General features: G+C 40.5%; 1 protein-coding gene across 1 annotated transcript; it reads left to right on the top strand.

The window, feature by feature from the left end:
* Positions 1-22,032: 22,032 nt before the first annotated feature.
* TMEM144 (transmembrane protein 144) lies at positions 22,033-63,849 on the top strand (the record flags this gene model as incomplete). The annotated part of the gene is made up of 12 exons (XM_082837897.1): positions 22,033-22,077; positions 29,722-29,893; positions 31,980-32,102; positions 35,397-35,496; positions 37,109-37,189; positions 43,988-44,069; positions 45,931-46,007; positions 48,230-48,348; positions 51,324-51,443; positions 53,626-53,723; positions 58,240-58,293; positions 63,766-63,849. Exons 2-12 carry the CDS (start codon positions 29,785-29,787, stop codon positions 63,847-63,849), a joined length of 1,047 nt encoding a protein of 348 aa, XP_082694023.1. The 5' UTR covers positions 22,033-22,077; positions 29,722-29,784.
* Between the last annotated feature and the right edge of the window lie 8,240 nt (positions 63,850-72,089).

The raw sequence follows: 72,089 nt of genomic DNA, 5'->3' as shown, positions 1-72,089 counted from the left end.
AAAGCTTATTTTCACTTATTGGACCTTGGAAAAAAAGACATTGTCCTTTTCTTTAAGAAAAAGAAAATCCTTTAAAATTAGTCGAATTTTAGCTAACAGGTGAATAACTTTCCCTCTAAAATATATTAATTTTTAAATAAATTTTAAAACATTTAAAAGATGAGTATGGAACTTCAACAGCTGGAGCTTTTAACTGTCTGAGAAGCTTAGTGAATCTAAGTTCATCACTAAACATTTTATCACTTTTCTAAGTTTTCCACAGAGAACACAACTCAAGAATAAAATGTGTAACTTCTGCTTCAGCATTGTGTCAGAGGCCATTACTCTCAAAGACCTTCGTACTTTAAACCTAGGCTCAGGACAAATAAGGAAAAACATATAACCACTGTTTGCAAGTTCTCTAAAAGAAACAATTCTCAAATTTAAATTTTCCACAAAAGAATATCAGTTTATATGAGATGACTATCAGAAATCACCAATATTCAAAAAAAGAGAGAAATTTTAGAATTAGAAACCAAAGATAAATTTAGTATATACTATATAAATAATGTTTAAGGGACAACAAAGTGAGCATGCAATAAGAGGGGATTAAAAATGATTGAGCACATATTTAAAAGAAATTTTAAAGTAACATTTAGAAATGATAATAGAAATTAAAACTCAATGGGTACAATTTTGAGCCCTGGGCCCAACAGTGTAGCTTATACTGAATGAAATCTTCTACCAAAAATAACTTTAAAAGTTGTAAACACATATAAGCAATCCTTTGAAGGCCTTGGAGAGCCAGCACAAATGGTTTGCAGCAGCTGGAATCCCTAGAAAGGGATACACACAGGGGACTCGAGTCACCTCAGAAGTCTCCCGTGGGCATCTTCCAACTTGTGGCCAGGGCAACAAGGGCCTGAGAAGAAGGCAGGGGTCTCACGGGCCGAGACACATGTGGGGTCCGCGAAGCCAGAGGCGCTGGGTTTGAGGAGAGGGGATCGTCACAGACGGTGACCCCAAGTCTGCCTTCGCCTTTCCCTCACACGGCTGGGCACGTGGCTGGGCAACCTTGGGCCGTGAGTGTGCAGAGCAGGCCTGAAGGAGGGCAGGAAACAGCATCCATCGTTGGGGTCAAAGGTAAGGGCCAGGTGCTCCATGGGGTCCACCAGGGGCTGCGCACCGGAGGTCAGGAAAAGTAGAAGCAGTGCTGTTGGCACCCCTCCCCTGCCCACGGCCCAGAAACACCACCAGGCTTTGGAGGGTGACCTCTATCCAGGGGGCAAGGTGCTGATGTGCAGCTGGGGCTAGCACATCCACCCGGCCCCCGCAAAGGGCAGTGTAAGTGAAGGGCACCTGGGCTCAAGCCCCTCTGGGTCCATGGCGCATCCCCCCAGGCATAGAGCCTGGGTTAGGAGAGGCCCGTTTCTCCAGCAACAGTCGGGAGCTACGCTGACAGAAGCGCTGAATTCTCTCCCTCACAAGAGAGGACCTTTTTGATCTTTCCTGCACTCCTTTCTGCCAGATGAGCCAGTTGTCCCCTCCTCTCTCTCCCTGATTTATTCTTCCTCTGTACGTCAACCCCTCTGCTTATTTCCAGTACTCTACTTATTCCGTGGTATTGTCATTTGTCATTGGTGTCATGCTTTTCTTTTGTTTCCAGGCAGCAGGAAACCTAAAAACCCAATTCAAGCATCCACAAAAAAAAGTGGTCTTGGCTGGTGTCACTGGAACAGGCAGGGATAGAACTGGCCTCAGTGTCGCTGGGTCACGTCTGGCTATGATTCTCTGTCACTCTCTTGGCTGTGCCCTTGTCAACGGCAGACTTCCTCGGGCTGATCCCCAGGTGGGTGGCTTCCTGAAGCAACAGACTCTACGTGACCCCTCTTTCACCTCTAGGAGAAAAAAAAATTAGAAGCATCTCACAGCCACCAAACAAGATTTCTGAGCTTCGTGCAGAAGCCAACCCCTATAGATGAAAGAATGTCATATAGGTTTACACCTTGGTTACCCGTTCACTGCTGAACCAATAACTATAGTAAATGACTTTGACTTATCCCTGGAGCTGCGTGTGATATTAATCCCATACAAATCCCTAACCTCCTGACTGCTACACGGTGGGAAACACTTAGAATGGTGTTGGGTAGACGAATAAAGCATCGTTATAATCACAGTAGGTTTTTTTCTATTGTCCGCCTAAAACCATGAGAGCCTGTAAGAAAGAGAGAGTCCTGACATACCTCTGTGCCTTCAGATCCTACTCGTGGCTGACATACGATCAGGATTCTACAGATTCAGATTCATCCACCTGAATGAATGGGCAAATAAAATAATAGTTGATTCTCCTCAAAACTATATTTGTCACCAACCATTCCTGTAATTCTCTTTTTTTTTTTAAGTCTAGTCTTTTGAATTTATTTTATTTTTGGCTGCATTGGGTCTTCGTTGCTGCGTGCGTGCTTTCTCCAGTTGCAGCGAGTGGGGGCTACTCTTCCTTGCCGTACGCGGGCTTCTCATTGCAGTGGCTTCTCTTGTTGTGGAGCACAGGCTCTAGGCATGTGGGCTTCAGTAGTTGTGGCACAGGTTCAGTAGTTGTGGCACGTGGGCTCAGTAGTTGTGGCTCGCGGGCTCTAGAGCACAGGCTCCATAGTTGTGGTGCACAGGCTTAGTTGCTCCACGGCATGTGGGATCTTCCCGGACCAGGGTTCAAAACCGTGTCTCCTGCATCAGCAGGTGGATTCTTAACCACTGTGCCACCAGGGAAGCCCCCATTCCTGTAATTCTTAAAGCGTATTGTAGTTGCAATAATATTTGTACAACACCTCATTTTTCAACCCCACCCTGCATGGTTGTAAGTTTTACCTATTGCTTTTTTGTGGTCCTTTCACTTGATTTCAACACATTACTGATTATATTTAGAGCTGCTATTAATACAGACTTCAATTGCTGTCCTGTTTTTCCCCTTGAGCAGTGAAGCAGTTGCCATGGAAACAGAATCCAATACCTCTCTCTAGAGCGTCACATCAATGCAGTTTGATGAGAGGAACTCACACACCACCTCCTACCTCTCTTTTATAAGTCTAAAGATCTATTACCTCCAAAAGATGCAAGTCATCACAGGGGTGAGGCACCTTTGATGAAGTGTGGGTTTGACAGCTTGTCCAAGAAGATGTATCAGAGCTCTCATCTGGAAATAATTCCCTAATCAGAGTTAGAGAAAGTTACTAATGCTTGAATTGACAAAAAAAATCTCCAAGTCACAAGGTAGATTTTATTTATAGGTCGGAAGAAGGATCATTTTAATTGACAGCACGCAATCAGCACAAAGTCACAGACTCATAACCACATTACCTGGTGATTATGTGGTGGAAGCATCATTCCCCCCAATTCCACCTACACAAAAAGTGAGATTTGAAATCTAATCTAGGTGGGCTGATGGGGGAGGGGAGAGTAAGGCCCCAAGCCTCTCTGGGAGGGGCAGCTCCTCTCAGCCAAAGGCGAGGGCAGTTCTCTGGAGGAAGCTGTAGTAGTTCGAAGCTTGAGCTCCTCTACTCTGAGTGGCTGGGGGAGGGCACACTGGCTACGGAAACTCTGTGGGGAACCAGCAGCCTCTGCTGCTGAGTAGAAATGATCGATCACCAAGTCCTAAACCCTCAGTTGGAACAAATTTTCCAAGACCAAGCTTTGACCTTGTCAGCACTCCAGAATCTTTTATCTGGTACCTGGATGTGCTATGATGGAATTTTCTATCCTGTCCTGAGGTGTTTGCACAGAGTCTACCTCTGTGGGTGTATCTCGGAGGGTAACCTGGGTTAACCCAAGGATGTGGTCTGGAGAAAACCAGGATGGGTTGGATGCAGGGGACAAAGAGGCAGCAGCGGAAAGATTACAACACTAGAGCCTACTGTACCATCAGGGACCTAAAGCATAGGGATCTAAGCAAAGCAAGTAGCCAGTGGACAAGTCACAGCCAAGTCATCATAGGGGTATTGACTCTTAGATACTGGCAGCTAACAGCAAGCTCCTGGATGAGACACAAAGCCTAAAATGTACATGTACAGACCAGAACAGGATCAATAGACAGAGATCGGTACCAGAAGAGGAGAAAAGGCAGAAGATGAGGCTGGTCTGTAAGAAAACAGACAGGATCCCATCCTGATTCTGTGCTGAAATCCCAGTAGACTTTGTTGCGGGATCTTTTCCTTAGTGCAATGTTTTTATATTTGTTTTCTTTTTGATTATCTGCTTGTTTGGTTTATAATCCCGACCTTATCGAGATGAGACCTTAAAGATGACACAGCATATTTGTTCTTGGTCTATGTTCTCTCTGTCTCAAGGAAAAGGAAGATTATCCATGAGCTGGATCAAGGTTGATTCTCCCAAGTGCCTTGGTTGCCACGGTTTTGTTCTTTGCTGTGTTAACCTTTGCCCTCATCCTAAACCCATCCCAGTGTTCCCAAGGAACATTCAACTCCCATCACTTTTCTAGGAGAGGAGGAGGTCAATATTCTTAGTGGAGTGTATTCTACATACCACCAGATTTGGAAATATTTTTTTGTCCAGATTTGCACAGGGTCCCCAGCTCTGATACTGCACAACAAAGCCAGACCACACTTGACCCATGTCTACCCAGGACTCAGGGGCATTCAGGGTTGCCAGGTTCTCTGCAGGTACTAGTTGTGGCTGCTATCTTGCTTTCTTCATACTAAGCCTATTTCCAAGGGACTGGGTACAGATCAAGCTCTTAGTTGATCTGCTTTGGACAAAATTCCTGACCTGCTCCTACTCTACCTCTTACTTGTTTTCTCTGTACAACTTAAACCCCGCCCTTCATGCCTGCCCTCACTGCTTCACTGTGTCCATCTTCCTTCTCCCCTGTTCTTGTTTTAACAATCCTACTGTACTCCCTACTGCCCCTCCATTCTAGGATGGCTAGGACGGCCAGACTGGATAGACTGAGAGGGTATCATGTCCCGGGAGAGCTCAGAGCAAAGCCAAGGCCATTGTAAAGACACTGGCTTTTACCCTAGGGAATTAGAGAGCCCTGGAGGGTTTTCAGTTGAGAAGTGGATGCGGTCTAAAAATGACTGAAAATCAACACTCTGATTGTTGTTTCAGGAACAGATTGTGGTGGGGGGTGGATCTGCAGACAATCAAAATAGCTCTGATTGGGACGATGGAGCCCTGATACGTGGTAGTCACAGGAGAGGTGGCAAGATGAGGTCAGATCCAGATGTATATTTTAAAAGGCAAAGTAAAAGGATTTCCTGGGGTTTCGAATCTAGGATATGAGAGAATGAACGGAGCAAGGCTGACTCCACAGGTTTTACTCTGAGCAATTATTTAAACACTCACATACTATTTCAGGGAATCACAACTATTCCAGACATTATTCTAAGCCCTTTGCCAATCACAGCTCATGTAATCCTCAGAACAACCCTGTGATATAAATGTTATTAGCATCCCCATTTTATGGACGAGGAACTTGATGTACAGATTGCTTAAATGACATGTGAATGTAATTGCCATTAGCTGAGAGGGATCGTCTAGGAGGTGAACAGATTGGAGCAATATAAGGAGTTCGCTTTGCTACTTTTCAAGATCTAGAGAACACTAACCACCCACCTGTCCAGGCTCAGTCCGCCTGTGCTTTCATGGTACACATGTCTTACCTGCAAGTGTTGTATTAGGTACTGCAGGTTGGCACCAGGGCTCCCACAGCTTGGTCTAACTCTGGAAATAGTGGTATGATGGGAAATGTTTCCCAGTCCCTTGGAGGGGGGAGTAGGATTTTCTGAGTATTTGCTGATTTCTGTGTAAATATTCAAATTCAATTTCAAACAATGTAATTTTATTGAATATGGAGTTTGAGAGATGTATACAGTTTCCCATCAGCTGCACCTTACCACTAACTGGAACCTTTAGGATAATTTTAAAGGGTTAGTGACTATCTGTCTACCTATCTATCTGTCTATCTGTCTACCTGTCTACCTAGTATTTGGGGCCCCTAAATGAGGAGGAGAATTTATGGTTGGAGACATGGCCAAAGCAGATGGGAAAAGTAGTTTAGACTTGAACTAGAGGTTGAAGTATGGATGATAAAGCAAGACTAGACAGAATAAATCCAAGGGTGTGGAATTATGAAGGGACTACATAACTATAGGAGAGCTCAGAGGTTGAAATAACTGATTCTTGGCTGATGGCATGAGGGTCCAGAGCAGAGATGACCAGGATGTAAACTGAGGGGACTCCAAGGCAGGTCGGCCAATCAGGAGTCTCTGAAGTAGGTAAAGGAAGAAACTCAGTCAGTGTAGAGAAGAGGCATCAGAGGACCCCGAGAGCAGGCAACAGCAAACACACTCAAGCTTGGTGTCTGCCAAATGACCACTTCTACAAACTGTCTGCCTCTGTGTCTCCAGGAGTTCATTTCAAAAACTATTTTTGATGCAGTGTATCTGGGTTGAGTCAAGGAACTATGTGCTTCTTAAAAGCTTCCTAAGTCATTTATAGATAATATCAGGTTTGGAAACGTGTTAAGTACCAAAGACAGAAGGAGTCAGGATATCAAGGAATCCCAAGAGACAATAAAAGTCACCTAATTACGAGATTAGAGTTTAGGGCCAGGACAGCAATGCCTGAAAGGAATAGGACCCAGATAACAAGATAACACAGTAGCCAAGTAGCAGGATACATAGGTAGGAGCTGATGCTGAGACCTGGGCACGAGGACCATGTGAGGCATCCTCAGCAAGGGTTCACAAGGGTCCCAAACGTGTCACCAGGAAGTTCTTAACTTCTTGGGAATGGGTCCAAGAGAAAAATGTATTCAGGGAAGTGACATGATCATTTCACTTTCACAGAAGGATGGTGGGCAGAGTGCAAAGAAACAAGACTAGAAGTAAGAAAACTAACCAAGGGGGAAATCAAACAAAAGATGATGAAGGCGTGAACAATGGCTGTGACCATAGGAGTGGAAGAGTGAAGTTGGTTTTAGAGACATTTCAGAGTTAGAACTGCCATAGGATATCTGATTGGATATGGAGAGGGAGGGATAGGGAGAAATGGAGGATAATTCTCACACTCCTGGGTAAAGGGAGAGGAGGAATAGGGAGAAATGGAAGAGGATCCCCACACCTCCAACTAGGGCGATCTGGTAAACAGCATGCTGCAGGGAGATAAGCACCTAAGAAGAAAAACAGAGATGAGATCAGGACTCTTGGTGGCAAATAAGAGGAAATAACTCAACTGGCTCAGACAAAAAATGGCTTTTCTTGTTGCTTGGAATCAAAGAAAGGCTTGAACCAGCAACGATGTCGTGAACTGTGGTAGCTACTATGCTGTCTTCTCAGAATGTATTTTCATATCCCTTCTAATCACAGTCTCCAGGTTTCGAGTACAGCTACGTCTGACATACTCACAGACACAGGAGAAGTGGATGAGCAAGGACTGGCCGGCCAGAGTGCCCCACACTTTTGGCCAGAGTGACCAACTCAGAGGTGGTCGTAAGACGTGAGCTTTTGAACATACATGTCAAGGTGTATAGATACATTATAGTTTTTTACCTGTTTCAGATACTTGAATGCACATTTCAGGTATCTTCACAGCGGTCAGAATGAGGCATGGATCTCATAATACTTTAGAAAGTATACTAAAAATGAATAACCAAATCACTGAAATCAGAGACATTTTGACTTGAGAACTAACACTACCACTGATGCGCCGTGTGGATCTGAGCAAATCACCCTTCAAACCTTGCTCAGTCTCGTCACCCATCAGATGGAGGTAATAATAGCGTGTAACGCACCCAGTTGGTCTAAGAACTGAACAAAATAATGCAGAGAAGGGTCTTCATGCAGTCCCTGCCTATGGTAAACACTCCATAATTATTATTTATCATTAGTATCATCATCCTCCATCCAGAAGTCTTCATTTTAGGGCCCTACTAGTGACCTTCTCTCCTGACTTGTTTCTACCCGCCCCCCCCCAAGCGCCTGCCAGCTCTTGTCAGAGTACCCATCAGCACACCCCTGACCTTGCCCCACTGTCCTCCCACCACAGGTGTCGTGTTGCCTCCCTCTTACCCTGTGAATCCATCAACTGGAAACGCTGTTGAAGAAAAACCACACGTTCACACCAAGAAGCAAGTGGAGAGGCCATGTACGTTCACAGGCAGGCATGGTAAAGATTATGTACACGACAGGTATCATGGCTAAGCCCTGGGCTCAAGAGATTTTATATTTTTGATGAGTAAAATCAAGCAAAACTTTTAATTAAATGTGATACTAGGAGAAGTTTTTGGTCTCCAAAGATGGAGAGTTTAAATTACCTCCTTTTTAGACAATCAACAAATGAGCCCTTTGACCACACACACTTAAGACAAGTCCTTTGTCTGTGACAAAGTTGCAGTGACCTGTAGGCTGAAGTCAGGTGTTGTGGTTTGATCAGTCACCATGTAAGGTAGGATGAACTCCATCTCCGAGAATATTGACATCCTTTGTTTATTGTTATTATTGGTTGATTTGTTTATTTGATTCTGTTTTGTTTGCTTGCTTGTTTGAAGCATTGAGAATCACGTGCAGGTGATGAAGCCCAGAAGGCAGAAGCTGCTCTGCTGAGAGACCCAGCAGGAGCAGAACCACTTCAAGGCCCAGAGGACATCATGGTGAGGAGAGACTTCCTCCGAGCTTCTTCTAGAACTAACGGTGCCCAGCGCCTCAGGAGCTGCAGCATCATGAGCACAGCGGCGGTGCCACATCCATCAGTCACGGCAGCAAGAGGTCTTCTTCTGACGACTGTGATGCTGGTAGCTGGTAACCTAGGGAAACTAGAACAGGAAAAGAAGAAGATGAAAATGTCACACGGGCCCCATGATCACCTGGGAGGCTTCCCCTTTGGGGACTGGCAGACGTAATTGTGGGAACTTGGATGCTGAGGTCTTGTAAACATACTGCAGGAGGCATTGTAATTTCAGCTTTAAAAATAAAAGAGGTCAAATTTTATATAAACCAACTGGTGAGGACTTCTTTCAACCTCCTTATATTATGAATTTAAAACATGAGGTACAAACTCCTTAAGTGTCTTGACCAAGATAACCCAGGAAGGGAGAATGACGTATGCATCAAGATTTTGAGCTGTAGTATGTTATAATAATATAGAGTAAAAACCTAAAGGTTGGTTTGAATGTAGAGAGTAAATATCTTCCTTACCATTCGTCAATCCAGAATCAGAACTGTAAGTAAAGCCAGGTGAGAATTTATCAGAAAACAGTAATTCTCCCAAATACAAGCTGCAGCCATAAAAGGCAGTAACAGCCCAATTCTTGGGGTGACCATGGATTTCATACTGAGAATTCTTATTCTCTGAAATCACGAACTATCAGAAACATTTCTGTTTGACATTATTTCAGTAAAGATAAAACACCAGAGTCTGGTCTGGAGGAGTTTAATCATTGTGATACTCTGAAGCAGCCTTGATTGGCAGTCCATGTGCAGAGTTTCAGCAAGCAGGTCTTGGACACAGCATTTGACATCTATGTTAACTTTGTTTCCAAGGAAAACATAACTGTGGGTTTACTTCACAGGCCAGAATTGATGGTGGCCCCTTTACACACAGCCTGACTTTTCTTGGAGCCCATCAAAACACCACTTCATTTACATTGCACCTAAAGGCCACTCTTGCAAAATCCCATAGTAACTCTTTTTTTTTCCTTTCTTTGGTGAAACTCCCCATGGTTCCTTGGATGTGCAGTCTCCCACATGGCAATGAGTCAGTAAAGCTGACTTAGTTGGGACACAGGTTTGTCTCTGGTGGTCTTAGGCTGATTGAGCTAAGAAAAGACAATTTCTTATATTTTATTTTATTTATTTTTCAAATTTCTTATATTTTAAATGTCTACTCTTAATTATCTGTATTATATCCTCTTCCATATGCAGAAGTAACGAAATAATCCAATTGCAAAACAGAAAAACGTTGATAGCTTAAACGTTTCCATGCTATAAACATAGAACGTTCTTGAGATCAAAGAGGAAGAAAATCAGTCTTTTAAAAATGAAATACACACATATTTGGTTTTCTTTTGCTTTCCCAAAACCCAGCCTGTGCCTCTTATAATACAACAGTGATCAATAAAGTGTTTTTTCTCCTTAGTTGTATGACTGAGCAACGCTTAGTGACAACAACCAGCATCACTTGAAAGATACTGAAAAACTTAGAATACTGAAGAATTTCCACAACCTCCTTCCCAGTCCTCATTCTTAACATATGACCTTATTTTCTACTTCACAGAGAATTAGGAAAAAATCAGAAGGGAATGTACACAAGCCTCCAGCACATCTTTGCAACCTCCTGAAGCTGCACATGTATACTTGTTCCTGTGTGTGACCTTCCTGTGCATCCAACAAGGAGGCCTCCCTCTGCTCTGCACTAGGATCCCATCTGCTTGCACCCACACAAGGACATTGTTCCAGGAATTCTCTCCTTTCTTTTCCCTGGTGGTCCACCCTCAAGACAGCCCTGGATGATCCTCAGTGCTTGGTACCTGCACCGCGATGCAGTCCCCTCTCACACTGAGTCAGGGATGGACTGTATAACCAGCAGAATTCTGCAGAAGCCCCAGTGTGTGACTTCAGGTGCCAGGTCATAAAAGACAACGGCACCTCTGCCTTCTTGGAGTTCTCACTGTGGGGAAGCCACACCATGACATGGGGATACTCATGCAGTCCTCTGATGAGGCCCGTGAAGGGAAACTGAGGTCTCCCCCCAAGCAGTGAGGGCCAACGTGCCTGGGCCATAAGCAAACCTCCTCAGAGGTGGCACCTCCAGCCCATCCACATCTTCAGATACCTGGAACCATGGCCAGCATCTCCACGCAGTTTTGGGGGAGACTCTGAGTGAGAACCCCACCCAAGATGCTCCCAAATTCCTGACCCACAGAAACTGTGAGAGAGGACAGATGTCCAGTGTCCCCCAAGGCATTGCATTTGGGATAATTTGTTACGTAGCAATAGATAACTAATACATCTCCTGTGATCACAGGACTTGAGCTGCTCCCCATCTTTCCCAGAGGAAAATCCAGAGTCCCCTGTAGGCCTTACGAGGCCCCTCCCATCCTGTTCACCCCATTCTCACCACCCCAGGTCCACCCACGGTGACCTCCTTCTCTTCCTCAGAGCCCTGAGATGGGCCTCAGGGCTTCTGTCCTCACTGTTCCCTCTCCCCTCCCCCACCCCAGCCATCCCTCAATGTCTCCCTCTCTGGGAGGCCTTCCCTGATGACCCTTCCAGAAACACAGCTCCCCACATAAAACCACACCCACATCCACACACATTTGTCTTTCTCCCTCCTTTATTTTTTCCTTAATACATCTTACTATTTAATAGACCACATGTACTGCTTATGATCTGGCTGCCCTCATAGCTGAGAGCTGAGCTGGGATAGGGATTGTTGTCTGTCCCCAGTGTCTATAACACTGCCCAGTTTACTGTACATCCGCCATAAAGATGTCTTGGATGAATGCATGAATGTTAAGGATGTAAGGATGCAAAATTAATAGTACCTTAAAAATGCCTGACATAGGCCTTTGTGATCTGACTGCACTTTATAAACCTGCCTCTAAAGTTTGCCACTAGTTTATATAGCAAATATACAGGTCCTTAGAATCTGCACCTTTTGTTTCATCTTGATTTTCTTCTAAGTTCTCTGTTTTTTAACTTTTATTCCTATTATTATGTCCTCATTCTACACTGCTTCAAAGACTTCATGAAATTAATATAAACAAACGAAAGTAAGTAAATAATGTTAGTGTTCTCCTAAACTCAGAGTAGGTGATTAAAACTACCCCTGGTTCAGTACATTAGAGAACTGTAAACTTTTTAAGGAATAAAGATCTAATTTTTTGTGAACCCTATTTTTAAAAGTCAGCAAAAGGTAATAGTTTTATTTTCCATTGAGGTAAACTTTATTGTGAAATAGGTTACATGAAAACTAAACTTTGGGCCAGGACAGGAGCATTTACTTTTAACATTTTGCCTCATCAATTCTCAATATCACAGTGTATTTTTCTCTAATGTCAGGTTATTCTTGGAAAATTTCGTTTGCTTTCTGGATATAATAAAACTCTTCTTGAAAATTATTTGTGATAAACTGATTCCTTCTTTTCCAAAGAACCCAGGGAGAGTTGTTTTAAAGACTACAGTGGATGATTACACTGTCTAGTGAATAAACAGGTTTTTTCTGCCTTCACACAATTCATAATTTCTCATTATGTATAGAATCCTCAAATTTGGGAGCAGGAGAGCACACCCAGTAGGATCCTATACGATCATTTAGCAACTACTGGAGGGAGGGAGAGTAGCCTAGATTTTGGAAAGCCCTTACAGCCATACTTACCCCCAAAGAGTCATAAAATGATAAACATCTGTTCAATGATCAAAATGGGAAATAATTGGTTTTGATTCTAAAGGAAAGAATAAAATAGTACTTCTCAGGATATGTTTCACTTTATAAGTACTTCTCTTATTTAGTGAATGGTTGAAAAATACAATCAAATGAAAAATATATATATAGGTATATACCTTATCATGTTTATGTGATTGATATATTTACCTGGCTGAGGAAATAGTGTAATTGCCATAAAATAATCACAAACTTAATACTTTTGTAGATTTTTTTAAAATTTACTTATGTATTGAAGTATAGTTGATTTACAATGCTTCAGGTATACAGAACAGTGATTCAGTTTTTTATATATATATATATATATATATATATATATATATATATATACACACACGTATCTGTATATATTCTTTTTCAGATTCTTTTCCATTATAGGGTATTCCAAGATACTTAATATATTTCCCTGTGTTATACAGAAGGTCCTTGTCATTTATCTATTTTATATATAGTAGTGTGTATCTGTTAATCCCAAACTCCTAATTTATCCCTCCCCCCTCCAACTTTATTTTTTAGAACATCTCTAGATTTACATAAAAATTAAGCAGACAGGACAGAGTTCCCATATACCCTGTCTCTCCTCTCTCACAGTTCCCCTGTTAATAATATCTTGCATTAGTGTGGTACCTTTGATACAATGGATAAACCAATACTGAAACATTTTTATGAGCTAAAGTCTGTAGTTTAGAGTTCACTCTTTAGGCTAGTTCTATGGGTTCTGACAAATGTATAATGTCAAGTACCCACCATTACATTATCATACAGATAGTTTCACTGCCCTTAATCCCCTGTGCTTCACACCTTCATTCCTCCCCTGCCCCACTTGAACTTCTCACAACTACCGATCTTTTTACTGTCTTCATAGTTTTGTTTTGTCCAGGATGTCATGTAGCTGTAATCATACCGTATGGAGCCTTTTCAGACTGGCTTCTTTGACTTAGAAAGATGCATTTAAAGCTCCTTCACGTCTTTTTGTGGTTTGAGTCTTTCCTTTATTGGTAAATAATATCCCACTGTATGGATGTACCGCCGTTTGTTTAGCCACTCACCTATCGAGGGGCGTCTTAGTTGCTCACAGTTTGTAGCAATTATGAATAAAGCTGCTAGAAACATTTGTATAGACATAAGTTTCCCTTCATTTTTTGTAAATACCTGGAAGGATGATTGCTGGATTATATGGTAAGACTGTGTTTATCTTTGTAAGAAACCACCTAACTGTCTTCCAAAGTAACCACACAATTTTGCAATCCCACCTGCAATGAAAGAGAGTTCCTATTGTTCCAAGGTGTTTCCATAATTTGGAATTGTCAGATTTTTGAACTGGAGCCATTCTAGTAGGTTTTGAAGTGTGATTTAATTTGCAAATGTTTTAACTTGTAATTGCCTAGTGACGTGATGTTGAGACTCCTTTCATATGATTATTTGCCACTTTTAAAACTTTTATGAGCTACCTGTTCAGATCTTGAGTCCACTTTTTAAGCTGTGTAGTTGGTTTTCTTACTGTTGAATTTTAAGGGTCCTTTGTATGTTTTTGGATACGAGTCCTTTATCTGATATGTATTTTACAAATGTTTTCTCCCGTATCAGGGTTGTCTTTTCATTCTCTTAATGTCTTTCTCAGAGAAGTTTTTAATTTTAGTAAGTTCAATTAATCAATTGTTTCTTTCATTCATTGTGCTTTTAGTGTTGTATATTAAAGCTCATCACCAGATCCAAAGTCATTCAGATGTTCTCCTATCCTATCTTTTACAAGTTTTAAAGTTTCGTATTTTACATTTAAGTGTATGATATGTGTTAAAATGTTGTGAAAAGTGTAAGGTCTGCATCTAGCTTAGTTTGTTTTGCACATGGATGTCTAGTTATTCCAGCACTATTTGTTAAAATACTGTCCTTTCTCCATTAAATTGCCTTCGTTTCTTTATCAGAAAGCAGTTGACTCTATACATGTGGGTCTATTTGGGGCTCTCCATTCTGTTCCATGGATACATGTGTGTATTCTTTCACCAATACCACATTGTCTTGATTATTGTACTTTCCAGTAAGCCTTCAAGTTGGGTAGTGCTTCTCTTTATTGTTCTTCAACATTGTGTTGGTAATTCTGGGTCTTTTCCCTTTTTGTATAAACTTTAGAATCAGTTCATCAATATTCACAAAGCAAGTTTCTAGGATTTTGATTGGGATCGCATTCAATCTACAGATCAAGTTGAGGAGAAGTGACATCTTAACCATACTTTCTTCTATCCATGAACTTGGAATGTTTCTCCATTTATTTAGTTCTCTGATTTTGCTCAAAATAATTTTGTAGTTTTCCTCACATGGATCTTATACAAATTTCGTTAGATTTATACTAAATAGTTTACTTTTAGTGCTAATGTAAACAGTATTTTACTTTTAACTTCAAGTTTTACTGTCCTTTGCTGGTATATAGAAAACAATTGACTTATATCTATTAACCTTGTACCTTGCAACCTTGCTATAATTGCTTACTAGTTCCAGGACTCATATCTATTAACCTTGTATCTTGCAACCTTGCTATAATTGCTTACTAGTTCCAGGAGTTCTTTCTGGCAATTCTTTGGGATTTTCTATATATACAGTCAAATCATTTGTGAACAAAAACAGTTTTATTTTTTCCTTCCCAATCTCTGTAACTTTTACTTCTTTTCCTTGTCTAATTGTTTTAGCTAGGACTTCTAGTAGAGTATTGAAAAGCAGCTGTGAGAGGGGCTATCTCTACCTTATTCCTGATCTCAGTGGGAAAGCTTTTAGTCTCTCACCATTAAGTACGATGTTTACTGTGGGTTTTTAATAGATGTTCTTTATCAAACTGAGGAAGTTCCCCTTCCTCAATTTCTAGTTTACTGAGCATTTTTATTCTAAGTGGGTATTGGGTTTTGTCAAATGTGTTTTCTACATCTATTGATATGATCGTGTGATTTTTCTTTTTTATCTTGTTGATATGATGGGTTATATTAATTGACTTTTGAATGTTGAACGAGGCTTGCATACCTGGGATAAATCTCAGTTGGTCATTGGGTGTAATTCTTTTTATATACTGTTGGCCTCTATTTGCTAATGTCTTGTTGTGGATTTTGCATGTATATTTGTGAGAGATATTGGTCTGTAGTTTTCTTGTAATGTCTTTATCTGGTTTTATTATTAGGATAGTGCTGGCCTCATAGAATGAGTTAAGAAGTGGTTTTTTTGTTTCTTTTTTCTGCAAGAGTGTAGATAATTGGTATACATTTCTTTCCTAAATGTCGGTAGAATTCACCTGTGAAATTATTCTGGGCCTGTTGCTTTCTGTTTTGAAAGCTTATTAATTATTGATTCAATTTATTTAATATAAGCCTATGCAGACCGTGTGCTCCTCTCTAGATGAGTTTTGTCACATTGTGTCCTTTTAGGGATTGGTCCAGTTCATCTAGTTTATCAAGTGTGTGAGCATAGCGCTGTTCACAATATTCCTTTATTACCCTTTCAACATCCGTGGGATAAGTAGTGATGGCCTCCCTTTCACGTCTAATAATAGTAATTTGTATCTTTTTTTCTTCAGTTAGCCTAGCTAGAGATTTAGACATTTTATTGCTCTTTTCAAATAAACAGATGTTTCCTTTATTTTCTCTATTGTTCTGCTGTTTTGAATTTCATCGATTTCTACTCTTTTTCTTTCTTCTGCTTACTTTGCGTCTAATTTGCTCTTCTGTTTCTAGTCTCCTATTATGGGAAAAGAGATTACTGGTCTTAGGTCTTTCTTTTCTAATATGTGTATTAAATACTATAAATTTCCTTCTGCGCACTGCTTTCACTGCATCCCATAAGCTTGATAAGCAGTATTTTCATTTTCATTTTAGCTCAATATAAATTTTATTTCAAAAACTCTTCTCTGATGCCTTAGTTATTTAGAGGCGTGTTGTGTAATTTCCAATATTTGGGGATTTTCCAGCTATCTTTCTGTTATTTATTTCTAGTTTAATTTCACTGTGGTCTGAGAGCATACTTTGTGTGACACATATTCTTTTAAATGTGTTAAGATGTGTTGTACAGCCTAGAATGTAGCCTATTCTGGTTAACATTTTGTTTCAGCTTCCTGAGCTTCTATGCGAGGTTAGTGTTTCATGTGTTGTCCCTTGTGATTGGATGAAATACACAACTGTCTTTCAGATCCAGATGATAATGGCGCTATTCGATTCAGCTGTATCCTCACTGATTTCATGCCTGCTGGATCTGCCCATTACCAATAGAGGGGTGCTGAAACTGCAAGTGTAAGAGTGCATTTATGTCTCTTTCTCCCTGCAGTTTTACCTGGTTTTGCCTCATGTACTTTGGTGCTCGTTTGTGAGGTTCAGACACAGGACTGTCGTGTCTTCTTGGTGAGTTGACCCTTTATCATTATGTATCCCTGAAAATTTCCTTGTTCTGAAGTCTGCTTTGTCTGAAATTAAAATGGCCATTCCAACTTTCTTCTAATTAGTGTTAGCACTGTGTATCTTTCTCCGTTTTTAATCTGTGTCTTTATAATTAAAGTGGGTTTCTTGTAAACAACATGTAATTGGGTCCTATATTTTACTCACTCTGTCAGTCTTTATCTTTTAATGGTGTATTTAGACAATTCACATTTAAAGTGATTATTGATAGTGGTGGATTAATATGTACCATATACTTTTTTCTATTTGTTGCCCTTCTGCTTTGTTTTCTTTTTTTGTCTTCCCTCCTTTTTTCTGGTTTTAATCAGGGATTTATATGATTCTATTTTCTCTCCTCTCTCAGCATATTAATTATACTTTTTAAAAGATTTTAAGGGTTGCCCTAGAATATGCAGTAAACATTTATAACTATTCTAAATCCGCTTTCATATAACACTATACCTCTTCACAGGTAGTGCAGGTTCTTTATAATAAACTATTCCCAGTTCCTCCCTCCTGTCCCTTATAGCATTGCTGTCATTCATTTCACTTACCCATAAGCTATAATCACCCAACTTATTGTTGCTATTATTATTTTGAAGTGACCTATTAGATGAATTAAGAATAAAAAATAAGGTCTTAATTTTACTTTCATTTATTCCTTTTCTCACGTTCTTCCTTTCTTCATGTAGATCCAAGTTTCTAACTATATCATTTTTCTTCTCTATGAAGAACTTCTTTTAACATTTCTTCCAAGGCAGGTCTACTCATGAAAAATTTCCTGTTTTTGTTGTCTGAGAAAGTCTATTTCCTCTCCACTTTCAAAGGATAATTACACTGGATACAGAATTCCACATTGGTGGATTTTTCTTTCAGCACTATAAATACTTCATTCCACTCTTCTTGTTTGCATGGTTTCTGAAGAGAGAAGTCTGATGTAATTCTATTCTTGCCTTGCCATAGGTAAGGTATATTTTTTCTTCCAGCTTCTTTCAATATTTTTTTTTGTCTGATATTCTACAACTTGAATATGATACACCTACATGTAGATATTTTTGTATTTATCCTGTTTGGTGTTTTCTGAGCTTCTTAAGTCTCTGGTTTGGTATCTGCCATCAATTCTGGAAAATTCTCAGCCACTATTACTTCAAATAATTCTTCTCCCTCCTCTCTTTACTGTCTGGTATTCCCATTACTTATATTTTACACTTTTTTGTAATTTTTTCATAGCTCTCGAATATTGTTCCTTTTTCAAAAAAAATCTTTTTTCTCTTTACACTTAAATTTGAGATGTTTCTATTGACATATCTTCAAGCTCATAGGTTATTTCTCAGCTGTGAAAAGCATTCTTCATTTTGTATTGTTTTTGTTTTCCAGCAGCTTCTTCGGATTCTTAGAGTTTTCATCTCTCTGCTTATATTACACATCTGTTCTTGCAAGTTGTAAACTTTCTCGAGTAGCGATCTTATCATGTTAATTATTTTAAGTACTTTAAATTCCCAGTCTGATCATTCCGAAACCTCTACCATATCAGAGTCTGGTTCTGATGCTTGTTTTATCTCTTCAGACTGTGTTTTTTTCTTGCCTTTTAGCAAGCATTCTAATTATTTACCAGCCACACATGATGTATCAGATAATAGGAACTGAGGTAAGCAGGTCTTTAGTGTGAGGTTTTATGTAAACATGGCCAAGAGTCGGGCTGTGTTTACTGTTTGCTGCGTCAGAGGTTCCACTTTCCTTTAACATCCTTTGTTCTGTCTGCTGTCTGTCCTTGTGTTTACTTAGAAACTCCTTTCTGAATGGTGTCTGTGTCCTGAAGCTCTCTCAGTTGTAATCCACTGTTATTGTACTGGCGAACTTTTAATAGATCGTAAGGTATTGGGAAGGAGAGGCATTCTATAATCTTATAATTGAATCTCCCTTTTTATCCGGCAGGAATCCCCAGGCTATGACCTTCAGAATAGTTGTTCAGCTTTTTCCTTGTTGTGATGACAGGCTTGACAAACTTCCAGCACCTTCAAATGTCCAAGTGGGAAGCAGCAGTTCTTTTTTTCCCCTCATGTGAGACAGGGTAGAAGAGGCACAAGTTATCTAATTGTTCTCCCTGGAGGTCAGATGGAGCTCTGATATTGAAGTTTCCCTTGAGGGCTAGCCTTTGTTTCAGGAAAAGGAAGCCTTGGGTAGACTTCAAAATGATAGCTTTCTCCCTCCCCTTGCCAGAGGCAAGAGAGAATTTTTCTCTGATCTTCACGGGACAGCCTTGTGGGGCTCCTGAAGGTAAAACTCTGGGAATTGTGGGTGCTCCCCTAAGACTGAGTCCTTGCTCCCCCAGAGTTTTCCATTCTCAATCAAGTCCACACTCAGTCTCCAGCTATTCACAGATCACAGATTAAGTGTCTCCACCCATTACTGGCTCTTGTTCCTAGTCAGCTGGGATTGTCTTGAATTCATTCACCTATTTCTTCAGTTTTCAGGGAGGTGATTTGTCCTGAATTCTCTGGTAGATGTAAGGAGAATTGTTGATTTTCAGTTGGTTCAGCTTTTCTCTTGTTGTGATGGCAGCAGTGACAGTTTCCAAGATCTTCATGCGTCAGAGTGGAAACCTGAAGTCCTAATAAATTTTATATCCATTATATCTTTTGATGACATGAAAGGGTGCCAATGAAAGATTAGTCGATCTAAGAAAGAAATGGAAAATTTTATTCAAGCCAGTCTTGAGGATTATAATTCAGGAAGAGCATCTCAGAAAGCTCTAAGAACTACTGTGCCCATTAGAAGTCAAGGCACAGTTCTCTAAGTGTTTTCAGACAGAGGGCTGTACATCAAGTGACATATTACTGGCAGTTCAGATGATCCAGATCTAATCGGCATCGTGGTGGGACATGTGATCCCCTACAAGGTCAGGAAGGAATGTTGTCTTTTAAGGAGCTGTCTTGTTAATGCTGGGAGAATGTTGCTCGTTGTGGTTGAGCAGGTATTCCCACAAACGGGGGAGGTCTGGCCGGTGCATACTGCGGATACGCAATGCATAGTGCCGGGAGAGAGGGGGCCGAAGGTCAGAGAAGGCTTTTTTATGTTTAAATTTTTCTTGTCTTGCCATTAAATACAAATTTTTATTTCACAAGGTTGCGGAGCACAGGCTCCGGACGCGCAGGCTCGGCGGCCATGGCTCACGAGCCCAACCGCTCCGCGGCATGCGGGACCTTTCCGGACCGGGGCACGAACCCGTGTCCCCTGCATCGGCAGGCGGACTCTCAACCACTGCGCCACCAGGGAAGCCCCACAGATCTTATTACTGGCATTTAACCTACAAGAAAACTGAGGCTGAAGGAGATTAAATAACTTTCCCAAAGACAAAGGGCCAGTAGGTGAAGCTAACCCACATCTTCTAGACCCTGCCAACACAGACATGTATGTTCAATCATCCATGCACCTGAAACAGTGTGAAAGGAAAACTTCCATGTAAGAGAGGATCGTCCACATTTCAGCTGGCTCTGTGGCCTGAGATAAAAAGCCTGCCCTGGGATATTCCATAATAAATGTCCTCGAGCCTGACTCAGACCCCAGCTCCCATTTAGACTTTAGGGAATTCACAACAGTGGGAGTCTCGGGTTCTCAGTATGAATCTGGAGCAAGAACTAACCACACGACCGTTCACCGAGGTCTCTTGCAATCACAAAATGAAGCAGTGCTAGGCTGCATTTAGGCTCCATATTTTTGGAAGAGAGAGTTTGTCTATGTGTGTGTCTGTGGGTCTGTGGGTCTGGATATGTGAAAGAGGAAGTTATTTCTTTACAATTTTTCTGAACTGCTAAATTAAGCCTCTCCCTGAAGTGAAAAGCCTTAGCTTCTTTGATTCTTTAAATGACATGACACTTTACCTTCCCACCTGCTTAAATACACTATAGCTTATGCATGTGAATAATATTTAAAGCAGGACTTCCTTCCGGGATTTCCTCCGCCTTCGGATTTTCCTTCTGTTTTCTCGTGGTAACTCCACAACCATTACCAACCACTGCAATGTCTCCGTGTGCAATGTCACTTCCTCAGAGAGGCCTTCCTTGACCTCTTAGACGGGACAGAACCCAGCACTTCCTCTTTCTGAACCTACATGTTCATATCTGTGTCCCTCGCTATTCTGGAATCTTCATGAGGGCGGACTCTGCATACGTCACAGCTGCACCCCCAGGGCTGACAGTCTGGGATGGACCTTTCTGCAGGATAGAGATGGTCTATCATCTGCAAGTGACTGCTGAGCACTTGAAAAGTACAAGTGAACTACCGAATTTTTAATCCCAACTTAAATTTAAATAGCTATAAGCTGCTAGTGGCCACATATCAGACGGTGGAGGACTAGAGCAGTGTTTCTTAAAATCTAAATCGAGCTGTCAGGAATCTGCTTCTTGATCCACGCTCCAGGTAATTCTTACCAGCAGTAAAATGTCACAACTGCTGGTCTAGAAGGGGCTTCTCAATCCTGGCTTCACATTAGACCCACCTGGAGGAGGTTTTAAAAGAGAACAGTGTCCCAGCCACACCCCTAGAGATTCCATTTCAATTGGTCTGGTGTGGGGTTCAGGTATTAGTATTTAAAAAACGAAACAAGACAGAAACTCTCCCCTGGAGGCTGTTACAGGCAGTCAGCCTTGAGCATCTAGAAGATCTGTTCTCACTTGACCCTCAGAATAGACCAAATAAATATACAGATAAACGGTCTGGGGGCGTTTATAAAGGATTAGTGATTACAAGTGAAATCTTGTGATGTCCGAAGAGATAATTAGTGACATTAGTGGTTCAGATGAATTTCTTGACGTTCCATGAAAAAAAAAATTCAGCTTTAGATAATCTCTAACGACTGTGTGAAATTCCTTGTCCTTTTATCCATAAACGGTACAAATCATGCCAAGCTCTGGGACATCTGGAGAGGGTGGCACGCTCAGAGTTCCCTAAGCAATCATCTCCTAAAATACACAAAAGCCTCTCTAGTTTGCTGGTTGATTGACAGAGGGCCTGGTGACTTCACATGGAGTCACATGACCGTGCCCTGCCCAGCAGCTGGAAGAAGGTGTTTTCCAACCTGCCGCTCCGGGCAGGTCCCGGGTCTCCTTTGCTAAGTCCTCCCCGTTCCTCCCCCCTCCAGGTGCGTCGGTCACCGTCTCGGCGGTAAGGAACGGCGCCCGGACTAGCGCGGGAACGTGGGTGCCGGAGTCCCGCCCTCCCCTCCTGCAGGTGCACAGGTAAGGGTCCCGCAGTAAGTCCAGACTGGCCGGGTGCCGGGCGCAGAGGGAATCAGGCGGGTGCAGGCTGGGCACCGGCGCGGGAGGCGGCCGCGCGGGTGCAGAGCCCAGGGAATTTCAGCCCCGGCCCTGGGCGCTGCGGGGACCGCAACTCAAGGAAACCCGAGCAGGGGGTGTGTCTGATGATTTTTCAAAACATGCTCCTGATTGATAAAAAAATCAAGGCTCAGAATAAGTAGATTCAAGCACTGCTAATTTTAGCCAAGACACCGGAGGAGCTTGCCAGGAGATTTGAGGAAATTAACATGAAACTAAAACCGAATCTTAGGTGAAGAGGAGCAAGCAATATTGATCAGCACGTACTAAACGCTAACAAAAAGGTCTCCGTAGAGAGAGGTTTACAAGAAAAAGTTTAAATTACTACGAGAGATTTAAGGGAGAAGTACTATTCAATGAAACAAAAGTACTAGAACAAAAATAAATGAATATAGTTTAACAATATATCAGCATATACTTACACATGTGAAAACTACTTTAGTCTAAAGTATATTAAGTTAATTTAAATTTTATTCAAAAGTAATTTGAGCCTTGTTAACTCAACGGGTTTGCATTTTAAAAAACTGGGTCTAGTGTGTGCTAGAGTGATATTTTTTTCCTTTCCACAGAACTTCATTGATTTAGAATGAGGTAGATTCTTCCTTAAAGATGGTAAACATTGCCAACCCACAATGAAATTAGATCACATACTTTCTGAAATGTACCAGAGGGGCATGCAATAAACTTCATTTATCTGCAGGTAATAACTAAGTAACACTGGCTGATGTTCACTCAGCAGTCAAAATGCAGTGTATGCACCGTGATTAGCACACCAGATTATTCTTTCAAGGAAATCTGAGAGGTTTAGGGTCGTCAGTATTCTTCAGTGGAGACATCCTTTTGCTCATGTTGCAATTTTTTTAAGCGTAGGCATTCTCTTCGCAATGTGCTTATAGAGGGGTTTTTTCCTTAGCTGATTTTAGTTCAAATGGAAACAAAATAAGTTTCTTAGCTGGACTTAATCACATGTCCTTAGTCCTGTGATATCCTTCCTGGATACCTCCTGCCCCTCTGACCTATTGCAGCTCTGGTATTTTAGCAACAATCCACTAGCTTGACCCTTGAGCAAAACCCACGTAAGCTATTGAGGGAAGCCACAGGGCTGAAACTTGCTTTGCATCTAATAGTAAGCCTATTATTATTGTTATTGAAGTAGTGTTACTGTGTCAGTGTTTAAATGTCTTAGCATCTCTTCCTCAACTATGGTCCCATGGAGGACATTGTCTTAACAGCATTTTGTTTTATTTTAAGAAAACACACAAAATTTTAAATAGATATCTTTTTTGCTAAAATTTATTCATCAATTTGAAGTTATTCCTGTTTTGGGTTAAACTATGTTTAATAATACCAAAGAAGATATATTGTAGGTAGTTGTATATTTGACAATTCTCTGCAAAGAACCCATAAGGAACAATACGTGAAAAAAAAATGAAACACCTTAAATGTAAATATTTATCATTGTAAAATAAAATAATAAGGAAAGGTAATTTCAGGTGTACTTTGTTCAATACACATCCACAAGAGGTTATCACTATAATATTAAATTTGGGGGAAAAAACCCACTAGATTATTTTAAATTCCATTCCAGAAGATTTATGTAGAGAAGTGAATGAATCAAAAGATCAATGTGCAAAATGATTTCACAGTGGTATTGTGGCATGACTCTGGTTACCTCCTGGGTTAAAAATGACTGTGTTATTTTTTTCTCATGTAGCTTGTACAACTAAAAAAGTGAATTATGCTCAATACGCTTTTCCAAATGTTATCTTATGAAAAATGTCTGGTTCTTAGCTATTTGGGTTTTGGTCCTTTAGGAAGCTAGAAGTTTTTAATAAGCTCAGCAGTGTTGTCCAGTAGAATTTTCTGCAATGATAGGCGTGTTCTACGTATAACCTGCTCTGTCCAGCGTGGTAGCTGTCGATTGTATGCAGCCATTGAGCACCTGAAATGTAGTTAACTTAGCGAAGGAGCTGAGTTGTCTTCTTTTACTAAATTTTAATGAAAAGTTAGTTACCCGTATGTGACCAGTGGCTACCGGATTGCACAAGCATCTGACTAGCTGTTCCCCTTTGTTCTGCTGGCTGGTTGATAGTATTGCGCAAGACACAACTGCTGATCTCGTGCTGTCGGGGAGTCCTGAAGGTATTTTTCAAGAGCCTTAATCTGGAAGGGATTTAAGAGATATGTTTTTTTCATTTCATTTTTAATGACATTTGTTGCTTTGTTTTCATATTACGAGCAATACATGTTCACTGCAGACTACCAGAAACACATAAAAGCGTAACGTAAAAATTTGCTATCTCCCATAATCCCCACCCTCCAGAGATAACTATTTTAGCATTTTGACACATTTCCTCCCAGTGTCTACCTATTTTTTTTTTTCAATTGAGGTATACTTGACCTACATCACTCTGTTATTTCCAGGTGCACAGTACAGTGACTCGATATTTCTATGCATTACAAAAGGATGCCTACAATAAGACCAGTTACCATCTGTCACCATACAAAGTTATTACAATATAACTAACAATTTTCCCCATACTGCACATTTCATCTTTATCCCTGGGACTCATTTATTTTGTAACTGGAAGTTTGTCCCTCTTAACTCTCTCACCTATTTCACTCATCCCCCGACCCTGTTCCCCTCTGGTGACCACCTAATTGTTCTCTGTATCTATGACTCTGTTCTTTGTTATGTTTGTTCCTTTGTTTTGGTTTTCAGAGTCCACATATTAGTGAAATCATATGGTATTTATTTTTCTCCATATGATTGATGTCACTTAGCATAATAGCTTCTAGGTCCATCCATGTTTTCACAAGTGGCAAGATTTCCTTATTTTTATGGCTGAGTAATATTCCATGTTGTGTGTGTGTGTGCATGCATGTGTGTGTGTGTATGTATATGTGTGTGTGTGTGTGTGTGTGTGTGTGTGTGTGTGTATCACATCTTCTTTATCCATTCATCTCTTGCTGGGCACTTAGGATGCTACCATATCTTGACTGTTGTAAACAATGCTGTAATGAATAGAGGTGTGCATATATCATTTTGAATCAGTGTTTTAGTTTTGCTTCAGAATGATACCAAGAAGTGGATTTTCTGGTTGGTATGGCAGTTCTACTTTTAGTTTTTTTGAGGAACCTCCATACTGTTCTCCATAGTGGCTGCACCAATTTACATTCGCACCAACTGTGTAGAAGGGTTCCCTTTCTCCATACCCTCTCCAGCATTTGTGATTTATAGACTTTTTGATGATGGCTATTCTGACAGGTGTGCGGTGATATATCATTGTGGTCTGATTTGCATTTCTCTGATGATTAGTGCTGTTGAGAATCTTTTCAGGTATCTGTTGGCCAAGGGTGTGTCTTCTTTGGAAAAATGTCTATTCATATCCTCTGCCCATTTTTTAATTAGGTTATTTGTTTTTTGATATTGAGTTTTATGAGTCCTTTGTATATTTTGGATATTAACCTATTATGAGGTATATCATTTACAAATATCTTCTCTGATTTAGTAGGCAGCCTTTTCATTTGATTGGTAGTTCCCATGCCGTGCAAACACTTTTTAGTTAGAGTAGTCCCATTTGTTTTTGTTTTTTAAAGATTTGTTTATTTATTTATTTTTGGCTGCGTTGGGTCTTCGTTGCTGTGTGCGGGCTTTCTCTTGTTGCGGCAAACAGGGGCTACTCTTCGTTGTGGTGTGCAGGCTTCTAATTACGTTGGTTTCTCTTGTTATGGAGCACGGGCTCTAGGTGTGCAGGCTTCAGTAGTTGTGGCACACAGGCTCAATAGTTGTGGCTTGTGGACTCTAGAGCAGAGGCTCAGTAGTTGTGGCGCACAGGCTTAGTTGCTCTGCGGCATGTGGGATCTTCCCAGACCAGGGCTCAAACCCGTGTCCCCTGCGTTAGCAGGCGGATTCTTAACCACTGCGCCACCAGGGAAGTCCCCCATTTGTTTTTTTATTTTTGCTTTTGTTTCCCTTGTCTGGAGAGATAGATTCAAAAAAATATTGCTAAGGCCAGTGTCAAACAGTGAACTGCCTATGTTTTCTTCTAGGAATTTTATGGTTTCAGGCCTCACATTTAAGTCCTTAATCCATTTTGAGTTTAGTTTTGTACATGGTATGAGAAAGCAGTCCAGTCTGACTCTTTTTCATGTAGCTGTCCAGTTTACCCAACACCGTTTATCGAAGAGGCTTTATTTTCCCCATTGTATATTCTTGCTTCCTTTGTCATAGATTAATTGACCGTATGTGTGTAGGTTTATTTCCGGGGTCTCTATTCTTTTCCATTGATCTATGTTTCTGTTTTGGTGCCAGTACCATATTGTTTTGATTACTGTAGCTTAGAAGTATGAAATCAGGGAGCATGATAACTCAAGCTTTTTTCTTTTTTCTCAAGAAAGATAAAAGCTTGTGTCATCTTTGATTTCTTTCATCAGTATCTTATAGTTTGCTGAATATGGGTATTTTTGCCTCCTTAGGTAGGTTTATTCCTAGGTATTTTATTCTTTTTACACGATAGTAAATGGGATTGTTTACTTAATTTTTCTTTGTGTTCTTTTGTTGTTAGTGTATAGCAATGCAAGAGATTTCTGTATATTAATTTTATATCCTGCAACTTCACCAAATTCATTGATTAATAGTTTTCTGGTGGCATCTTTAGGATTTTCTATGTATAGTATCATGTCATCTGCAAACAGCGGCAGTTTTACGTCTTCCTTTGCGATTTGGATTTCTTTTATTTCTTTATCTTCTCTGATTGCCGTGGCTAGGGCTTCCAAAACTATGTTGAATTATAGTGGTGAGAGTGGGCACCCTTGTCTTGTTCCTGATCTTAGAGGAAATGCTTTCAGTTTTTCACCATTGAGAATGATATTGGCTGTGGGTTTGTCATATATGGCCTTTAGTATGTTGAGGTAGGTTCCCTCTATGCCCACTTTCTGGAGAGTTTTTATCATAATTGGGTGTTGAATTCTGTCAAAAGTTTTTTCTGCGTCTTTTGAGATGATCATATGGTTTTTATTCTTCAATTTGTTAGTATGGTGTATCAGCTATTATTTTTTTAAATATGTTTTTTGCCCCTTTTCTCTCCCTTCTCATTCCTACACCCCTTAATGTGAATGTTAGTGTGTTTGATGTTGTCCCAGGGGTCTCTTAAGCTATCCTTCTTTGTTTTACTTCTGTTTTCTGTTTAGCTTGGGTGATTTCCACTGTTTTGTCTTCCAGTTCGATGATCCCTTCCTCTATATCATCTAATCTACTGTTATTTTTTTCTAGTGTATTTTTTATTTCAGTTATCGTGTTCTTCACCTCTCTTTGGTTCTTCTCTGTATTTTCTAACTCATTGTTAAAATTCTCACTGTTTCATCCATTCTTTCCTCAAGTTTGTTGAGCATCTCTCTGATCATTACCTAAACTCTTTATTGGGTAAATTGCTTACCTTCACTTCACTTAGCATTTCTTGTGGAGTTTTATCTTGTTTTTTCATTTTGAAAATATTCCTTTGTCACCTCATTTTTCTGGTTCTTTGTTTTTGTTCTTCTCTGTATTAGATAGGCTGGTTATATTTTCTGATCTTGGAAAAGTGGTCTTAAGTAGTAGACATCCTATTCATCCCAGCAGCACACTCCCCGCTGGTCACCAGAGATGTATTCTCTAGGGGTGCTTCTTATATGGGCTGCATGCGTCCTTTTGTTGTGTTAGGGCCAACTACTGTGGGTGCACTGGTAGGTGTGGCTGGCCCTCAGCCCAGTTGATTGCCAGGCCCTGCCTAGTGCAGAGGCTGCTGGCCACTGGTGGAAGGGGCCAAGTCCCAGGATGGCTGGCTATGGGGACCATGTTGTCCCAAGGCTGGTGCCCACTCACTGGTTGGTGAGGCCAGCTCCTAATGCAGCTGGCTGAAGTGCACCAGGGGGTCATGTGTCTAGTGCCAGCCCAAGTATGGAAGCAGAGACTCCGCTCTTAAAGAGAGAATGCAAAATCTCACATGCTGTACTAGTGGTCTAACGCTAGCTCCATGACCTCCTAATGCAGAATCAAGTCCTGGGGTGGCTGGCTGCAAGCCAGGGGGTCCCGGAGCTAGTCTTGGCCTGCTGATAGGCAGGACCAGGTTCTGCGGATACTGGGGACTGGGGAGGGGGGGCCACCTATGGCTTCTGCTGGTTTGCTAGTGGGTTGGACTAGTCTCTGCTTAGCCTCGGACATCACAGGACTGGTGACAACTGGCCTTTGGGTGAGGCCAGATTCCAGTGCTAATAGGCTAGTGGGAGGACTTCAAAATGGTGCTTGCTAGCACCAGTGCCCTAGTGGCAGCATGAGCTCCTGAAAATGGCTGTTGCCAACATCTGTGACCCCAGGGTGAGAATTGCTTGCCTCCCGCCTCTCCAGGCGACTCTCCAAGATCAGCAAGAGGTCTGACCCAGGCTCCTTTCATATTACGGCCTCTGCCCTGGGTCTTGGAGTGTGTGAGATTTTGCGTGCACCCTCTAAGAGCAGAGGCTCTGTTTCCTACAGACCTCTGGTTTTCCCAAATGCAAGTCTCACTGACCTTCAAAGCTAGAAGTTCTGGGGACTCATCTTCTCTGTGCAGGATCCCCGGTCTGGGGAGCCCAATGTGGGGCTTAGACCCCTCGCTCCTTGGGGAAATCTCTGCAATTGTGATTATCCTACTGTTTGTGGTCACCTACCCATGGGTGTCGGTCTCGACTCTGCTGTGTCTTCACCCCTCCTCCCATCACCTTGTGGTTCCTTCTTTATATCTTTAGTTGCAGACGATCTTTTCTGCTAGCCTTCAGGTCATTTTCATTGATAGTTTCTTTGTAAATAGTTGTGATTTTGGAAGGAGGTAGGCTCAGGGTCTTCCTTCTCCACCATCTTGGTCACCTTCAAGAGATTGTTAAAGAGATCTTTAGGAGATTCTTCTATCTGTTCAGTTTTTGCAAAAGTCACAAATATAATTTCATGAACTATTTAAACTAATACACACCTAGGTGGTGCTACTGTTGAAGAAAAGTGCCTTTACCTCTAGGGGATCCTGAGTATATAGCAACAATACAACTTAAATGTGCCCTTAAGCTCGTGTTAAATAGTAGAACAGCTTGTGCTCAGAAGGCACTGATAGGTCTCAAAGTCTTCACCCGTGCTCTGCCATTGACTTGTCACAACAACCAATTGAACTGAACAGGATCCTGGTCCACAAATCTTCATGATACAATCTACCCACACAGAAGAATTTCTTTACAATATCATACAAATTGTATCCAGGTCTTGGAAGAAGTTAGGTTTTCAAGCTCCGAAGACAAATTTTGCTTGTTTTATTGTTTGTTTTGTAGGTCAGTGATCAAAAAATATTTGTTGCCAACATAAATGAAAAAATGAATGAATGAACATGGGGTGTGAATGTAATACATAATTTCATAATGTCCTAACTTTTTCTCTGGAAGGACTCTTTCCGTACTTTTGACAAACTCAATAAGTATCATGTATTGATGACAGTTTGCTCACAGATTCACAACTTTTTAATTGTTTCATTTTTATTCCTTTTATTTCAGAAGCTCTTGAAAAGTACACCAGGTTGAAAGTGAACCAGCTTGCTCTCGGGCAGGACCAGAGCCATGAGCAATAATGGAACAGACCTCACCACTGGTTTCATCTCCTCTATTGTAGCCATCCTTTTGTTTGGCTCAAACTTTGTACCACTTAAAAAATATGAGACTGGCGATGGTAGTTATGTTTCCTTCATTGTTAGTCTTAAATTAATTTTAAATGTGAAGTTCACTTTTTCTGTCTTTCTAAAATGATGGCTATAAAAATGAATTTTGCTGTACCTGAAGCCAAATGAATAGAGCTTAAAAAAAATCATTTGACAATGCCCATGCCATGTTATCTGACTGCTAGTCAGTATAGGATAACCTTAAGATTGTGTTTCATCATAAAGCTAGGATGGGGAAAGCCTTTTAGCCATATCTGTTAGGTTTAGAAAAGAAGGAAGTTAGCTCTACTGATAACACTTGTTTTGCAAACACAAATTGCCACCACAATTGATATAATAGAAAACAATTTGCACATAACACGAAATCTGTGTTTGCCTATGAGCAATGTTGACTCTGACAAACATTAGGTGAACACAGAAAACTGCACCCAGATGAACAAAGATGCACAGCAATGCCCAAAGTGTGCTCACACACACCCCTTCACACAACCACCAGGTCTGTTACACCACACCCATACACATCTGGTGTTCAAACCCTCATTCACCACCTTCCCAATAATTCACAAGCTACAGAACTTCTGACATCCATTTGCATAAGCCAACTTCAGATCTTTTTTAAGGTAAAGTTCCATATTTATTGCAGCATTTGTGAATGTCTTAACCACTTAACCAGTGTAAAACTGCACTACCATCTTTTTAGGCTCCTATCTTTTCTTAATAAGTTGTTGATGGAGTTTCTGAGTGTTGTGTCCTTAGCCCCATTTTCCCCCTAAGCTCTGCAGGCTTTATCACATGATTTTACACAGTACGGTGATGTTTAGGAACACACATGTCACATTATGGTAGAACTGACTGTAATGTGAATTATAGGGAAGGAGAAGCAGTAGTTGTTTTTATCTACCTGCCTTTCCTGTTAAAGCCAGGAGGAGAAATTGGGGATGTTATGGTGAAAGGCTGGTGGGAGGCATTGTGTTTTCACTTCAATTTATGTCTTTTTTTTTTTTCAACTTTATCTCAGCCTTTTTTCTTATGTCTTTATACCACTAAGACAATAGAGTTACAAATCCTTTCCCTCCAGAGCCTTTCTTCTTCTCCCTTTTGGAGTTAGAACAAGAATGAAAAGTGCTAAAAAAATAACAAAAAACATACTAAGGGTTAGAGGACCTGACTTTTGGGTGTTCTACAAGAACTGTGTGATCCCAGACAAACCTTATCCACTCTTTTGTTCTCAGTTTCTCTTTTGTAAAATGAAGTTTCCTTTCATCTCTGTGTTCTTACTTTTTTGTCTTAGAGGTTAACAGCCTTTTTTTCTCTCCTGCACCATGAGATTGAATAGAAATAGGGAAAATTTTCCAGTAGAGTCAAAAGTGCTACACTGAGTTATAATTACCTTAGTATTTTTTCCAATGTCGATGTTTTCTGTATCCTTTTAATCCCTAAACCCTCCTTCTAAGCCTCAGAAAAGTACAGATACACCTCATATCACCATGTGACCTTCAAGTAACTGACAGAGCATAGGAAGGGGAGTAGCCCTGACCTAGAAGGCTAATTCTCAGGACTGGAATGTCTGACTCAGTGCAGACACTCAACTCCAAGTGCATGAGACCTACATATGGCCATAGAGGACTTTATGTTTATCCCAAAATGATCCCCAAAGGCTTAAATTACTATCATGCTATTATGAAGTTCTTAATGCCTTGTCTTTGGTGAGGAATGGCACTACGTGTAGCATCTGAATAAAAGTATATAGTCTTGGTCTTGCCAGCATTCTTTGGTAGAAAATTTTTGATCCCTGTTAAGCCGGAATGCACAGTGTAGAGCAAGCTGTGGAGTCCAGTTGAGTTTAAATTCCAGTTTTACAGACTGTTAGCTATTTGGACAAGTTGCTTCATCTCCGGTTCATTTTCTGTCTTTGAATTAGGGTTAATTATGATGCACAGTAGTTACAAGAAATATAATAAACATGTAAAGTGCCTGGCATAGAGGCATGCAATAAATTGTGACCATTACTATAATAATTCATTGATATTCCTAAGCGCACTAATTCCTTAGATCAGTTTGAACCAATGACACCAGTTTTTGTTTTTTTTTTTCCAGGAATGTTTCTCCAGTGGGTACTTTGTGCTGCCATATGGTTGGTTGCCTTGGTGGTCAATCTGATATTACATTGCCCTAAGTTTTGGCCTTTTGCAATGGTTGGGGGCTGCATTTGGGCAACAGGTAATATTTGATATAATTTATTCTTTAATCATTTTATGCTATGATCCAAATAAATCTGGTTCATAGTAGAAGGAAACTAAATGAACAATTTAGTTTCTTTCATTTATATGCTCCATAAATATTTTTGGTACGTTTCCTGACTCTTTCCTTTTAATGATTTCTTTCTTAGTTCCTGGTAAATAATTGTGATAGTAAAATTATTACTACATATTATATGTATAATTATATAAAATTATTATAGGAAAAATGTTTCATTCACTATCTGTTCAAGCATAACTCATATATTAGTTTAAGTGCTCTGGTCTTTCTTTCTTTCTCTCCCATTACGTTTGTCAGAAAATATTTATTAAACAGTCGTTTCTACTACTATCATCTTTAAGACTTGTCCTTAAAAGTAGACAAACACAGACACATTATCATTTCAAAAGCACTGGCAGAAAAACAAAAGCAAACAAAAACCTTCCCTCTGTTGCCTTCTCACTGTTGCCTGAAGTTATATAACTAGAATTTACACCTTTGCTTGGCCAATCAGGAATGCTTTTCTTCTATTACTATAAATACACCCCAGGAGAGTTTTCTTCTCTTTAGCAAAGAGAATCCCAACTATCAAGGCTCTCTAGAGACAATTTGATTAAAAGCAAATGAATTTTTAAACGTTAAAAATGTATTAGGTAACTACTTAATTTGAATCTCTACAGAATTAAGTGATGTAGTGAAGATGATGAGTTGGAGGACAAAAGAGTTAACTTTTAAATTTCCACTGGAGTTGTAATTATTATAGCTCACTTATACCTTCGTATGCTTATGATTGTCATGTCTAATGGGAGAGGGGAACAGAGGAAGCAACCATTCATCCTGCAGATCTTGACAACCACCATAGTATCTATATTCACCCAGCAGGTCCCACTGGGAGTCGGTGGGTTAGAGTCTAGTTTGAGAACTGCTGCAGACGGGGATGCTGTAGGTTACAGTAGCTGATTGAATGTGGGGAGCAGAGGAAAGGGAGGACCCAATGGTAATGTAGGGATTTTCTCGTAAGTGATTAGGAGAGTGATGGTGTCATTGACTTGGATGAGGAAAACGGGGAAGAGAACGTGTCCGAAAGGGAAAATAATGCATTCAGCTGGGACCTTTTGAGCTGAAAGTTCCTGGTGTTGGAAATTTCTTTTTTTTTTTTTTCTTTTTATAAATTTATTTATTTTTGGCTGTGTTGGGTCTTCGTTGGTGCATGCAGGCTTTCTCTAGTAGTAGCGAGCGGGGGCTACTCTTCATTGCGGTGCCCAGGCTTCTCATTGCAGTGGCTTCTCTTGTTGCGGAGCACGGGCTCTAGGCGTGTGGGTTTCAGTAGCTGTGGCTCACGGGCTTCAGAGCACAGCCTCAGTAGTTGTGGCGCAGGGGCTTAGCTGCTCCGCGGCACGTGGGATCTTCCCGGACCAGGGCTCGAACCCGTGTCCCCTGCATTGGCAGGTGGATTCTTAACCACTGAGCCACCAGGGAAGCCCAGGAAATTTCTTATCGGCACTAAAACTCTGGAGAAGGTCCAGGCTAGCACTGGGAGCATGTGACTCTAGCTGATAGCTGAAACCATGAAACTAGTCAAGTACCCAAAGAAGAATATAGCAAGAGGAGGGGTGTGTTCTAGGGAAAATATTCAGAGGGCGTCTAAATCCGGAAGGTGTGATGAGAAAGAGAAGCCAGAGAAAGAGAGAAACAGGAGGGAACTGGGAGATGAAGAGACCTTGGAAACCAAGAGAGGGAACCTTTCCAGAGGAGATTGACTGAGACCAGACAGCCAATCAAGAACTGGAAAGACGAACCATGAATTTAGTCCTGAGCACGAAGCACTGGGTGCAGGACTCCAGAAGACAAGTGGGTGAGCATGGGAGAGCAAAGTCTGGGCTGTACTGGGACAGGGACATCTGCCAGCGGTTGGCCCTGGTTCGAGTCGTAGGGGATGGTCACTACTGATTTTATCATTGACCAGCTTCTGCAAAAAGACATAAAACAGAGACCTATGCTAAGGACGAAGAGCATTGGTGCAGTTAGGCAAGGAGCTAATTCAACATTTTCTCTGTAGGATTTTGCCCTAAGCCTGGCTCTTTTAGCAGTCATAGTCATGAGTTTAAATGCCAAAACATGTGGCTGTTTTATTTTTTAAATGACGAATTGCGCTTTACTAAGTTCGTCCAAATCCCATAAGCTTTTTTTTTTCATTTTTATTAAATCTTTATTTTGTTCTATTTTTTAAAATTTTTATTGGGGTGTAGTTGATTTACAATGTTGTGTTAGTTTCTGCTGTACAGCAAAGTGAATCAGTTATACATATACATATAACCACTCTTTTTTAAGATTCTGTTCCCATATAGATCATTACAGAGAACTGAGTAGAGTTCCCTGTGCTGTACAGTATGTCCTTATTAGTTATCTATTTTATATATAGTAGTGTGTATGCGTCAATCCCACTCTTCCGATTTATCCCTCCACCCCCACTTACCCCCTGATAACCATGAATTTATTTTCTACATCTGTGACTCTATTTCTGTTTTGCAGATAAGTTTATTTGTAGCCTTCTTGTAGGTTCCGCATGTGAGCAATAGCATATGGTATTTGTCTCTGTGACTTACTTCACTCAGTACGATCATCTCTAGGTCCATCCACGTTGCTGCAAATGGCATTACTCCCTTCCTTTTCGTGGCTGAGTAATATTCCATTGTATATACGTACCACATCTTCTTTATCCATTCCTCTGTTGATGGACATTTAGGGTGCTTCCATGGCTACTGAAAACGCAAATCAAAACTACAATGAGGGGTGAGCTGTGACAAAGCGAGAGAGAGGCATGGACATATACACACTACCAAACGTAAGGTAGATAGCTAGTGGGAAGCAGCCGCAGAGCACAGGGAGATCAGCTTGGTGCTTTGTGACCGCCTGGAGGGGTGGGATAGGGAGGGTGGGAGGGAGGGAGACGCAAGCGGGAAGAGATATGGAAACATATGTATATGTATAACTGATTCACTTTGTTATAAAGCAGAAACTAACACACCATTGTAAAGCAATTATACCCCAATAAAGATGTTAAAAAAAAAAAAAAAACTACAATGGGGTATCACCTCACACCGGTCAGAATGGCCATCATCAAAAAACCTGCAAACAATAAATGCTGGTGAAGATGTGGAGAAAAGGGAACCCTCCCATGAGCTTCAGTTGAAATTCAAATAAAAATTAATTCAATTGATAAACTTGTTTTCTGTATTGGAAATAACACCTTTCTTCTGTATATTTCATCTACAGGAAACATTGCGGTTGTCCCAATTATCAAAACCATTGGTCTGGGCCTTGGAATCTTAATCTGGGGATCATTTAATGCCTTAATCGGCTGGGCAAGCTCAAGGTAACACAAAGCAAAGTGTTTCAACTATGATTCTCTGCACTCACCCTCTGTGTGAGGCCAGTGCTAAGCATGGGACTAGCTGAGAGGAATAATGCTTGGTTCCTACCCTCACAGAGGCCACTACTGGTAAGGCATACACATAGCATAGGCTACCTTGAATTACTATTTCCCTTAAGTTCTAAAGAAGTGATCTGACACTCTGATCAAGATAAAGTAAAGAATTGTCTCTAGGGAACAAAGCAGGGAGAGAGAAAGGACGCTGATATTTATGTTCCCTTTCTATGTGTGGCAATTTGCTGGACATATTATATACATTATTCCCATCTCATTTTCACAACTGTATGAGGTAAGTGCTATCTTATAAGAGAACTGGCACACAAAGAAGATGAGGGACTTGCTGAAGTTCACAGAGCTAATCAGCCATGGTTCTAAAGCCCATATTCTTCCCTCTGGGGTCTGAGCCAGTGTGAGCAAACCCTGGTCCAGCTTCCCAGCCATTTTTGTAAATAAAGTGATATTGGAACACAGCCAAACACATCCGTTTAAGGAGTGTCTGCGGCTGCTTGTTCCCTATAATGGTAGAGGTGGGTAGTTGCAAGAGGCCACCTAGCCCGCAAAGCCTAAAATATGTACCCACTGGCCCTTAAAGGGAAAGTTTGCCAACCTGCAGCTCTAGAGCTGAGCTGTCCAGATAGGGTCACCGCAAGCCACATGTGGCCATGTGTATTTAAATTTAAATTAATTAAAATGAGATAAAGTTAAGCATCGAGTTCCTCGGCTGCCCTGGCCACGTGTCAAGTGCTCTATCGCCGTATCTGGCGGAAGCTGCCCTGTTGTCTGGTGCAGCCTGGGAACAGCTTCATCATCTGAGAAGATCCTTTGGGACTGCGCCACCCTCGGTCAGCATTAAGATGAACATGCAAGTTGAGTTTGGGAAAATAAATAGAAAGGGGGCTTTCACTCTAACCTTGCTTTCCGGGCCCCTCTTCCCGCTCAAAACACTGCAACAACCTCAGTTATAACAAAGCCAGCTACGTTCCAGTACATTCTTTCCTGTCCTTTCCTCTTCCCCGCCCTGCTTTTTACACATGCTATTTCCTTTTTCCCATCCTTGCCTCCTTTCTCTGGCCCTGGGTGGTTCACAGTGATGGTCGGTGACGATCACTACAACCTCAAGACATGGGGGAAAAAAAAGAATTTAGAGGGATGCCAAAGAGCAGGGATCTTTAACCGAGCCCTTATTGAATCTATTTCAAGTATTATACAAAGTAGCGGTCAACCAATCAGCATTCAGTTACCCACTTACTCTGTTTTTCCTTCCTTCCTCCTTCGTCTTAATGGGAAGGACTTTTCTTTTAGACAAGTACTTTTACATACACTAGCTCATTTAATCCTAAGAAACCTGTACGTGAGGTATAATTGGAGGCATAATTGTCCCAGTTTTAAACATGGGAAATTGAGGCCCAATAAAGAGAGTTAACTTATCCAAGTCACAGGTAGGAGGTGAGGGACCTAGGATTTCAATCCAGGAATCTGACCCCGGTCCATGGCCTTAAACACTGTGATGAACACATGTTCAACAATATCTACTTTGATCTCTTTCCATTTCCAGGTTTGGCTGGTTTGGAACGGATGCAGAAGAGGTGTCAAAACCACTGCTCAGTTACATCGGAGCCGGGCTGTCAGTAGTAAGGTACATGGCCATTTTTACGATTTAACTCTTCTTCCCAACATTCGGGACACTTGTTAAAGATCCTGATGTGTGGACATTGCTTTACACCCACGTCTCATCAATCAACATGATTTTTTCTCAGATTCTTCATTTACATTGACAGGCATGGCTTCAGGGGACAGAAAGTATCAGCTCTGGGGTCAGGGGCCCCAGCCTCAGTGGTCAAAAGCTCTGAGACCCTGGGAAACCTTTTAGCTGCTGTGAAGCTTATTTTCATTATCTGTAATATTCAGAAAAATCATAAGACATAGCTCGTAAATGAGGACCAAATGGAGTTAAAGTATTTTGCGAACTAGAAAATGCTATAAGTCAACGTTATTCTGGCTTCCTGATGCTCTGAAATAGCCACTGATTCTCTCTTATTACTCAGGTATTCTTTGCCACTCAGTTTCCACTTTCCTGTCACGTCACTCAGCTCTTCTCAACCCGCTCACGTAATCACTCTCTCACCTGTGACAACACACACTCATGTAAATACCTGTTTGGGGATGTCTAGTTATATTCACTGTCTGAATGGAAGTGTTCAGCCCATAAAACCATCACAGAATTAGGTCACCTTAGATTCAGTCCCTTTTCCTCTCTAGACTCCATCTGTATTTCCTGTCAGCACCTCTCATAATGGATAGTATTGCCTGTGAAGGTTTTAGTACTTTTTTATTCTTCAGGGAAAGAACACTATATTTCCCTTCCTCCTGCAGTTGATGGCTTTTCTCCAGCCACATTCAGGAACAATCTCTTTGTCGTTGAAATGTTGCCTTAGAGAGTTCTTCCAGGCCAATCGGAGAGGAAATAACATTGATTATTCTAAAATAGCAGATTCTTGACATTTTTGGTTAGAGGCAATTTTGTATATTTTGTACAATTCACAGAGCATTCAAGCTTTGAAGAGCTCTCTCAGAAAACATTTCTTTACGCCCCAAAATTGGAATGTAGAATGCCTTCGTCTTGACTTAATGATAATTTGAGGCCAATTTATCCACTCCATCAGGCCTTGTTTTTCTCCATGTTCCTTCTCCCTTTAGAAAGTGTACATTCTCTAAAATTACAAATTATTCACGTTCTATCACTTCTACTTGTGTGACCTTGGGCAGATCACTTAATTTCTCTAAACCTTGGTTTCTTCATCTGGGGATAAAGTGGGGATAATAATTGCACCAGCCTCATAGGATAGTTTGAGGATTAAATAAATATGTTCAGTGCTATGTATAGGGCTAGACACATGGCTAATGCTCTATATGGTGGGTAATTTTGATTACAACAGTCACTCTTTTAATTAATAACTATTTCATGTTTGGTTACTGTTACCCCTTTGGGTCTATGTTGTCCAACTCAACAGTTAACTAGCCAGCGTGTCTGGGAGTCACCCAACTTAGTCTGGATCTTGGCCTGAGGCAGGAAAATGCAGTGATCTCTTCTCTGGTGCATCCTGGCTCTCTTCTAAGTTTCTTTTGTTGACCTGAAACAAATAGATGGCCAGATTGTCCCCAGCACAAATGGGTTTATCCAGGATCAGCAGAGAATTGCAGTTCAGGGTCTGCAACCATGGCGAGCCAGTACAAGTGCCTCACATCAAGGGAAGGAGAACGCTTTTATAGAGGACACAAGGAAGTTGGGAGGGTTATAGTAAACAAGGCGTCCATGGCTGTCCATTGGCTGAGGCCTGGCCAGGAAGGAAGAGGGGTCTGTCTCTTTCCCGTTGGGCTCTGCTATGATCCCAGGGCATGTGAGCTCCCCATTCTGCTCTCTCGACTCTATTTAACTGAGTTTTCTGTTTGTCAATATTTTTTACCCTTTACTAAAAGGAATTTCTGGAACCTTTCCATTTTAACTCCGTTACCTCAGTTTGTCCTGAAAGGAATTCATTGCAATGACTTGGAGTTTCATAGCCAGTATCAGGAAACTTGGAATCTGGTTACATAGGTTTAGGATGTTGCTTTTCTTTTTAAAATGGAAACAATTGCTCCCATCCTCTGGACAGTCAATTGTAAAGCGTTGCTAAGGTCATGTCTAGCCTTACATCTTCCCTACGTGTTATCCAGGTTAAGTATCAGTCAGTTTCCATATCCAAAACCACCCCAGGCATCTTAAACAGCAGAGGATATAGCACAGGGAATTGTTGACAAAAAGTGTTATAAAGCCCAAAAGAGCAAAGGGAGAAGGTGGCATCACCCAAAGCCCCAGGGCACCCACCCCCGCTGGCACTGTGGGGAGAAATGTGTCTGCCCTGAGCTGCTGACACCCCTGCAGCCACCCAAGGCAAGATGATGCCCGACCCCACCCCAGCCCCACCGCTGGCAAAGCCGGGATGAAGCACAGTTTGGGCAAATGTAGTTTTCAGTCTTCTAGTCCCCATGGTTCAGGGTGGAAGTGGAGCGGATGCCAAGAAACAAGTCCAGGACACTCTCTTAGACATGCTTCAGTGAAGATCCAGGAGTCGGAGTTCACAAGAAGACAGATTTCCTATTCAATTAAAACAAGGCTTTGAGGACTTCCCTGGTGGCGCAGTGGTTAAGAATCCACCTGCCAACACAGGGGACACTGGTTCGAGCCCTGGTCTGGGAAGAGCCCACATGTCTCGGGGCAAATAAGCCCATGTGCCACAACTACTGAGCCTGCACTCTAGAGCGCTCGAGCCACAACTACTGAGCACACGTGCCACAACTACTGAGCACACGTGCCACAACTACTGAGCCCACGAGCCACAACGACTGAGCCTGTGTGCCACAACTACTGAAGCCCACGTGCCTAGATCCCGTGCTCCGTAACAAGAGAAGCCACAGCAGTGAGAAGCCCGCGCACCACAAGGAAGATTAGCCCCCGCTCGCAGCAACTAGAGAAAGTCTGTGCACAGCAATGAAGACCCAATGCAGCCAAAAATAAATAAATTAAAATTTAAAAAAAAAGGCTTTGAATTATCCTTGAATCTACTCTCCATTCTTTTCTCTACTTCCTTAACTTGCTTCCTCTGTAGAGTTGTGTTGTGAGGAAACCCAGATCTTTGATTCTAGCGGTTAGCTTTCTTCAGAGAACGGCGGATCAGGGTAAACATCTCGACGTGCATGCCCCCCGGGTGCCTCCTACTCCGTCTCAGGTGGGGCTACCTGTGGAAGGGGACCCTGCCAGGTCAGGCACAAGGTCAGCCCTGCACAAACCCTGAGCTGCTGGTTCCTTTCTATTTGCCTTCAACATTTCCCACTCAGAATTACTTTTCTTACTTTAGCCGTCCCTGAGCACTGGTCCCTCTTCCTGCGTTCCTTCTCCCCGTAGAAGGTATTAGCCACAGTCATTCAAATTCAGAACCTCGGGCAACTTGAATTTTTTTTCCTTTGTACCCGACCCCATATCAAATCCTGTAAAATTCTTTCTGAATCTTTCACAGGTTCCTCCTCTCCTTTCCCTCGGTCCCATACTACCTACCCACCTGTATACCGTAAAAATCTCACATCTCAGTTCCCTAGTTCCATTCTTTCCTGTTGCCAGTATGACTTGCTTGTATCTGCTCTCAAATCAGGACATCACTCTTCTATTTAGGAACCCCTGAAGGCTCCCCACTGGGTTCAGAATAAATCTGTCTCATTAATCCAGCGTGTCCTCCACAGTTAGAGATTCAGCACTTCTTCCTGGCACAGTTTCGCCCTGGGTTGTCAGTTCACTGACGCAGGATTACTTATCATACCCGACACTTCCTTCAGCCCCAAAAGCCCTTTCCTCTGCCTCCCTGAAATATCAGTTAAGATTTCCCATTCTGTATGAAGTTTTCTTGATTTTCTTCTTCCTAATTATCAATAGAATGGGTCACCCCTAGACTCCCATTGTATTTTGCACTTCTTCTGTTACCCACATTCTCAGGGTCTGTGTTGTATTATTCAGACAACCCTCTGTATCCTTAAACTATGAGATCCTGCAGGACAAAGTCTGTTCTTTTCTTTGTGCACCATGTCTCCCACCATCACTATCAGACTTCGCTGCACAGTGCTTGACCTATAATAGATGCTTGTTGAAATCAGTTGTCAGTGTAGACACACAAGTGAGTTTTACTAATAGTAATGTGTATAGGGTTGCAAATCTAGGGAAATTGGAAAGGTTGAAAGTATAGAGAAGTACCCTTGCGTATAACATATTGATTTATTTTTAAAGTTTCCCGTGCTTTTGAAAGCATTCACAGACTCCATCATGGAACTTTGTGTGTGACACACTGTACCAAGTTCTTCAAGTCTGTAGCCCAGAAGACCTTGTGATCTATTTGGCTTTATGTTCATATCCATAAGATACATCTTACTACCTTGTCCTAACTTAGTGCCACCAGATTCCCTCTTGACCTAATCGAGCTGGATTCTTCTTTCTGACTCACCCATTTCATGTCTAGTATACAGGCTCAGACCACTGATTCCTTAGTCTTCATTTCTTCCTCATGCTCAGCACCCATCTCCCATCCAATTTGTAGTGAAACTTCTCAACTAACATATTTTTAGATTTTATCATGTGCCAAAAAATACGCCGAGAATTTTGTAGCCATTGCTATTTAATTCTCATCACAGTTCTGTAAAGTGGGTATATCTCCATTTTTTATTTTGTTTATTTATTTATATTTATTTATTTAAAAAAATTTTTGGCTGCATTGGGTCTTCGTTGCTGCGCGCGGGCTTTCTCTAGTTGTGGTGAGCGGGGGCAACTCTTTGTTGTGGTGCGCGGGCTTCTCATTGCGGTGGCTTCTCTTGTTGCAGAGCCCGGGCTCTAGGCACACAGGTTTCAGTAGTTGTGGCTCGTGGGCTCAGTAGTTGTGGCACGTGGGCTTCAGTAGTTGTGGCTCACGGGTTCTAGAGTGCAGACTCAGTAGTTGTGGTGCACGGACTTAGTTGCTCTGTGGCATGTGGGAGCTTCCCAGACCAAGGCTTGAACCTGTGTCCCCTGCATTGGCGGGCGATTCTCAACCACTGCGCCACCAGGGAAGTCCCTCCCCATTTTTTAGATGAAAAAAGTTGAGGGTCAGAGAGGTTAAGTGATTTGTTGGAGGGTCACACAGTTGTTTGAAGAAGCACTCTAGGGCTTTTCTCTGTGTCCTTCAAGTATATTTCTAACATAACATCCTCTATTGCTATTAGAAAAACAGATGGGTCTATACAAAGCAGAGGGTTTTCATGGTAACTTTGAGGAGAAAATGCAGTTGCAGTGTCTAATGTTAGCTTTGTGAATTAACATATATATGAGCACACACACATGCCTATTTAACAATTAAGATAGACACATATAATCAGGTTTTATGCATTCAATTTTACTGAGTGTCAGGTACTTCGAGGACCTTGAAGCAGATGGAAAATGTGGTTCCTATCTTCTATTGAATTGGAAAGTCTTTAGAGAAAAAAGATTACATGGACCTGTGGCAGATGGTCTGGACCGGGTGATGACGATTCTCAGTGTTTGGGGAATTCAGAGAAGAGGACAATAGGGGAGGACCAGCCGGGGGTGGGGCTCCCTTCTCACAGTCAGCACTTCACGTCTTCTCTAGTTTGGGTAAGAGGTGAGGACACGGTATGTCCAGCTAAGGAAGGCTCACAAGCGGGACGTACAAGCTTGGAGCAGGGGCTGGTCAGGGAAAGAAGTCCATGGGAGAATTATGTTGAGAAAGGTTGAACGGGGCACGAAGCAGAGAGCAGAAAAATCAAAGCAAAACTTGAATTTCCTATGGAAGGGAGTATGGAACCATTCACGCTTATAAAGCAGCCAAGAGACTGAACTAAGGAAGCTAACTCGACATTTAAAATTTTTGTACAAAAGATAGCATATCTGGGTTCACCAGTCTGCACTCAGCTACCTATACTATTTCAGTCTCATGTGTGCTTTGAAAACTTCTTATATTGCTTTAACTTTTGAACCATGCAAGTGTTTTTAAAAAGGAATATCAAAAGTATACCAAAGTTGTTAGTTTCCTTCAGTTAATTTAATATTTTAACACATTTTAGCATTTTGGCGTGGTTCAAAAGTCAAGGTCAGTGAGGCATTTGTTACAAAGATACTGGACATGAATAGTCAGTGCCTTGGGAGAGAGAGGTTAAAGGGCAAAAAGGCATTAGGCTTACGTGTGTTTTTATCTCTTAAAATATACTCTGGAGGTCTTTCCATATCAGAGCACAGAGGGCATCCTCATTCCTTTTTTATGGCTGTGTCATATTCCACCGGGTGATCATGAAGGTCGGCTCACCTGAGTGTGTCTGTGCTTGTGTTAGAGGTCCCGGAGCGGTACTGGTAGGGACAAGAGTGGACACACCTATGCCTTTAGTACATGGCCTCAGGGTCTCCTCTGCAGGGGTCACACAGTTCTGCACTCACACCAGTGGTGCTTATCTCCTCGAGTTTGTCCAATTGAGGATGTTAAGCTTTGCGGGGGGGGGGGGGGTGGGTTGTCAATAGAACAGGTGAGATATATTATTTCAAGGTGTTTCCATTTGTGTTTTTTACCATGTGATTCCAGGGTTAAGCATGAATAAAAAGAAAGATGGGGCCATTGACTGAAACAAGAAAATCAGGAGAAAGATCTGATTTGGGAGGGAAGCTTATGAGTCTAGCTTTTAAGCTGTTGTAATTAAAGACAAGGAGAGATGTCAAAGAGAACAGCAGTGCTGGAGAAATGGCAGGACCCCTGAAGAGGCAGTTTGGAAGTAGTCATCGTATCATTAAGATACGATGTTTTCCCTTAAATTGAGGCAACTTAATGTGAACCAGGGTTGTGATAAATGTCACTAAAATTTATTTTCTTTGCAGTGCTTTCATATTTTTGTTCATCAAAAGCAAAATACCAAATAACACATATTCTGTGGACACCACACCATTAATAACAGAGCATGTGAGTAGAGAATGAGAACCACCTTGATCTGAAACATATAATTAAGACAAAAGGAAAATGCATGAATTTGAATGCAGATAAGCGGGTAATGGGGTATTTTTTTAAAATCAGGGCTATCTGAAATATTTTAGCATATTTATTATGGCTAGGTCTATGTAGCCATCAATATTTCCACAGTAAAGATGCTCAACAAATACAGAGGTCTACTTCTTTTTATTAACGGTAGATCCCTACTAGGAGATGTGCACACAAGCCCATATATTGAAGTAACTTAAGGATTTCCGCAGTACGGGAACACTGAATACTGAGAAGGAACACGAAAATGACTTTAGAAAGGGGGAGGAAGGAGGCTTTAAAGTAGGATTGGGAGAGGGCAGGGGCCACAGATAAGACAAAGCCAGTGAAAGGGTAAATCAAATCACACGAAAGTGGGAATTAGACTTGACTTTCTTCTATTTCTCTTTTCTGCCGTATCCCATTCCACTCAAAGGTGAAGACAGCAAATAAGTAAGGAGTCACTGTTTTGACCCTGAAGAACATAAATTAGTCTGGAATAGCGAGTCTAGGTTAAACAGGGGCAACCTTTACAAGACAGCCGCAGCACTAGTGCCAGCAGCTCCACATACAGAAGTGGTTCCAGGGCAAACCGCCACGGCCATGAGCACAGACTCCAGCACCACGGATGCTGAGTGTCTCGTGCGCCTGCCCAGGGCCCAGTGCTGGCTGCCGCCACTTCCCACCCACACACTGAGGCGCTGCCTCCCTGGAAGGCGCTGCCTCTACTCTTTACTTCAAAATGAATTGTTTCTTCCCCTTCCTTCTTCCCCTATCAAAACTTTTATCAACTAAGGTGACAGAAACCTTAGTTAAATTGACACTAAAGTCAAATAATAAGTAGCTTAGGTGTTAGAGGAAAGATGTATTGATCCGTAGGCCTCTCTGATCAGGGAGATGTTTCAGAGAGAATGAAGGAGTGAGATGGGGAGAAGGTGTCTGGTATTCCTTGCCCACTTTAGGGACCCAGATACCTCCTAACCAACTTCCCTGCAAACAAAGGGGGAAGAAAGGAAAATAAATGCAACTTGGCAAAAGCCACAGAGAAGGCGAACGACCTTAGATTTTCCCATCAAGATGGAAGTATGTAAGCAAACTTAAGTTTAAAGATACATAGAAAGTATTGGTTACGATGCTGCTATACATCACGAGCGGCTCGTGGGGTGAGAAAGCATGATTGCCAAAGGAAAGCTTGACTTAGCACATAACGAAGAATTCAGATGTACAATAGTTTCTCATCTCTTACGAAAGCATTAGGAGTATGGCATCAATGAAACTTCAGCCAGGAGACAAAGATGCTTACATTCAATAGTAGAAATATTCTGAATTTGCTCATAACTTTTCCTGACCTAGAATATTAGCTAATCTCAAAACAAGGCTGGAAATGTTTCGTTAGCTAATTTAGTTAAAGAGTCTGGATAAAAATATGCCTATTGATCTTAGGTATTCCACAGTAGAAGAGTCTAAGTTCTAATTTCTTTACAAGTTATTAAAATTTGCAAATAGAATGCAAGCATTAATAACTTTTGTTAGCTTTGACAGGTGTATCAAAATAGCCATTTAATAAACTGTGAAAAGCATTTAAACAGAGAAGTTGCCCACTGCCAGACCATTCTGAGTGACAGAGAAACAGAATCAGAAACATCTGAGTCTAGAGATGCCCACAGAATCAGTATGCAGGGTGACGTGGTCATATTTTAAAGTGCGTTTGAGAGAGAAGAGAAAAACGCTGAACATCTTCTTGTCACCAGTGTGGTTATCAGTTGAATGCTGTTTGCCTTTTGATTTTTGCCAATGTTTTCAATAGGTGGTTAACAAAACTCAAGACCCCGATCCTGAACATTCCTGGGTGGATAAACTTTCTACAGTGCAAAACCGCTTAGTGTAAGAAAAGGTTCTCTTATTCTGTTTTATATTTGGTTAAAGCAAGAGTGAAGTCATATTCATCTGAGTTCAAGACGAAAATGGTAACACAAGCTTTGACTTCCTAGCTCCATGGTAGAGAGACTTTCGGGTCGCTTGCTGAAACTTAAGGTACAGAGGGCCTTGGTCTCAGTGCTCCAAGGAATTCCTAAGCCACTGCAGTGTCTCTAGCCAATAAGTAGCTGACAAAAGCAATCTCATTTTGCAGGACTTTCGTGCCTAAAGTAAAAGTAAAGTTAAAAAAGAAAAAGAAAAAGCAAAGTAAACTAAAACCATAGGCCACAGAGTATAATGGCCAGTATGCTCCCAGCCATCCCAATCGAATTAGGTCCACGTCTCCATTACATTATCCAGGATGCTCTCCACTGGAAATCCCTCCACTCATGTGTCAGACAGTTTTATAATCCCAAGATATTTATTGTCAAATACAGTAGAATATTTTGTGTCTGTGTAGGCCCTAGCGCCCACCCCCAATTCTTTGTATCAAGACCAGGAGAGTCAGGCTCAATGACAGCCCTTATATTTTAGGGTTTTGGGGGCTGACAGAGAAATATGAGAATGTTTATGTTTTATGTATGAAAATTTTGTATATGTTATATAAGAAATATGGACATGTAATAGTATGTAGCTTGCATTTTTCAGTTGAGGGATGTTTTAGACTTTCTGTGGTGACACCTCAAGAATAGGAGGCATGTCCTCTGTTAGTATATACAATGGCCTCACAGTGGGAAAGAGGCAGTACTGGGTGCATAATAGATGCTCAATAAATATTTGAATAAATGGATGAATGAAAGAATGAACTAAGAATGAAAGAATGAACTAACCCACACGCTTTGGAAGAAATAAATATGTTGCTATTTTTGCTTTGGAATAAAATAGATATATCAAACAAAACATTTTTCACAAAGCATTGCCTTTGTTAAGGGAATATTTGTTAAGGAGAATGTTTTCAGTTGTCTCATTGGCCAGCCTAGTCTATTAATCTGGTCCGCATTTGGGACCCTCCTCCAGGACCAGATGGTCTAGGCCTCCCCAGGATGCAGGGGTTTCCATCATGAACAGAGCTCACTGGCCATGTGAGCACCTACAGTCTCATATTCCTTAAAACACCACTAAAATAGACTTCATTTTTGGGGGGGGCCACACCCTGCGGCATGTGGGATCTTAGTTCCCCAGCCAGGGATCGAACCCATGCCCCCTACAGTGGAAGCGTGGAGTCTTAACCACTGGACCATCAGGGAAGTCCCTAAGCATTTGTTTTCAAGCTTGGAAAGGTATGGTTTTTGCCTAAAACTCTTTCCTGTTTCATGCTATTGTTCTTTATATTAAGCCAAAGGGATTGTTGCAAAATATTATTCACCTCCCTGCCAAAACCACTGGAAACCCTTGCTTCACGCAGATATGGCCCAAGTCTGAGGGATCAACGTGACCCTAGTGCTTAAGGCAAAACGTTTTCTTCTTACAGGAAGTAATGTTTTACCTGAAATATTCAAATTATTTTGTTAGGGAATTCCCTGGCGGTCCAGGGTTAGGACTTGGCGCTTTCACTGCAGGGGGCCGGGGTTTAATCCCTGGTCTGGGAACTACGATCCCACAGGTTGTCAGCACAAAAAAAAAAAAAAAAAGTTTCTTAAATTATGTTATTAAATCAGCACTTCCCCTTGACCATGCCTAAGACATAGGCAAGTCTGTGGATCTCAGCAGTTGTTTTGAACAAACGTGTGTTTGGTCCTTAGTCTATTCTAGTCATTATTATTATCTGTGCTATTGTCACAGAGGGTTTAAAAAAGAAGCATAGGGCACGGTGTCAGTCTCCAAATACTGCATAATTTAATGAGAGAGCCAGGTTTATTTATGTCACCTGTAGAATATGATGGCAATATTCTCACCTACGTAATGACAATTTATCATGATAATCCACTGCAGCGTCTGTAAATCATGTCCTTCCACCATTAGATGGTGGAGGACGGAAGCTGCATCACAGCAAGGTGGCATCAGGTACCTTGACCCTGCAGGGCATTCCTGGGGCTTCTGCTTGTCTCCCCACTTGAGGTAGATGGGTGATGGCTACACAATGCCTTGTGATTTCCATTTTGAAGCATGGTTTTGATATGATCCCATGTGTGCGTTTGGCAGAAACATTGCTTTGGGCCCAGATGAATAGTGATTTATTTGTTTTTAAGGGGCTGCAGTCTCGCGGTAATATCTGGAATACTCTATGGATCCACATTTGTGCCAATCATTTACATCAAGGACCACAGCAAGAGAAATGATAGTATATATGCAGGGGCAAGTCAGAACGGTGAGAGGAAAAAGTTATTTTACTTTATAAATACACTCAATACCCATGTATCTAGTTAAGAGTATAAGAAGAATGGGACTGTGGTGGATACTGGTACATAGATTTGTCGATGAAAATTCAATTAACAGTCAAGTTAAGAAGCGAAAAAAGGGAATTTTATCTGAGCCAAACTGAGGATTATAGCCCAGGAGACAGACTCTCAGAAGCTCTGAGAACCGTTCCGCCTGTTAAAAGGCAAACGCACTGTCACATACGTTTCCGAGACAAAGGATCGTACATCAAAATGACGTACCGATATTTTACGTAAAGTTCACCAAGGACACATAGTCCACCGTAAGCAGCTGCAAAGGAGCAGCAGGTCACCATGGCCCGCGGCAGAGCTGGGAAAGAACAAGTCTTTTAAGAAGTTATCATACATTGGTAGCATCAGGAGCAAAAAAGAAATTGATCTTTCCGGTCAGGCAAGCACTCCCATTCTGAGAAGCTCCAGTGAAAGTGTAATGCAGATGCATACCTCACATTAGGGAGGGAGGAAGCCCAGACAGACACAGAGAGAATTTTATGTCTAGATTTTCTCGGCGTGCCTTAAAATAAAATTTCATTTCATCAGATTTGATCTTACTTTGTCACTGCAAGTGGTGAGTTAGAAGGGCACGGGAAACTAAAAATAAAGGACTGTTGGAATATTTTCATGTGATCTTTAACATACAAATAGAATCAATTTTAGTCAGGGTTCGTTTCAGCTACTTGGATCTTAACACATGGTTTCTGGCCTTGCTGCAAGATTTGGAGATTATTTTCCAGTTTGATGATCTCTAGGAAAATATGTATTCTTCTCCTCTTTAAAAAAAAAAAAAAACAAAACCCTGAAGTGTAGCACATAGTACTTTAAAATCAAATAAAGGTCAAAATATAGCCTGTTTAGTATATTATTTTTCGAGCACAGAGTAACGCATTGAAAGGCCCAATGTAATGCTGCCAGATTATCTCAGTTTCTAGCGCTAGAATTAATCTCTCAAGACGTCACTTCCACACAGTGTGCAACAGCCTTCTGCAGGCTCCGAGGAGGTGACAGTGTCTAATTCAGGATCCTGTGATTATACTGAAACGTGGCTGACACCCACGAAACGATAAAAGAATGATATCCTGGTTAAGACAGTTCTACATCCGTGGCACAGGAAATGAATGTCATCTGTGATCCGACAAGGGAGACTTCTGGAGGGCCAGTCATGAGGGAAAGATTGATGGAGAAGCTGGGATTTGAACTCTAAATGAGCAGATAGACTTCAAGTGACTACCATGGTCTGTTTCTTCCTTTTTATAGTCAGCCCCACGAACAGTACTCAAACTTTTATTAATTTCTGTCTTTTTTTAAAGATTTTATACAAATACCTTTTGTATTTTTATTCTTTTCATTTTAAAGATAAGATAAAAACTAACAAAAGTAGAATAGCATAGGATAAATTAAGAGAGAAGGAAAAAAGAGTGACAAAATAAAAGAGCCACGAATGAGTCGGAAAACTGTGCTACACTTGCACACTTGCTAGTGATGAGTCATGATTTGGCGCTAAGAGTTCTTACAGCCACAAAGGGAATCAGATCAGTCCCAGAATTCAGCAAACACGAGATAAAAACAACTAATTGTTCAGGAGTACAGTTGTTCTTGGTACTGGGACATAATAAACAATGTCCTCAACAATCTCTTCCCATAAATAGTACGATCAGTTCTTAGGGATCTTTCTTATGACAACTCAGATGTCGTCTGATAGAGATACACTTTATTCCAATTTATTCAAAAATAATTCAAGGGGGCCTATTTTTTTAATGTCACTTATTTAACAATCACATAAATGGTTTATGCTCTGTGCTGGGCGCTGTTCTAGTTACAGTAATAACTCAAGGGACCCTCCTAGCAACCCTACTGGTTGGATACCATTATTATTCTGGTTTTACAATTGAGAAAATTAAGACAGAGAGAGAGTAGGTAACTTACCCAAGTCTCCAAGTTAACAAGTGGTGGATTGATGAGTCCCACCAGGTTGTCAGTGTTTTAATCACTAGATTATGCTGCCTTTTCTGGTGGTCTTTGGGTGGATGTGTTGTGATATGACTCAGAAGTAGGATTTAAGACTTTAGAAGAAGAGACAAACCCTTTGACTTTCAAGATTTTCTGGCTAAACAGGGCCACTCATCTTTCTCCAAATTTAGTTGAGACATCAAGCCCAGTGTGACCTTCCCAGTCAAGAACCTGCATTACACCCATCTGTTTGGCCAAAGGACCCTCTGCTTTAATAGTCAGTGGAGTTGGATTTCTCAGATATTGGGCCACCATCTGTGTTATTAACTCCCCCGTGTAATTAGGTTTATAGAAAACAAACAAAATCCTCTTTGGAATGACTTCCTGAATGTCCTTCTGTATAGCTGCCTGGGTGGCTGCCATCTGCAACCTGGAAGCTTGTCTCCAGATTGATCAATACACCATAAAAAATGAGCACTTCTAACATTTTTTTACACACCATCCCCCAACTACAGTCTACTTGGAGATTTGCTACAGTGGCTATAGCCATCAGTAAAATTAGGTCTGATACCGATTCTTAAAAAAGGAAATATGTTCTTTGTTATAAAGCAGAAACTCGCACACCATTGTAAAGCAATTATACTCCAATAAAGATGTAAAAAAAAATTAAAAAGGAGATATGAACGTTATATTCACATAATGTTTGTTGTTTCTTATTTAGCTTTCCAAGATAATCATAAAAGCCAGTCTTTTAGATTTGATTATAGTAACTAACTTCTTACTATTTTAAATATGCTAATTAAAATTCTATATAAATAACATGTAGATGATAAAAGAGAATTAATGCTTCCTTTACATTTAAGGTTGATTTGAGTGAGTTCGTTTTATTCTTAGGACTCTGGATGTATTTGAAATGACTAACTGATATGCTGGAGAGTTTTCTAACCTGTATTTCCAGATTTAGACTACGTGTTTGCACACTTCAGTGGCATCTTCCTTGCAAGTACAGTCTACTTTTTGGCCTACTGTATAGCCATGAAAAATCATCCTAAACTATATCCCAAAGCAGTCTTGCCAGGTAAGAATATTAACGACAGAAACTCTTCTTACTCTGTGAAGTAAATCAGTGAAAGTATCATGCCCTATTCATTTAGCTTGAATAATCGTCTTCTGGAAACCAAGCCATTCTCTGTGTGTGTCCGTTTTTGTGTGTCTGTGTGCGTATGTGTTCATTCCCTCAGTGACTTTGGCCCAGTTCACCACCAAATATGAAGGATTTAAAAAACATGAAACTGGGGCTTCCCTGGTGGCGCAGTGGTTGAGAGTCTGCCTGCCGATGCGGGGGACGCGGGTTTGTGCCCCGGTCCGGGAAGATCCCACATGCCGCGGAGCGGCTAGGCCCGTGAGCCATAGGCCCGCGTACCGCAAAAAAAAAAACAAAAAACAAACAAACAAACAAAACATGAAACTGGGTTTGAAATGCCAAGTCATTATTACAGAACCTAGAACTTGAACAATGAATCTAAGATTGTTTCCTGTGCTGAAACATCTTGTGTACTGACTATCAGACTTTAGTATTTCTTCTTCACCAACTAAGGATGTATATTAAGAGTCAGAGTCCTGGGGCTCTCTCTATATTTTTATTTATCTATCTATCTATCTATTTATTTATTTATGGCTGTGTTGGGACTTTGATGCTGCCCTCGGGCTCTCTCTATTTGCAGTGATCGGGGGCTACTCTTCATTGAGATGCATGGGCTTCTCATTTTGGTGACTTCTCTTGTTGCAGAGCACAGGTTCTAGGCATGTGGGCTTCAGTAGTTGTGGCTCGTGGGCTCAGTAGTTGTGGCGCACAGGCTCAGTTGCTCCACAGCTTGTGGGATCTTCCTGGACCAGGGATTAAACCCATGTCCCCTGCATTGGCAGGCGAATTCTTAACCACTGCACCACCAGGGAAGTCCTGTATATATTTTTAAAGTGTCAACAAATATGAATCTCCAGTCACTTGGGAAAATAAACATTTTCTCCAAAAATTTAGGGGAAATTATTTTAAATTTTAAAAAAGTTATGTTAAATGTTGGATTTAATCAGTTAGGCATTGGTAAAAAAAAAAAAGTGTATATATAATGAAAAGTTATAATTTCTCACTTATTTAAGAGTTTGCTGTAATTCGATATGGAATATAGATCCACAAGTAAAATTTTTTAAAGAACAAAATAAAGCATATGTCCGAGATTCACTTTGAGTGCCTGATTCCTTTAAGCCAAAGTGTGCCACGGTACCACTATACCGTTACAGAAAATGGTAGGATATTTACTGAATGTCTAGCTAAAGTATCCTGAAAATTTTAGCTGCTATTTTTATTCAAATTCCAGGAGGGTTTTTTTTCCCCCCTTAGCTAAGCATCATCTTGAATTTCACATATTTTTTTATATTGTCACTAGGGAAAACATTTTCTCCAAAAAGTTAGGAGAAATTATTTTTGAGCTTAAAAATGGCATGTTAAATGTACATGCTTTTGAATTTAATCCACACGGCATTGATGGTAATATATCTGTGTGTGTGCATATATATACACACACACACATATATATAATGAGAAATTATATGTATTATAAATGTAATGAGAAATTATAATTTCTCACTTATTTAAAAGTTTGCTATAATTCAATCTGGAATATAGGTCCACAAGTAAAGTGTTTTAAAGAACAAAATAAAGCATATGTCAGAGATTCACTTTGAGTGCCTGATTCATTGAAGACAAAGTGTGCCACGGTACCACTATACCATTTTAGAAAATGGTAGAATATTTACTGAATGCCTAGCTAAAGTATCAAAACTTTTAGCTGATATTTTTATTCAAATTCTAGGAGTCTTTTTCCCCTTAGCTAAGCATCATTCTGAATTTCTCAGATTCTTATGGTCATGGTTTAGAGTAAATGGTGTTTGCAGAATATGTCCAGACCCAGTATCTTCCCTGGGTCCCCCTCCACTACCCAATCTTTACCTCAACTACTATTTTGGGTACTTGATTTCATGTCAATAAGGTAAAAGATGACCTTTATACCCACAGCAGTCAAGAAAAGAGAAATCATTTGGTTTCCAAAATGGTCCTAAAACATGGCTAAAAAATCCATGTTGGCCATCAGTGTTGATAGGAGTGTGTTGATCTGAGCACTTTAACATTCCCGCTCTACCTGGAGTGTGGATTTTTCAGGAGGGGAGGTGGTTGGTAAATGTGTGGTGTGTGTGTGTTTCAGGATTCCTGTCTGGAATACTCTGGGCCATTGCTACCTGCTGTTGGTTCATAGCGAACCACTCCCTCAGCGCTGTGGTCAGTTTTCCAATCATCACTGCTGTAAGTAGCTGAACTGCTTTTCCAAATTTTTGTTTTTCAAACGTAAATCTCATTTTTCTCAAGCATTCTTAGTGAATCACTGAAGCCTGTCATGGAGTTTAATTTTTCAGGAGTATAATTAGTATAACAGATTCATGTAGATAAACTGATACCCTCTAATCTCATGTCCTTGATCTCTAAGGGAATATTGCTAACCTCATTTTAGCAGGTTTGTTAATCTTTGATAACCTTGCAGTTTTTGTTTGGACGTTTTACCTAATTTCGTTTGGGATACATTGTAATTTGCTACCGATAACAATATTCATCTCTATATAACAGTTTATAGGTGTAAAAAATGCTTTTGTGTGTATTATCACACTTGAATCTCATGACAGCCGTGTGAGACAGAAAGTATTTCGGCCCCTGTTCATAGGGCCCGTCAATATTTTAAGGAAGGCTTTCAGAAAGTGCTGAAGCAAAGTATTGTCTCTGGATGGTAGCATGTATCATGCATTCGTAATGCAGTTTGCTTCATCTGATGTTTTTAGGTGCCAATCATGTAGCACATAGGTAACAGAAAAACAAAAATGTTTCTTTTGACATAGGCAGGACAGGTATTGTCAGGCTTGCGCCCATTTTGAAGATGAGAAAATTGAGGCAATAGCTGACAGAGTCGTCTGAAAGAACATGGCTACGTGGACATCTCAGGGTTTCTCAGGAGAGAGTTTCTTGCATGCAGGACTACATTTTGCCTTTAGTATAGAATCCAATTTAGAATGTTTCAGGTTCCTTATGGTACTAGGACCGAGACACACACACACACACACACACACACACACACACACACACACACGAATTAATTGCTTTAACGTTGAGCTCTTATTTCTACTCTAGTATCTTAGATTGTTAAGTTGTTTAACTGCCTCCCTGCTTCCTAAATCATCATCATAAACAAAATTTGCCTGAAACATTTTAGCAGCACACCTGTGCAAGCCTACAAAACTGATATTTTCAAACACATCGTCTGGTCTAAAATACATTCCATAAAAGTTTGAAACATCCTTAAATTTTAATTTAAATTCTGGGTTTCAAACAGCATATTTTGACAGTTCTGTGTTCATAAAACTGTTGGCTTTATTTTTTATTTGAATTTAGTGGTACACTAAAGTGAACTATTTTAATAGGTTAGGTTTTTTTTAATTTAAAGGGCTCACATTTTGACATTCTTAATTTCTATTGCGGGAAAATGTTATCAAAATTGAGCAAGTTATAAGGAATATATATATATATATTTTTTTTTTTTTTTCTGGTTCGCGGGCCTCTCACTGTCGTGACCTCTCCCGTTGCGGAGCACAGGCTCCGGACGCGCAGGCTCAGCTGCCATGGCTCACGGGCCCAGCCGCTCCGCGGCATGTGGGATCTTCCCAGACCGGGGCACGAACCTGCGTCCCCTGCATCGGCAGGCGGACTCTCAACCACTGCACCACCAGGGAAGCCCTATGAGGAATATTTTTAAGTTTAAGTCCTCATCATTGGAATGGCGAAAGACCCAAATTTTTTCACAGAAAGGGTTTGTTTCTCATTATTTCAAAGATATTTAATGCTAGAAGTGACCATATAACAGGAAAATGTAATGGGCAATGGGATGTATCACTTACCAGTGAAATGCTTAAAAGTAAATTTGTAGAGCAAAGTATACAGTATGATATGCACCTCGACTAGGGATGCAAATGTTATTTGACAGTCATATCCCACTACATAAGGAGGAATGACACATTAAAATAGATGCAGTCATTAATCACATCAAATTTAAGCAACTTTTTGTATAAAATACACAGATAGAATTAAGCCACACAAGACAAACAGAAATACAAATAGAAAATGAAAACTATGATACAAGCGAGAAAGTAAGCAAATAACACAGAGAGCAAATAGTTATGTGACTAAACACTGTTTTACTTTTGCTTGCAAAAGGGAGTGAGACAATGTGATAACTAATTCTTTTAAACTGGTAACATTATTTCCTCAGAAAAGGCCAGTTATTTTCTAACACTAATATTTTGTTCGCTTTTGTTTTTTAAACACTAAATTCTTAATAGAATTTATCCTATGGGGCCTTATACAGGGGACGTGGAACAATAATAAATAATATTCTTCACAAAAATTTTATAGTAGATAGAGACATGGTTTCCCTCCTACTGTTTCTTGTATTAAGTTATGGTAAAGACTTCGCACAAGACATTAAAGCCCGATTCAGTGGAAATAAATGGCTACGGCAGGTGGGGTGTAGGCAAAGGGCCGCTGGAAGTGGTCACTGTGGCATTTGGAGACTCGCCCACCAGAAGCATGATTCTCAAACACTGTGATGAAAGCAGGCGTCTCACCCGCCACGTGTGGCTTCCTCTGGCCCCTGAGGATTGTTTCCAGGAGGGACAGGTATTTCCGGGAGGTGAGGGCCTAGGTCTTTATTGCTACTGGGCGCTTGCTTGGTTTCACTGTCATTAGTTCAAAGACAGCCTTACCTGTATGCAGGAAAGATTCGGCCCTGCCCTTCAGGATCTTACCTTCTTCTTTATTTTATTTTCATGGTAGAGCTAGCCTGGTTTTCATTTTAACTTTTTTTGCTGGAAAATTTCAAAGACACCCATCACCCAGCTTTAACAATTATGAATACGGTCAGTCTTGTTTCATCAAGAGTACATTTTTCACGTCCCAGCAGCATACCCTTTTACCCTAGGACACGTATTTCCATTCTTAGGACCCATTGGTGACTAGACTGAGAGTTCCTTGAAAGCAGCATCTACATTGTTTATTGGCAAATATTCCATTAAAAAGAAAAAAAGAAAAGGAAAAGAGAAAGAAAGGAGAACAGCCCACGTAGCAGGACAGCAGGCTGGGTACCTGTGGTCCCGGTCTTCCTCAAGGAACTGAACGGCCGAATCAGCTTCTCAGGAAGGTGGAGCTTCTCCAGAGGGCTCAAGCTCACCTTCTTTTCCAAGGCTGACTTATAAATGTGTAATTTGTACTCGTTTACGATAGAAAACTACGCAATCCCAGGGCCAGGACAGCTGTGACCCTTATTTAAGATGCCCTTCTCCGTTGACCGTCCTTTGCCAAACCAGGGTCCGCGCACACTTAGACTTCTGCTTGGGTTACATCTAGGAAAGCGCGGCTTCCAGCAACCACGGTGCTCCTTCCAATAACTCTGAGGCCATGTCTAAACTCATATTTAGGAAGTCATCAGCCAGAAAGCTTCAGAGGTCAGTGGTACCTCTTGGTATTGTCTTCTCCCACGTACTCTGAAGGGATTAAAGAGGATAAAATTCTTGAGTGATTGTCATGACAGCATTAATATTTGCACCCTGTTCTATCACTTCCTCCCATCGTGCCCCAGGTCACTATGACTCTGCTAAAAGGCCCAGGTGCTTCTTGTTCGGTTTGGATTTTGAGGCTTAGGACCATGCGTCATTGGTAGAAGACAGTGCCTTTGACCTATTTCTCTGGCTCTTTTGATCTTGACTTTTCCAGATCCCAATAAACAGAGAGTAGTGTGTTCCTATTGCTTTGCTCACCTGCCAGCAGTGGAGTCCAGCTTTGCTGAACCAGTCATGTAGACAGTTGGAGTGGTGGAGAGGAAAACAGGCTGGGATTGTTTATTTGAAACTCTTCCAGAGCGTGTGCAGGGTTTGAAAAGGAATCGTCAAAATGCTGATACAGTACACCTTCTACACGAAGACTGCAATTAATCTAAATGCCAATGTTTTCCTTTCTCGGTGAAAAAAATTAATAAACTTTAATAGCTTCCAGTTTTCAGCTATTTCAGTTTTCAGAATCTTCCTTTCTCCGTCTCATTTCTTCTCTTTTGTGCTGTATTATCTCATTCCTGTCTTTGTCTCCTGCTCACTAACCTGTTGTTTATTTTTCCTTACACGGTTTTCCCGTCTTCCCATAATACTATCTGTAGCATTCACTAGAGCATAATGTGAGACATAGCTGATTACTGTACAGTAATATCAGCTAAAGAGAACCTTAAAGTCCATGCGGCTCCCATATGCACATTTTTCAGGTCCAAATGAACACACTAAAATTTCTTTAGTTATGATATTATCTAATGCCAAAGGAAGTTATAAGTTTATTCATACACGTTTTCCTCTTAAGCCCATTTCTAGAATCCTAAGGAAGTAGTTCACTAGAAAAAATAAACTATTTGCTTTTTAAAATATTTTATTATAAATCACATTAAAGAAACACATTGTATGGCATAAAATATTATAGCATCATCAAAATAATAAAAATGAAAACCATAGAGAAAAAAAAGGAAAAAAGTCTTCATTTTTTCACCTAACACTATTTAGTTTAACTCAATGGTGAGCTCAGATTGAGATTATGAATAGTTTTTCCTGACAATATTGTTATATTTTTACAATAGAAGTTTATTTGAGGAAAGTGTCAGATCAGCTCTCCACCTTACTGTATTTGTGTAGAGTACAGTCACAGAAAAATAATCAATTTAAATAAAGTTCTTATTTTTTTTAAGGGTCCAGGATTTATAGCTGCAATGTGGGGTGTCTTCATGTTTAAGGAAATACAGGTATGTACACGAAAGGTGCAGGTCCAGTTGAGAAGGGTATTTAATACTATGTGTTATTTTCTGAAAATTGCATGCAACATGAATGAATTTGACAGGTCAGATGTTCAAAGTGCTATCATCTCTAACTAGGAAAGAAGATATTAATGATGTGACAATTATTATGAACATGTTTTTCTCCACCCCAACTTCAGGGAAAAATGCTTTAGTTGACTTTATTTTCCTGTGAGAGATTTTGGTTAAATAATCCAATAAAATATGATAGAGGGGAAATTTTATCTATTGTAAAATATGGTAGATAAACAAGATGAAATTATTTTTTATCCCAAAGATTAAAATATCCCTGAGGCAAATGGAATTTGGGAATAGATTTTCTGTTGGCTCTTATGCCTCCCAAGGTCTTCCATATCCAACCACAAGCTTTACAGGAAAACAGTGTGGTAACAGGTGACAACTACCTCTTCCCTCTTGAGTGTAAATGGTGCTGGCATTTTTTTTTTTTTAATTTATTTGGCTGTGCTGGGTCTTTGCTGCTGTGCGCGGGCTTTCTCTAGTTGTGGCAAGCGGGGGCTACTCTTCGTTGTGGTGCGTGGGCTTCTCATTGTGGTGGCTTCTTTTGTTGTGGAGCACAGGCTCTAGGTGCACAGGCTTCAGTAGTTGTGGAACGGGAGCTCAGTAGTTGTGGCACATGGGCTTAGTTGCTCCGTGGCGCGTGGGATCTTCCCGGACCAGGGCTTGAACCCATGTCCCCTGCACTGGCAGGTGGATTCCTAACCACTGCACCAACAGGGAAGCCCCCAATGGTGTGGACTTAAAATTGCATTTATCAAATAGTTCTAGGATGTGTGTGTGTATTCTCATTAAAAATTGTTTTAGAATTTTTCCCCTTTACCTTTATTTGTGGAAAAAGTCTTCAGTTGAGCAATCTATGTGAATAGTATTTTGTAATAGTTTTTACTAAAAAAATATATAAACTAGAGACACTGTCAAGGCATCATAGATATAACACTTTTTGTCTTAATAAGCAGCAAATAATTCCTATTTCTAAGAAGATCTGATGTTGCTAATCTCTGGGAGCCATAAAGTGAACATGTCACTGGATAATTCTTGAAATGATTATTCAGCTTTACATGTAAAACATCATTTCATTCATTCCAAATGAAATGTTTTGACTTAGAAAGCCATAAGATGTTAATACAAGTAAGATTTTCAGATTGAAGGAGTAACAAATTTGTTTAGAAGGTATTTGGATCATGGTCTTAATTTTTGTGTTTTTAAATTTACAAGACAATTTAAAACATTTATAGACCCATAAGTTACTTTTGTGCACATGTTTCTTACTTATTTTAGTTAGGGTTGCTTTCCACAGAAAGTAGTTCTATGCCTAAGGCATGCTGTAAATCTCTTTGCAAATATTTCATCTGCCTCGTGAAGGATAATGATTTCTATAGAATTGGGTATTATCCAGCATAACACTCTGAAGCCTTAGAAAAGAACAAGTAAGTAACCATAGCTTATTGACAACTATAGATATAAATAAGCACAAACTAAGAATAGATTTATTATGAAGCATTTAAAAATTATTTTAGTCACTACCACAGTAATAATGATACTGAATTTAAAATCTTCTTCCCTAGATACAAGAACTCCCTTGAGAGAGAGAATCCCTAACCATTGGGCCTCGTGTTAATTCTTCAGAGTCCTCTAAAAAGACACTAAGCACATTCAAAGAAATGTTTCTTTAAGACACCTCTTAAAAAATCAGCTCAGGCCAAATAGAGGAGGAACTTTTAAAAATGATAAAACATGACCAAGTAGGGTTTAATTCAGGAATGCGAGGATGGTTCATAATATGCAAGTTAATTAATGTAATTTATTATACTATTAGATAAACAGAAAGAAACTCTGTGACAATATATATTCAAAAGGCACTTACTAAAATTAAAAACCAGTTTTTAATTAAGAAAACAACCTCTTACAATAGTAGAAACCTCTTACAAATAGGAGGAAGCTTTAGTTGATACAAGATGTCTATCAAAAAACAATAGCAAATATGTAACTAAGGTGAAACATAAGAGTTCTCTGTCAATTCTATCTCAATAGAACTGAAAAAAGTAAGAGTTCTCTGTAAGTTGGAAGTCATAGATTTTCCATCATTGCTATTATTCAGTATTTTCTGGAGATCCTAGCCAGTGTGATAAGATAAAATTAAGAAATAAGAGGACTAGATATAGGAGAGAAAATTGTCATTTGCATATAACATTCTCTTCTTTAAAAATTTAAGAGTATCAGCTGAAAATCTTGAGACCCAATAAGATCATTTACTAAGGCACTGAAATATAGGATAAATATTAAATCAATAGCTTTCCAATATGTCACCAAGAACCAATTAAAAAGAGGAAAATAAATGCTATTAATACCTACAAAAAATTATAAAAATAAAAGAAAATAATTAACAAGAAATGTGCTGGATTTATAAAATCTTTTCCTCTACTGCAGAAGTTTACTACAAAACATAAAAGACTACCAGAACAAATAGGAGACTCATATGTCCCTGATGGAACGGCTCACTGTGGTTTAGGCAGCACCTCCAATTACATTCAGTGTAATTCAGATAAAATCCCAGTGTGTTTGATCTGCAGATTTGAGAGTGAGTGCAAAAGTTTGGCCAAGTATGTAAGTAAAAATAGAGAGAGGGCAAAGCTGAAAGCACAGCGAGTTTTGCTGACCTCTTAACTCTAGTTTAAAAAGCCTTTCAAATCTGTCTACAAACAGAACTTAAGGTGTGTCCAGCGATACTTGTTCAATGCAGATACTGAGTTGCCTCTTGACAGCAACTTTAAAGGAAAGTTTTAAATACTTCCCATGCCAACGAGTTTAACAAAGAGTTATCAACTAGACAGTGATACCAAAATCCTATCTGAATTTTTTAAATTATTTTTCTTAAAAGAAAGATAAAACCAAGACGTTTACCTTTATGACTCGTAGGTCCTATCAGCTACGTCTTGAAGCAGTCCTCAAAGACACGTATTTAAAAGTCTACAGCCTGGAGCAATAAGGACTTAATGGGAGATCCAAGCCCTTTTTGAGTGAAAGAGTTTAACGATTTTATTCCATTTTAATGACATCAGTGCTCTGTTTGTCCGCTTTGCCCTTGAGACCTTCTTTTATATCTGATATCTGTTCTTCTTTGGGAAGTTTGTTTTACAATCTTATATTTAGCTATTGTAAACTAGACAGACATCATATTTTTAGCAACACATTTTAGTCAGTGTGTCCACAGAAATCCCAATGTAGGGGATTGTTACCACAGCAATTTACAGGTCCATAGCAACGCCCAGATAAAGAATGAGATGATTTGTCATTTTAGTAGCTGTCTCAGAAATCCAAGTTAAACACTTTTCTTTGCTTCGGGAAGGAATGCTAGCATGATCTTTCTAAGAGTCAACATTCACCTTTGACAAAGGAAAACTATTTTGCCCAAATATAATCAGTCTTTTTATCTAGGACACTAGGCAGTTTGGACAGATTCTTAACCTTAAAAGGGAAAAAATTTTACCCCCTAAGGACATTGTTCTTCTGTCTACATAGACAATAAAATAGAGAGCTTATGAGGTGTTCACATAATTAGGTGGTAAAGTGCTGATAAGTGAGGCCCCATATATTGTTCTTTATTTCAGTGATTGCATCAATTGGCTAATTTACAAAGCACACTTGGAAATTGCCCGAGTGTATTGATTCTTTGAACAAATATTTATTGAGCGCCCACTCTGCACCAATACTGGCATCTAGGCAAAGGCTGCAATCTTTAAGACTAAGAAAAAGATGTCAGGGACCCTTAACGCCTTCATGCAGGAGTGTGTGTGTGTGTGTGTGTGTGTGTGTGTGTGTGTGTGTGTGTACATAGGCTGCCCTGTGCCTGGCAAGGATTTGTGCTGTCTTTCACTTGTAGAGCTTGAATTAGAGTGACTTCTGGTAGGGTTGGTGCTAACAGTGAATCAGGTAATTCAACCAGCCCAACCCAACTTGCAAAGACCACTGTGGTCATCAAACAGACGCAAAATCACCCACTTTAACCCAACTGTTTATTAAGATGATAAAAAAGGGGATATACCTTTTTGACTATATATTAATTGTCATTAATCTTAAAAAAAAGCTGGTAATAGTATCATATGATTTGACTATCAGGAGATCTCAGTGTAATTGAGACCCTATATTACTTGCTTCAGAGTATTGGGTCTATATTTAAAGAGCTATATAGACAGCCTGGCAATCATTCAGAAGGAAACATCCAGGACCGTGCGGGACCTTGAAACCGTTCCATTTGAAAGATAGTCAAAGGAGCTAAAATATTGACCAGGGAAAAAGATGCTTCAGGGATAAAAGACTTTTATTTTTCAATGTTTGAGGGTTTATCTTGTGGAAGAGAGATTAGAATTGATCTATCCGTACCCCTAGAGATGGAACTTATGAGAAATACAATATTTCTACTGCGCACAAGACGGTATTTCTTTGTTAAGGTACAGAGGGACTGGCTGCGGTGGGAAGTGGTCCTCCGTGCTTCTATCTTTAAAACAACATAGCTGGGCGAGTAAACTCCATCTCTGTTTTCCCCTTGCCCTTTAGACTGGTCTCTGTCTCTCCGTTTTCACTGCATCGTTTCTGCCCAGGAGGACTGCAGTCACCTTCTCATTGGTCCCCTTGCATCCTTTCTGGCTCCCTCCAATCTGTTCACCATCTGCAAAAGCGTGGGCTTTACAAAATGCAAATCCCATCTTTTCGCCACACCCAGCTCTGCCCATTCCTCCGATGTTTTCCCACTGCTTGGAAAAATAAAACCAAAAGTAGAGCATGGCCTCTGAGATGCCTGTGTGCTCAGGCCCATAGCTTCCAATCTCATCGAGCTCCACCTAACTCACTGCTGTAGCCTCTTGGACCTTCTCTTAATCCCTGGCGAGTACCATGTTTCTCTTGCAGCAGAGCTCTGCACACACATTCCTTCCACCCAGGATCTCTACCAGCTGCCCTCCTTCCTTATTCAGTTCATTGATACTTAGAAGCTCAACTCAACCTCAAACCTCCCACCTTAAGATTCCTTGGTAACACACAAACAGCCTTGGGCGTTTGCTTATTAGCCTCTCCCGGTCTTTTAACAAGCCTTTCTGTAATGATTTTATTCATTTCTGTCTCCCATATTATGTGAGTAACTGAATAGGGGCACGTTTTTGTTCACCATTTTAACCCCAGCAAGTGTGGATGCATAGTGGGAGCGCGCATGTGTTTACTGAATGGTTAAAGGATGGAGGACCTGCGGGGTTTCCAGAGAGTCAGGAAGATCAGGCAGAGGGGGGAGCAAAAAACATACAGGAGGTAGACCAGATGGTTACTAAGGTCCACAGCAATGTTGAGAGTCTGTGCTTTTTGCATATTTGGTTCAGGTTTTCTTAATGACAGTTATTCATTTTTATTACTTAGGGTCGACAGAACTACCTGCTGATGATACTTGCATTTTGCATCATCTTGGCTGGAGCCTTATGCACGGCTTTTTCTAAAATCTAACAACCACAAGGCCAGCAGATGGCAGCAGTGCTTGAGAACACGTCTCTCCTGGACACAGAGACTGTGCTGAGAACAAGGTTCATGTTCACACAGCAAATGGATCTCCAACCATCCCGGATTAGGGTAAATGATATTTTTCCCCCACAAATGTGAGAATGAAGGAAAACACTTTCAGTCGAGCATAAAAATTAGAAATTCTTCTAATGAACTATTTATGAAGCATTACGTCTAAGGATGCTGCTTTAACGACAATATGTACTTACTGGTGCATAATCTAGAAAACCGTGTGGATTTCATATACAAAGAACTTGGTACATGTCCAAATTTCCAACATATGAACCTCATTAGTGAAGAGAGGCATAAAAATGTTTGGGGAGGAGTGGGAAGAAGACTTATAGTGGAATTAGAATCCAAAGATATCTGGGGCCTTTGCGAGAAAAAGTAAATGTCAGAGTTGTAACAGAATGTGAAAAGGGCCATTTCATTATTTTTAGCCCAGACTTATTTTAACCTCAAATTAACGTTGCCCAGTTCTCCATCACCCACCTGACTTAGCTCAAAGTGCCTTTTGATTATCTCCAGATAAAATCCATCCTCAGAGAACAAAAACTTCCACCGTTGAGAATGTGTGTAACACATATACATACATAAACAAGTACACACATGAATACACATGCATATATGTATGTACTACTCCAAATTGGGAGGAGATTCTAGAATTGGTGAAGTGAGATTCTAGCTTATCGGGGTGAGAATTTTAAGGGACCAACACACTCCTTTAGATGTACAATTTAATTTTTTTTTCTGAAATATACTTTTCTAAAATCCCTCTTGTAACCGGTGGTTTTCTTCCTGTTTTAACTGGCGGTTTCCACCAGGTAAAAGAAAATCACAGAAAATGATAGTGTTCTTTAAGAAAACTGAAATGGAACTGCTAGTACAATGTTTATCACCGTGGTTCCCAAACTGTCAAAATAGTCGAATTAAAAAACCTGGAAGAGGGCTTCCCTGGTGGCGCAGTGGTTGAGAGTCCACCTGCCGATGCAGGGGACACGGGTTCGTGCCCCGGTCTGGGAAGATCCCATGTGCCGCGGAGCGGCTGGGCCCATGAGCCATGGCCGCTGAGCCTGCGCGTCCGGAGCCTGTGCTCCGCAACGGGAGAGGCCACAACAGTGAGAGGCCCGCGTACCGCAAAAAAAATTAAAAACCTGGAAGAGTGCTGTGTCAATTTCACCCACTCCCTCTCCTAGAAGCACTTTACTTTGTTGCTAGGACAGGCAGAAGGTGTGTGACTCCCTAGTTAATCTGTATGGGTTCAAATCCCGCCTCTGCTTCATCTTAATTGTGTGACTTTGGATAAAGGTCCTGCACCCCCTGTATCAGATTCCCCATCTGTAAACTGGAGATAAGGGTAACATCCATCTCACATGAAAATCTGTGAAGTATTTTCATGAGTGTCTGGTGCTTGGCAAATATATAATTCTTTTTTTTAAATTCACTTTTGGCCGCACTGGGTCTTTGCTGCTGCGCGGGCTTTTCTCTAGTTGCGGCAAGCGGGGGCTACTATTCATTGTGGTGCACAGGCTTCTTATTGCGGTGGCTTCTCTTGTTGCGGAGCACGGGCTCTAGGCACGCGGGCTCAGTAGCTGTGGCTCGCGGGCTCTAGAGCGAGGGCTCAGTAGTTGTGGCACACGGGCTTAGTTGCTCCGCAGCGTGTGGGATCTTCCCGGGCCAGGACTTGAACCCGTGGCCCCTGCACTGGCAGGCGGATTCCTAACCACTGTGCCACCAGGGAAGTCCCTCTAATTCTTAGCTATTGTAATATGTCTTGTTTGAGAAAGAAAGCCTGTGTCTGTAGATTGGAGAATACTGTGTAAGAGCTACTCCTCTCACCACCATCCACACTCAAACAACTCCTTATGCCTCTCTATGAGCTCAATTTAAAAATGATCCTGGAGTCCCTGTTTAATTGTTGAAATGTGAATATAAATAAATATTTGATTGTAACCTCTTCCAAAAATTCATTTTAATTTTAACCTAAAGTGTTGATATCTTTGAATCAACTGACATGATACGAAGCTATTTTTCTTGTTTAAATATATTTAAAAATTTTATATTAATGGCATTGAATTATTCTTTAGCTGAGGTTGCCGGTTTGTGTGCAAAATTTTAAATGTGAAGTAAAGCAATTGCAGAGGAAAAATGAAAAAAAAAATCTTATTACCACTCTACAGTTTCTGCTACCAGATAGTGCCTATAATGTGAGGACAGTAGTGTGGGAGAGAACAAGCTTTTTCAAAAGGCTTACCAAACAAACAACTTTTTATGTAGAGGTTAGTCTAAATGGGCAATTTCCAAATCTCCACTCCCTTCGCTTACCTTAGGAAGTTAATGCCCACGGTCCTTAAAGTTTGGGGGTTTCCTTTTTCCTTGTCTAGTACGGTCAGATTCTTGTGTATGCATTCCTTGTGGCTTGGCTCTCTGTCTCTGCGTTCAGAGGGCAGTACCTTAGGAGGGCATAGCCCCCAGTGAAGCTGGCTTCCAGATTGTGGTAATTTCCTACTATCAGAAGAAAAATGCCTGATTACCAAAAATCCCTAACGAGTTTTAAAGAATTAATAGTACAGACTTTCCCCTGAGCTACCAAACCTCCTTTCAGTCCTGTTATACTGATTTATTTGTACTTATAGAGTTGCTACCTACTAGCCTTGTACGTATCACTATTGGGAGAGCTTCTGAAAAACACATTGAGTCAAAAAACGTGAGTTGTAGAGATGTGTGCACGGTGTGATACCATTTAAATAAATTTTTAAAAATCAAAGAACTATGTACATTTTCTGTGAATCCATATGTATGCAACATATTAGAAAAACATATGTACCGAACTCATAATAGTGAGAATAAAATGGTGACACTAGGTCAAGGTGACCTTGAGCATTACCTGCAATACTCTAGTTTTTATGGCAATGAATTCATCTATGTGTTCTTTAATATGTGTCAAAGAATCAACGGCAGAAAATCTCAGAAGCATATGTCTAAATGTTAAAGTAATTCAAACTAGGGACTGTTTAAAATATCAAAGCAAGAACACACACACGCGAACACACAAACTAAAAACACAAAGATCAGGACAAAACTGGGAAATTTTCCAGTGTGGGAGTCCCACCTCCTAAAGGTGGAAGCCAGAAACTCGCTTTCCTAGCCTCCCTGTGGTAGGATCTAAGGGTTTTTCTGACCATGCAGCCTCCAAGCCCAGTTCCATGGTCCTGCGGGAGATTCTGTGAGCTACCTAATATAGTTGTTGCAGAAATTTGGCCTCATTAAACAACAACAACAAAAAAAACTCACAAATACCTTGTAGTCTATTTTAATCAACTTTAAGAGGTATAATTTGCATCCAATAAAATTCTCCCATTTTAAGTGAACAGTGCTATGAGCTTCAGCAAATATATACTCATGTAACCACCACTACACCCTAGATACAGAACATTTCCAACAACCCAAGAAGTTCCCTTCTGCCTCTTTGTAGCTAACCGGTGATTTGTTTTCTGTCGTTCTAGATTACTTTTGCCTATTCTAAAATTTCATATAAATGGGATCATATACAATGTACCCTTCATATCTGATTTCTTTCATCTTCTAGCCATTTTCAAACAATTTTTACTGATCTGAAACAATTATAATGCATTCTCAATCGTTCTCCCTAGTGGAAGAAAGCATATGTGTGTATTCAAAATAACAACTAAAGCAGAAATGATTAACATTTGGAATTGTTACATTTAAGTGTGTGATGTGTCATGTTCCAGAAAGTCACCATTTTAAATTAATAGTGTGGTTAAGAAGAATTCTTAGCTACCCTTTGAGTCCATCCCCACTCTATAATGTTCTCTTTTGAGGGGCTGTAAGATATTAAACTGCTTAAACTACATGACCTCCATTTTCTACATGTTGAAAACAAACGCCTGTTCTTGGGTTTCTTACAGTGACCTAATGGATTATAATCTCTGGGGCTGGAAAGTATGAATTTGCATTTTTTACAAGTACTGTTGGTGATTCTTATCACACTTGTGCTCTAAAGTTTTTCTATTTGTGGCTTATACCTTGCTATCTAAAAGATTTCAAAGTACTAGGTTATTACAAAATAAAAAAGAATATTGTCTTCTACTCCTAGAGGAAAGAGAGAAGATATAAAAGAATAGGTATCCACTTAATTTTCTGAAGATTTTTAGGAGAAAAAAATGAAAGGTTTGAAACCATCCTGTTTACGTGGAATTTTTGGCAAAAAGTAACAGTAATAATGACTGAGCATCATATTACCTTTTTTGGCTCAAACCACGTAACTTCCACACATCGAATCATCTCTGCCTGGTGGTCAAGTCTATTTTCACTTCAGATTATGCAGACTGATTCTTTCTCCAGTATAAAATCTCTAACACAATTCATGTTGACAGGATCCCATGAAAACAAACAAACAAAAATTCCAATTTTCAAATGGAGATTTTGCAAGAAGATCTAGTGAAGCAAATTTAAACACTTGAATACACTGTTGGGTAATACTATCATGTGGAGATTTTCATGATGTGTCTGAGACTCTAGTAAAAACATGTTTATTATAAACACACAAAAGAACATGCAATTCTTAAGAGGTTCTCCTCTGGATCATACCTGATCTGACATTAATTCGAATTTCACTCACTTATCTTGAAGTCAAATTAAGCTCTATAGAAGTAAACATGTGGAAAACATGTGTAAAAAACATGGTTCAGCCTTTTAAGAAATTTGTGCACAGTCTGAAAAAGGAAACTCAATAGATTCTCTCCATGTGTGTAATGCGTCTTTCAGCTGAAACCTGACACAGAGCTGTTGAAATACAAAGGAGGAGGGTAAGTTGTCATTGACTTGACTGGTCACAGCATTATGAGCTTGGTGGTCAGTTCATTCACAATAAATTTTTTAAATACATAAAACGTTTTAGTAAGTGATAAAATTCCATAAATTTTGATGGAGAAAAACACGGTAAGACTATGTTCGAAATAGTGTTTCTATTTGGTTCAAAATATGATATAGTAAGAAAAGGAAGCTTTGGGGAAACTTTGAGGTTTACTTTTATTGAGGCAATTGGTGAAATTTGCTGGGTGACAGGCCATGGGTAAGAGAAGGTCGGTGTGTGTGGACTGAACTGATGCTTCTTCACAGCAGCTCCTAACAATGTCTGCTGTATGAGGAATGGAAACCAGCAAAGAGCAAGGGGGAGTTGCCCTTTTCTAATCTTGCAGACAGCTCTCCACTGGTTTTCAGTGTATAAACATCTACAGAGAAGCTTCTTCATCTGTCTTACAGCCCCAGTGAAGAGTGGACACCCACTAATGACCCCACTGACATGCTGGGGAAAGACACCCAAGAACAGCTCTTTTGAGGACTTCCCTGGTGGTCCACTGGTTAAGACTCTGCAAGGGGGAAGGGGAGGGTGGGATGGATGGGGAGATTGGGACTGACATATACGCACTACTATGTATAAAATAGATAACTAATGAGAATCTACTGTAGAGCACAGGGAACTGTACTCGGTACTCTGTGGCGACCTAAACGGGAAGGAAATCTAAATAAGAGGGGATATATGTATACGTATAACTGATTCACTTTGCCGTACGGCAGAAACTGACACAGCAGTGTAAAGCAACTATACACACACACACACACACACACACACACACCCGCAAAAAAAAAGACTCCATGCTTCCAGTGCAATCCCTGGTCGGGGAACTAAGACCTCACAGGATGTCTAAAGCCCCACACCCAAGTACTCACCCCAAGGGGATTAGCATCTGAGATGCGACTGAAAGCAAATAGGAAGAGTACATTGTAATGAAAAGCAGGTTCAGAGGAAACGTTACATTTTTGTTAGTAAGGGGAAATATATCATACTTTGAAGACTATAGAGAAAATCACTGGATGGTGTTAGGGCCCCTACATAATACCAGCAGTGAAACTGTGGGCAGGTCATTTGATTCCCCTGGATTTCATATTTTTGTTTTTAAAGAAATAGTTTTTATTGTGCAAGTAGTAAAGTTCAAGTTTGAGAAATTTAAAATTGTCAATCAGAAAAATTATCTGACCAGAGTAACCACGAAGAGCACTAGGTATGATTGCTGGCTTAAGAGACTATAGCCTGATATACCGTGATAATAATGTACATGTCTGTGTTCCTAAAATAGTCATTTTAATATGCCTGATAAATATGCATGGTAAAATTATTTAAGGCATTAAATAATTCATTGTCTACTTTTTAAGATTAAGTAGTGCAACAGATCGAGGAAAATATTCTTTCTTATTATTTCTGCATAAATTGTAACATATATAAATACCTAAATCCCAAGTATATAAGTGGTATTACCCAATACAATTTACTACTTACAGTTCAGAAAAGTGTAGAATTGGGACCTCTCCAAAAAAGAGCCATTCAACCTTAATAACTAGGGGAAATGTAGTCAGGTGAGTTAGTGAAAATGGGATATTCATACAAACTGAGGCACTTGGTTGCTCTACATTTAGTTATTTTGACGTATGCTAAATAACCATTCATTTAATTCATCTGTAGAAATACATTTTCATATTTGACCACCAGGAGGCAGTATAGGCTTAGTTGTGATAGTCTTTATGTTAAAACATGTAAACTTTATTTTTTTTAAGTTTGAGCTTCCTCACTCTTCCCCGTCCCCACCCCTGCCCTGCCTTGCCCTGCCTTGCCCTGCCCTGCCTTGCCCTGCCCTGCACCTCTCTTCGGAAATGACTATAATTTGCCATCAATGGATTTTTTTTGTTTTTTTTTGCGGTACACGGGCCTCTCACTGCTGCGGCCTCTCCCGTTGCGGAGCACAGGCTCCGGACGCGCAGGCTCGGCGGCCATGGCTCACGGGTCCAGCCGCTCCGCGGCATGTGGGATCTTCCCGGACCGGGGCACGAACCCGTGTCCCCTGCATCGGCAGGCGGACTCTCAACCACTGCGCCACCAGGGAAGCCCCCATCAGTGGGATTTAAAAACTATGCACTAGGAAAGAAAACTACTATCTGCCTTATGTCTTACATGTATCCGTCGAATCCCCAGTGTGACGCCTGCTTTTCAGTCTATAAGTTTTCACGCCTTTTCAGCTGTATTATTTGGACTTTATCATTTGGTTTCCTAGAAGTTGAACACATCACAGAATGAACCCACACCTAGAGTTGTTCAAACAGAAGGGTATCTCGTCTTAGAATATTCAGGACCTAGAAGAATTCTCGCAGCCCGTGCTGCCAGCACTGTGAGTAATGCCGAGCAAATACTGAGCTAGAAGTCTCGTAATTCTCTGAGCCGGTGACAGAACCGTCATTACTAAATCGTCAGGCTGAATTGCCTCAGGTTTCTCTAAGATGCTCTAATAATTCTTCAGCTTCATTAGGCATTTTAGGTCACAGAGACCTGGGACTATTTGCCCTGCTATTTTTGAAGAAGTTTTTGCAACCAAGAGGCAGGAATGTTTTCCCAATAGGCTATTAAGAAATCCTACGCTGTATCTGGATGGATTCTAAATATGGATTCTTAAGGGTCTTCCCATCACCGGTAGACTGGCTTGTGGAAGGCGAGTTCTCAGTTCCTATTTCCTGGGTACAGAACGATGTCTTACTAAGGTGAACTGTTTGACGTAAATGGAGTAGCAAATGAGCCTGATGTCTGTTTCAGCTCTTAAGTGCCTAGTGGAAAATTACCGTGAAACAAGTTCCACGGAGATAGGAAAGCTGGACATGTCTAAAATGCTCAGATCAGAAACGGAGATTTTTCCAGAATCTTCTTAATTTCTCTTCATTTACACAACAGAAGTCATTTAGAATCCTGTCTCTTCATTTACATCATCTTGTGACGCTTCCTATTGAGGATCTCAGGTCTGAAATTCCAAAATCACATATAGGTGCTGTCTTAGTAATAAAACCTTCAGCTTTCACATGGAAATATAACATAGTTCTTAAATAGGTGGTAAGGAAATATATATAATTAACTCTCACAATATATTCCAGCAGGATTTTGTGCATTTTATTGGGGGTGGAGGGGTTGAATGACAACTTGGTATCTATCCCAGCACCATTTGTTGAAAAATTCTGCTTTTCTCTGGTGTTCTGAAATGTTTTTAATGAATGCCAAATTCCTATAGGTACTTGAATAAATCTGTGGGTACCGTAATTATTTTTTGTGCTAGGACCACCGAGTT

Source organism: Leucopleurus acutus, assembly GCF_964270905.1.
Source record: "Leucopleurus acutus genome assembly, chromosome: 4".
Lineage (NCBI taxonomy): Eukaryota > Metazoa > Chordata > Mammalia > Artiodactyla > Delphinidae > Leucopleurus > Leucopleurus acutus.
This window is presented reverse-complemented; position numbering and strand designations above follow the sequence as displayed.